This window comes from Nelumbo lutea, chromosome 8 (genome assembly GCF_056320005.1).
Source record: "Nelumbo lutea isolate HS-2025 chromosome 8, American lotus-T2T, whole genome shotgun sequence".
Taxonomy (NCBI): Eukaryota; Viridiplantae; Streptophyta; class Magnoliopsida; order Proteales; family Nelumbonaceae; genus Nelumbo; species Nelumbo lutea.
In genome coordinates, this window is record NC_142691.1 from 4,424,740 (window position 1) to 4,496,828 (window position 72,089).

At 39.3% G+C, this 72,089-nt stretch overlaps 1 protein-coding gene and 1 long non-coding RNA gene across 9 annotated transcripts; one reads left to right on the forward strand and one right to left on the reverse strand.

Annotated features, from left to right (window-relative positions):
- Window positions 1–11,696: 11,696 nt before the first annotated feature.
- Window positions 11,697–45,921, reverse strand: LOC148842283 (dihydrolipoyllysine-residue acetyltransferase component 3 of pyruvate dehydrogenase complex, mitochondrial-like). Of its 6 annotated transcripts, XM_088956580.1 has the most exons (21): window positions 45,403–45,710; window positions 44,992–45,161; window positions 44,796–44,896; window positions 37,214–37,307; window positions 32,675–32,811; window positions 32,412–32,506; window positions 32,284–32,324; window positions 29,845–29,900; window positions 29,680–29,754; window positions 29,489–29,581; window positions 21,527–21,769; window positions 21,253–21,325; window positions 15,138–15,241; window positions 14,961–15,046; window positions 14,777–14,852; window positions 13,287–13,354; window positions 13,113–13,179; window positions 12,923–13,018; window positions 12,715–12,817; window positions 12,156–12,251; window positions 11,697–12,078 (listed from the first exon to the last, which is right to left on the reverse strand). In XM_088956580.1, exons 5-21 carry the CDS (start codon window positions 32,675–32,677, stop codon window positions 12,008–12,010), a joined length of 1,446 nt encoding a protein of 481 aa, XP_088812706.1. In that variant the 5' UTR covers window positions 32,678–32,811; window positions 37,214–37,307; window positions 44,796–44,896; window positions 44,992–45,161; window positions 45,403–45,710; the 3' UTR covers window positions 11,697–12,007. The 6 variants fall into 6 exon arrangements, with proteins under 6 accessions (XP_088812706.1, XP_088812703.1, XP_088812701.1 ...); XM_088956577.1 differs by lacking the exons at window positions 44,796–44,896; window positions 44,992–45,161 and adding an exon at window positions 45,795–45,921 and having other exon boundaries at window positions 45,403–45,708; XM_088956575.1 differs by lacking the exon at window positions 44,796–44,896 and having other exon boundaries at window positions 45,403–45,760.
- A 12,702-nt stretch (window positions 45,922–58,623) lies between these two features.
- LOC148842284 (uncharacterized) lies at window positions 58,624–67,596 on the forward strand. Of its 3 annotated transcripts, XR_016103351.1 has the most exons (5): window positions 58,624–58,996; window positions 60,173–60,331; window positions 60,958–61,024; window positions 66,803–66,835; window positions 66,932–67,596. It is a non-coding gene; the product is annotated as an uncharacterized LOC148842284 (long non-coding RNA). The 3 variants fall into 3 exon arrangements; XR_016103352.1 differs by lacking the exon at window positions 60,958–61,024; XR_016103350.1 differs by lacking the exon at window positions 66,932–67,596 and having other exon boundaries at window positions 66,803–66,884.
- Window positions 67,597–72,089: the final 4,493 nt, after the last annotated feature.

Genomic DNA, 72,089 nt, shown 5'->3' on the forward strand with positions numbered 1-72,089 from the left:
GTTTGGTCGGATTGTGTGTTAAGTATTTGAGTCCTACGATAAAGCATTGTCGTTGGGCTTGTCCCTGTTAAATTGGCTGATTTATATTGTATATGGGCGAGCACCTAGCCTGTTTTCTTCCAAACAGCCAAGCAACCCAAGCCTTTTCCATCTTAGTCTACCCGCCTAGGACTCCAACTTCGGTCATCAATCTGCTGTCTTAACTTTGGTCATCAGTCTTGCTTCAGACATTTTGATTCTCTTGCACTTCTTGATAATGTTGTCTTAGACCCACTAGGGTGGATTCTAGAATTTGGACACCTACCCCCAATGGCATCTTCTCTTGTGCTTCGTTCTTCAAAATCTTAAGTCAGTCCACCAGTCCTACCTTCCCCCCTTTCCCTGTTGGTGAGGTTTGGTGCAGAGCAATACCTCCTAGGGTTTGTAGTTTTTGTTGGGAAGCCTATCTGGAAAGAATCAACACTGGTGATCTACTCCAAAAGAAGAGACCCAATACTTGCTTGTCACCTCAGTGGTGTGTTCTATGTAAAGCGGATGGGGAGACTGATTTTCACCTACTGGTGTCTTGCCACTTGCGAGGTCAATTTGGGATTGAGCTTCCTCCTTATTTGGGTGCAGTTGGAATCCCCCGTTAGACATGCAGGGCCTTTTCTCCCCTACATTTTTTAGGTGGCGGATAAAAAGGGGAAGGATAATGTGGAGAGGACTAAGGGCTGCAGTATGTTGGACATTTTGGGAGGAAAGAAACTCCAGGATATTCTCAGAAACCCAAAGATGAGCAGCAGATCTGAGGGCTATCATACATAGTAGGGCGGACAGTGGCTGAAATATTTGGAACTATTCACAGATTACATCGTGGATGACATGTTGAGGAAGTGGGGTGAAATTGCAAATTGCACACAGACCAAGGCAGTAATGAATGTGGCTTGGACTCCTCCACCTAGTGGATTCTTGAAATTAAACTTTGATGGATGCAGTAGGGGAAATCCAGGGAAATCGGGGATTGAAGGTGTTTTTAGGGATGAAAATGGGGTCATCTCTGCCATGTTCTCAGGCCCAATTGGAGTGGGTGACTCCCTTAGAGCTGAGATCTTTGCAGTTATGGAAGGAGTCCGGAAAGCTGAGGAGTTGAACATCAAGAAACTCACAATTGAAGGGGATTCAGAGGTGGTGATAGGGTGGCTGACTAAAGATCAAAATGGTTTATGGAAGTACAACAATGAGAGGAGGAAATTCATGTGGCTGGTGCGGGAAATGGAAGTTAAGACATGTTGGGTTAAAAGATCGACTAATTCCCTAGCTGACGGTTTAGCTAAACAAGGGGCAGAAAGGGATTCACTGTTTTGGGCTAAGCTGTAACTTTAGTGTCGTCTTTTTTTCTTCTTTTTTTCCTTTTATGAGGCACTTTGTGGCTCTTGGAAGATAAGTGTGTTTGTCTTTCTCCTGTAAATCTTCTACTGATGATTTAATGAAAGTGTTATTGATAAAAAAAAAAAAAAATACATTTTGATTCTCTTCCAAGGAAGAAGAAGTTAACATACTGTAGTAAAGTTCCTTGAGTCAGGTAGGTGGCCTGTAATAGAGATATTGTTATGGGTCAGGGTGATGCACTCCTGGAAGTTGACGGTAGTGATCTATGAACTACGGTCACGTATGGTTTGTGGGAATAGGGGTCTAGAATTGGAATTAGAATGGCCAATTCCAACTGTTTGGTTGGGTGGAATTGGAATCCCATTCCCATTTTTTATTCAGGCATTCCTCATCTAACGGAAAGGCCATTCCTTTCTCTCTTGGGAATGAAATCCCATTCCAGTTGATTTTAATTTCCATTCAGATTCCTGTCTGAACCAAGCAGGCTATGGAAATAGACCATTTTAATTTTGATTCTAATTCTGATTCCAACTGTAAACCAAATGGACCCTTACATATTTACACTCCTTGGGATATGGATGGTACTCTACACATAATAGTTATATAACTTGGCCTGATAGTGATTATCTTTGATCTGATGATAACTATGGGGAAAATGTACACTTCCATGATGTTGCTTTTCAACTACAGGCCGCTTCAGAGGGAGATTATTGATTTGATTGTGGGGAATTTGCTGAATCATGAGCAATTCACAGAATAAACTATTTAGATTGATGAAAAATATACCATTCCGAACATTTTCCTTCAACTCATGGTTTCAATTATCACACAGACTGTTAAATAAAGTCAGTTCATCTCGTGGATGAAACTCGCAACTTGGGTTAAATTTGTTAACAATGTCTTACTTCATCTCTGTTGTTACACTATTTAATCTTGTATTGGAATTGAATCTTCTTGTTGGGATATAAGAATGTTGGTTTGAAAATGAATCTGGATCTACTCCTCACAACACATCCCAGCTGTGCATTGAGAACATCTCTCCATAAATGAGAACAAACAAGTACAGAAAATGTTCCCAATGTGTGGGTGGGATGTGCCGTGAGGTTAGTGTGAGGAACAGTCCAGTTTCCTAGAAAATCTATTCATGAAAAAGTTCAAAAACTGGAAACTTATAACCAATCAACCGATATCATAAAAGTATTAAGCAAGGTGGTATTAATCAAAATTTGCAGTATGTTTTGATTGGTCAAACTGTCAAAGCCCTTACATAGTTACGTTGTCAACTTATCATGTCTTTCCGACAGCATAGAGTTTTCCTCTTCGTCTTCTCTCTCATTTTATGATTTGATGGATAATATTAGGGCTGCAAATCAATTGAACCGAATTTATACGGGTATATCTGATCCAATCCGATGAGAACCCAAAAGATCGGAATTTAATATGATACCCGGCACTAAAGCATCGAATTTGATTTAATTATCGGGATATTCGACTTGATTAAAATATCAAATTAATAAATAAATCATATTTTCAATTCGATTCAATTATGACTAAACGAATCCTCCAATTTGAATATGATTAAATTCGATCCATTTGCAGCCCCAAACAATATTATATAATTTGACGGTTTATAGTTTATACCCCGAAATGATGTGATTTCTAAATTTTATGTGATTTTTTATTAGATAAATTTCTTAAACTACCCTTATGGTTTAGCTAATTGATAAGTGTACTCTTACTGTTTTAAAATTGACTAATGTTACCCTACTATTTCTGACAATTGACTAAGTTTGACCTTACCGTTAAAATCCATTAATTTTCTATTATATATGATACCATGTGACTAATATATTTATAAAAAATCCCAAAAATACCCTTCCCACCTCCATTCCTAAAAAAACCCTTTAACCTCTGTCTACACCGGTTCACCCCAATGCTGCTCATCTTTCTCTCTCTTATCTCCAGGTGAAAGTGAAAAAAAAAAACATAAAAAGAAAAAATGATTAAAAAAAGATGATAAAAAACAAAAGAAGGCAAAGAATCCAGATCAAGAGGTAAGGCTCGGCGGTGAGTAGTTTCAGAGGTCAACAGGTAAGGCTCCATAAGGATCCAGATCAAGTAATGAACTCCTACGACAGATAGTACCACCTATGCGCTTTCTCTTGGGAAATCGGAAGCGCCCTTCATTGTTCTTCCATGTCTTCAGTGTTCGGCCTTCCTAACTTCAGGAACTCTTATCAGCCGAGGTTCCAAATGGAGTTCAGGCTACCGATGAGTGTACAAACCGATTCATGTCTGCAACTAGCCAAGTGCTCCACCTTTAAACGAGGCCAACAGCTCCAATTTCGTCTTCTCTCCCTTTTCTATTTACCTCGGTTTGAGCTAGCCTTGTACGTTGCGGATCCAGTGGTTGACCATTGGCACAGATATTATCATTCCTCAAGTCCCAGAACATCGATCATCTCCAACAGGTTGGCCATCAACTTGTTGATTTCGTGAAAGGACCTCTCACCAATGGAGGCCCCCATCTCTCTTTAATCTATGGCGTTTGTGTTGAAAAATCTGTTAATCTAAAACCTGCATTCAAAGATATTGTTAATTCGGTATATAAAGCAGAAGTCGAGGCCGTTGATTTTGTGAATAAGGTGAGGTTGAATCCTCTCTCTCTCTCTCTCTCTCTCTCTATCTATCTATTTCAGCTTTCTTTTAGAAATTTAATCTTTTCTTTTTAACCTTTAGAACAAAAACTGAATTCTCATTTTGAAAATTTAAAGAAGAATGATGGGCAAAATAGTCTTTTTCATCCTTCCGTTAATGAACACTGACGATAAAGGAAATATTAGTCAATTGTCAGAAATAATAAGAATAGCATTAGTCAATTTTAAAACAATAAAAGTACATTTGGTCAATTAGCTAAATCACAAAGGATAGTTTAAGAAATTTACTCTTTTCAGGATTTCAAAGAATTGAAGTAATTTTCACTGTAGGTAACATTTTTCCTACCAGAAATGGCCATGTTATTGGTTATTGCAACTGAGTTAAGGTATCATTAATTCAGATCATGTAAACAACTCTTAAAGATTAATATTCCAATAAAGATTAGCAAATGGGAATTGCAGAAAAGTTATAATTTTATGGTAAAAAATATATCTGATCTGATCAAGAATTTTTTCTACGAATACGATAGAAAGTCATTACGGAGATCCATAGAATTACAGAATTTTATCATAACTTCATCAAGATTCTAAAGTTTTGGAACCAAGACGATATTAAAAGCTCCAGTTGTAAAGTTCGATCCATAGGCATTATTTCGAATTATTTTCCAGATAAAATCTAGGCATATTAGATATTTAAGTAGGAAAAGTAATACTAGATCTTGAGCTAGGTTTAGGGTTACAAAGATTTCATTTGTTTAAAGTTTAAACGTTTTCCAGTAGGCCAATAACGGCTGCTTCCACAGTATTGAAATGCACTTGTGATCTGTTCCTCGCCACGCTGTGTAACGGGTTACCTAACCAATTAAGCATGGTTTTTAAAACCGACTCGGTGACTGAATCGGCCAAGGGTCCGGTTATCAGGTCGAACGGTTCCACCGTTTGAACCAGATGCTCGGCCCATTCTGACAAAAAAAATAAAGAACTGTCAAAATCGTTTGAACGGTTAGCTGCCTGATTCAGCGGTTTGTTGACCAAAATCAATAGTTTTGGGGGGAAATTCGGTTTTTGGGGAAAACTGAACCAGTCGCCTAACCAATTCCCCATTTTTCCGGTCTGACTGTTCAGTCCGGTCCGGTCCGATTTTTAAAACCATGCAATCAAGAGTAAATACACCACTATTTTGTATTTTTGTATACATGGGATCCACGCTTATGTGTGATTGTGCTTATGATTGATTATGTGGTGTGCAGCAGATCCAGAGATTTAGGTTTGGGGTTACAAAATTTTCATTTGTTTAAAGTTCAAATGTTTTTTTTTATGGGAAAATCGGAAAGCCATGGTATTAAAAGATTTTTGACCAATCCCACCCATGAATTTTATAAATAACACTTGATTGACTATCACATTTATAATACCGATTAATTGATCAGAAGTTTTTCAGATATCATATCTTTCTTGTATCATAGTTGAACCCTTTTTTGATAGGTCAATAACAGTTTGTTCCATGGTATGGGAATGCATTCCCTGTCTTTTTCTCATCCTAACCAATTAAGAATGAATACACTGGTATTTCACATGCATGGGGCCTACTATGTGGAACAGTGGCGTGTTTATTTGTGATCGGTTACATAACCCATGACATACTGTAAGGTGAATAACAGATCTGGAGATTCAGGTTTAGGGTTACGAGGATTTAATTTGTTTAGGCTGCATTTGGAAATAATGCAAATAGGGTGAGAATGCAAATATGTAAAATGGTTTATGCAAATACAAAGTTGGGTTAGTTTTGCAATATTGACAAATTTACCTTCTTCCCAAACATGTTATTAGTTGCAATTGATGCAAACACGAATTCCAATAAAATATATATCTTTTTTTTATCAAAAACCCAATTGAATGCAGATTTACTTCTTTTTTATTGATGTATTTTTATATTTTATTATCGATGTAAACATGTATCGGAAAATGTATTTTCTCTCATTTGTCAATACATAAATGCATTATTGTCAAGTACAGGCAAAACTGAACCAATATAAATTTACTCTGAATCAAGATTTACACTCCATTTACATCCTTTCCAAATCCAGCCTTAAAGTTTAAAGGATTTTTAATAGGCCAATAATAGCTGTTCCACAGTATGGGAATACACTTGGAACAGTGCAATTATACATCGAAAACATCTTTCTATGAATAATAATATGTAAATACAGAATATGCTCCCAATGCACAGCTGCAGTGTATTGTGGGAAAGGAGAACCAAACTCCAGTGGCTTGTGATTGGTTACGTAGCCTGTGACATACCGTGTGGTGAGCAGCAGAACCAGAGATTTGGACCCAGCACTCTTAGCCTCTCATATTCGGATGATTGGGGCCCAGCACTCAATGGGCCCATCGTGGAGATTAATTGGGCAATAGCCGGTTAAGTAATCAGAAATTTAATTTGCCTTGAGCCTTTTCAGTTCACTTCTGAACTGCTGAATTGGCACTCAGTACTAATAAATTTACAATTCCTTACAGCAAACTCCAGTGCTGATAGAAACTACAAATGGGTGTCAAAAACAATTAATTTGCTCTCTGCTGACTCTGAATGCATACCTAGCTCAGGTGTGGCATTGGAAAGGAATTCCACCTACCTTGAGAACAAGACATGAGCCAGCTACTTGAGTACAAAGTTCCACACAAGAGAGTACATTGTTTTACTGAATGATCACCTTTTTAAGGCCACCTTAAGAGGACCCCACAAGGGAAGAAAGGTAGGAAAAAAGTATGTAGCACCAGAAATGGTTCAATCAGCCATTGGTCAGGCTTAATTTCCACCCCCCCCCCCCCCCCCCCCCCCCCGCTTGAACCAACTCATGGCCTGACAATAACAGATATACAAGTATTAAGAGGCTAGCTAGCTATTTGCCTTTGCCTATACATTTCTCCTCATAGCTAGCAGTTGCTATTTGCTTATAACCTTGGTAAACAAAACAAGCAAAGTGGTCTGTCTAGGAACTCGATCCCTACAAACCCAGATTGGACTTGGCTAGTTTTATTCTGATATGATTCCTACAACTTTCATCATGTTTCCTGATATTGTCACATTTGACCTTTTTCTAGGGATGACCTTTGACCCTGTAAGACGTTTAAGAGTCTTTAGACCATAGACTCTATAAACCTCATTTGAACTTTGAGCGAGGAGCATATACGCCCATCGATCTTTTACCCTAATTCCGATATTCTATGAAGTCTCACTGCAAGTGGGTCGAGCTTGATGACAGGGACGGGCCACTTTAAAAGGGTGTCATGTCATCTGCTCTCTGCTCAGGGAAGATGAAGGAATTCCGGCCGGGAACTTAATTACCTGAACTCCAGTCTCCAGTTTTATTTGATGAAGATGCTGCTGAATGAGTTTTCATCCTAACCCAAACAGTGAGTAGAAAGGCTCCCAGGCACTCCCTTAATTACTAATAATAATCTCCAATTCATCATAGAAATTATGAACTGGGTTGCTTGAAATATATATATTGCATGCATGGACACACACAGCACACAGACACAGTGCAGATTATTAAGTAGTAAATGAAAAGAGACAACGGGGTTGGTGGTGGGTGACAGATAGAGAGTGAGCACACAGAGCTTCGAGCATGAACCTCCATGCAAGAAAAACCATGTGTGCTCACTCTCTTCTGTCACCTCCCTTAAAGCCCAGATGAGAGAAGAGCGTGTATATACATCACCTGTGCACCAAACAAAGCAGCCTTGTGTCGTCAGCTTCAATTCCTTCTTTTCCACGACTCAAAAACTGTTATAAAGAGAGCTTGATTTGATCATTTGATGCTGAAGAAGCGAAGGTGTCTCGGGCTTTATATAAGATGGGAAGAAATGGTTGATTACGTATGGAATAAATGTGGGCTTATTAGCTCCCAATACCATTGGTTCTCTCATAATAATTTAATGATAGCAGTCAAAAGAATAGAAAGTTTATCTTTTGGCTCCTCTCTCTCTCTCTCTCTCTCTTCAGTCTCATTTATTCCGATTCCTCATACCAATGCTTCTTGTAATTCTAAATTTCTAATTCTCCAATCCCCACTAACCACCTCCTCCCCCCTTATCACTTCACCTCTCCAGATCCCATTTGTTCCCGTTCTCTGGCCTTCCTCAATAAAATGGGCTTACACCAGAACAAATTTCTCCAAGAACAGATCAGTTTAGACTTTATAGAGAGAGAGAGAGAGATTAACTTTTATTATTGTGGAAGATAGGTGGGTATTAGCGTGCTAATACTATTGTTCAATTGGTGGGTCCTATTTTAACAAGAATTGTACCAACGTGATATATAATAATTATTAAGGAAAAGGAATGGTGCACAAATTGAAAGACAAGCAAGCTTAATATTCCAAAATTTTGTTTTAGTTTGGTACAAATAATTACCCCAAAAGAAAACAAAGAAGGAATATTAGCTTCCAGTATGGCCGGTCCACGGTCATTAGAAAACTCAAAAGAAAGCAAAAAAATTTATTTTCTCTTTGTTGTGGGGTATGAGCAACTGGACCAATCTCAGATTGACAGAGACGGCTAACTTATACCCAACAAAGATTTACTAGAGCGCAAAAGCAGTCTCAAGTATATATGCTTCGTATTAATTAAAACTGCAATAATTATACCAAGAACCTTTGCCCGTTAATTCTTCATTCCAATCCCCAAGCCCCCAATAAATTAAAGCAAGGGTAGGAGGATGTCAACACTTTTCTTTTCCTTCCATTTTGGATTTTATTAGTAGTATTTAGCAGTAGCTGCAGATGTGAAATGTGATATTCGATCGTATAATATTCCTATTAAAATAAATACAAAGACAATCCATTGATCAAAGCATTTCCATGAGTGCTTAATTAGCTCCATATTATGTCATCAATTCGTAGCTATTATGCCAATCTTTCCTTTGGGTTTTGAGGTCCATTGCTTAGCTCCATATTATGTCCACCTTCAGTCTCATTTCTTGAACATACATAGATCAAGTGGCCGTATGATGTAGGGGCTGGATTTGGTCCAATCTGATTCAGTCCAATGTGAACCCATTACAAATGGGCCAGGTCCAATCAATCAGATGAATATTTTGGACCAGTTTAATTCAATGTCTGAACTGTCTAATCTGTTCAAATTTGTTTTAATTTAGATTGGTTTTAACTCAAACCTGGTTCATTGACACCCATGTTCTTGTCTTATATCAGTGGACCAGATATTGGCTCAATCCAATGTAAATTTATTATGGATGAAACAGGACCAATCCAATCCAATAAATACTTTAGACCCTTAAGCCTGAATTGGTTCAATTCATTGCCTTGTTGGTCCATCCAATCCGTTCAAATTGATTTTGGTTTAGGCCCAATCCAAAACAGATCCATTGGTACCCCTTAATCGTATGCTCATTAGTTAAACTGTTTAGGGAAGTCTGGTTTTTGGCATATAAAGATGGCAGAGTGATTGATCCATCTATGATAAACGAGTCTGAATTTTTTGGCAACCAACTTCCTTGCATCGATTGATGACAAACAAGGATTTTAGGTGGAGAAAATTTTCCCCTTTAGAAGTGGGCTTTTGTTTAAACTAAAGTAACTTTCCTTTCCGGGAAAGGACAACGAGGATTGAGGAGGGTGCCTTCACCCATATTTGATTCCTTCAGCTTTATCTTAGATATATTATTTAAAGCTAGTAGTTATTAATATTTCATGCTTATCTAATGGATTTGCATCAGCATTCATTAGAGATAGATAATAAGCATCTTGTGCCATGGTCCTCTAGTTTAAGACTGAAGATATTGTTATTGAATGATCTGGTCCTTTGTCCACATTCCCCAAAACCTGGTTCTTCATCCAGCACCAGCAGATTACAGTAAGCACGTGGTGGCTCAATAAGATGTATAATTCACCAACCGAAGGCTGGTTCGTTGGTGTATTAGTTGATTTGTTTCAGTATTGACGCAAAATCAAATCCCTCAACCAGTATTTTGGGAAAAAGGGGTTAAAAGGAAAGTTATTGATGATGTATGTTACTTAATATAAAAAAATAAGGAAATTTTCGATTAATACCATGTATTTTGGCTTGAGTGATAATTTAATCCCTAAACTTTAAAATGAAAAACCTTCAAAATGTGACAATTCAGTATCCGAACTTAAATTGTCACTCGAACCAAATTACAGGATAAAGATAAAAAAAGACAGCACAACTCCAAACTTAAATGATCCGAAATTAAGTGATCAACCCGACACATCTATCGTACTTGACTTCTTCTCATCTCTCTGGTTAACTCAGGAAGTCTACTGAATTTATTTCAAGTGGCTGAGAAATAGCAGACAATGACGTCTGGAGGCAAATTTCATTGGATGAATATTCGATCAAGTTGACAGAGAAGACATTTACACAATTAATTCCATTTTCGGCTGTTAATGGCCACTGGAGTTTATTACGAGGAACGCTATGGTCTATGGAAGTGCCTGATGGTCTATGAAACCCACTTAGGTTTCGGTTCAGCAGCATTTCCCTGTTGTTTCTTCTTTTTTTCTTCTTGGTGGCACTCCCCTGTTATAAACTAACAGGATCCCCTCACCATCTGTCGAAATTGTATGGATCTAAAAAATAATCAGGATCCATTTGGTTCATAATTAGAATCAGAATGGTTTATTCCTTCTTCCTGCTTGATTCAGACTGCAATCGGAATTGAAATCAGTTTAAATAAATTCTCATTCCCAAGGGAAGAGGAAAGGAATGGACATTGAATGTCATTCTACCAAGAATAAGAATAGTTATCTTAGTTTGGATAGGATTTAATGTGCATTTAGGTCCAACAAATCCCTATATTAAGTTATTAACCAGCCTTTATCACCTTCTATTGTTTAATTTAAGGGAAAATTCTCAATTAGTACCTTAAACTTTGGGCCTAGTGCCAATTTGGTCATCTAAAGCACATGATAATTAAAGTGGCATTTTAAAAGACATAAATATCATTCAAGTGTAATCTAATTTTCTTTATCAACCATCCAAATGTTGACAAAAAATAAACAGTCCCAAATCATTTTCTCTTCCATTCAAGAAAGTTAGTATCTTTGTCTTTTCAAATGCCACTTTAATAGCTGGTTAACTAGATTGACACGATTTCAAGTACTGAGTTGTCATGTTTTAAAGTTAAAAGACCAATTTGGCACTAAGGCCGAAGTATAGGGTAACAGAAAACATTTTATTAAGCATTGATTTTCTACATTGGAGTAATCTATTAATATAACGTAGGCAGTTGCTATTCATTTGGAGGTAAATTTCTGGTACAAAAATTTGAAGAATAATTGTAACACAATTAAGTCATAATAGTGGTTTTTTATGTAAAATTTGAAGAATAATTGCTATATATGGTTCAGCAAAAGGATGGATCAGATTTTAAGGAGATATGGAAAAACCTTATAAATAATATCATTAAAAGAGATAATTACTACAAGGGGAACATTATAATACAAAGTTGTATAAAGAATCAATTATCAAATTTATAAACAAGGTGGCATTTAATGTATTATTCTCTTTTTTTTAAGCCCAATGTATTAATTTCTTAAAAGCAATTATATTGAGAAAAATAAAAAAACATAGCACTAAATCGAATGACATTGTCTTTGATAAATCAAGGTAATAGCAGGGCACTTGTTTGTCAACAAGAGGAAGCAGGGGAAGTGACTTTTTTTATTAGAACTAGGGGCTGTCCGGTTTTTACACTCTATACAGCAAACACCAGTTTATCAAGGTTCGACATCAATGTGAACCAGTGCCTCATCCCCCTTTGTTGAACGCATGTAAGATATGAAACCTTATCTCATTGAGGAAAGCTAGGTGGAAGAAATATTCTTCCTGATTGAACCCATGCCAAATGGATTCAAACTTACGTTGGGATCAGATTATGTCCCTTGTTTGGATCAATAATCGACAAAATTCTCTGAAAAAGATAAGTATCAATCAACTTAAAGCAACATGGATTCTGGATTCTCAATGTAGCCCTTGAATGCTTTCAACCATTCTGCGCCGATTGCACCTAAACAACAATTAAATGGGTGGAAAGTTAGGTTTGCTTAATCTAATACATTAAAAACTTGTATCCAAGTGTCTTACCATCAATTACACGGTGATCACAGCTTAGTGTAACTGACATGAAGGAAGCAAATTTGAATTGTTCGAGCCCAGAACCAGGTATGGCCCTCCTCTCGGCTGCTCAAAACAAGTAAAAGCAGTCATGAAATAATAAAATGTAATTAAGGCATCGATATCTAATTGTTGGTACAGAAATTGAAGGAATGGAAGAACTGCATCTTTTTTTTTTTTTTTAATTTATATGGAAAAACTGTATCTTTGATAGGGCCAGCCCAGTCGCAGAAGTGATAGGGAAAACTGAACAAAAAGTTGGTGTCCTCGGTCTCAATCCTAAAAGATTTTTCAATGTTTTTAGTGTGATCGATTTACAAGGCGAAGGGAGCAAATTATTTTTTATTCCTCCTTTGATGTCTAGAAGCCAATACACGTCTATGCTGGTGGTTAGTAAGGCAAGAATTATTTGAAATATTTTATAATTTATATAACACAAAATATTATCACTTTAAGTATAAAAAGGAGCATTAGTGGTCCCAACAGGTTATAAGTATGATGCAAGTAAGGTGGTGTGCTTCAGTCTCACCTGACCCTACGGCAAGAATTCCAGATTGTGGAGGATTGATGATTGCACAGAACTGCTTGATCCCAAAAGGTCCTCCCAAATTAGATACAGTAAATGTGCCTCCCTGCAAAAGCAATCAACTCAATATTAATATCATCGATGTGGCCATAACCATTAGGCAATCAATCACCACTGGCAACCATGTTAAGAGCTTAAAAGCACCAAGCACCTCATAGTCCTCAGGTTTCAAACTGTTCTCCTTGGCTTTTTGGGCCAAATACTTGACTTCTTCAGCAATTTTAGACAATCCTTTCTTGTCAGCACCCTGCAGTACAAAGTATTGATGGTTTTTCAAATACATCCTTACATAAGTAGGCTAATAGTCCTTCCAATAACATTGAGATGAAGCCATGACCCACCCTGATAACAGGGACAAACAATCCATTATCCGTCTGCACAGCAACATTGATATTCACATTGTGGTACCTGAATCAGCATACACAGATTTGTCAGAACCAGTGTCATAGAGCACATAATTAAGAACATCTGGAATTTTAAGTAATAAATGTAAAATGTCTGTACTCCATACTTACTGGCGGATGTACTCATTGTTCCATGAACTATTGCACTGAGGAACTTTGCGAAGGGCCAAAGCTGCAGCCTGTTATTATTGGTTTCCCAAAGGTAAAACACAAAAAATGAAGATTATATAAAAAACACCAATGTTGCAAATGATTTTACTAGATAGCTGACCAATCAGTTTAGGACCATACCAAATGCACCATCACTAGTCAGTTGATACCCGTTATGAAGCCTTCATAGTAAACTAAGTATTGACTAGGTTAACTAATCACTAGTTGACTTAGCCAGCCACAAGTATGTTCTACCTTTTTTGTATGCCTAAGTATTTAAAACTACTGTATATGTCTTAAAAGTTGTTATATGCATATGCACACGGATTGCTTTTGTTTTTGTGATGGTACATCACTATGTAAAGGTATATAAAATATAAACGAGGCATATAATAAAGGCCAAGAGGATTTCTTTTAAGTCTTACACTTGGTAGTGTGCAGAGGAGTTAAACACATTTAACAATAAAGGTCACCCTGTTCCTTTATGCCACCTTTTTTATGTGAAGAAAAAAGGATTATAATGAGGGTCCTTGCTTTCTTCCCCCTCCACTCATCACTGAAAAGCAAAGACTGTTCTGTCTTATCATAGTCCTGCAAACCTTCCTTTCATTTATTTATTTTGACTAAGAAACCAAATTATATGAGACAAACGAAAGGTGTACATGAGCAGATGTATAGATTGCACATAATATGGATACAGGCAGCACCAACCAATTCAAAACAATTCAGGCAGGATGCTGTCTTTTTTTTTAATAAATAAAGGCCCCGTTTGGCATGTCTTTCCGTGTGGTCTTTCAGCTGTTTACAAGCCAGGCAGACCGCGCCACGGGTTCTGTTTGGTTCGTAACAGATCTAGCTGCCAAAAGTCGGTGTGCCGAAAAGATGCGAGAAGCCCATTTGGGGCTGATTTCGGGAAGCTCCAAATGGAGCTTTTTGCGTCTTTCTCGCTTTATTCTTGTGAGGAAAGACACAGAGAGACGCACGGTAGCCAAACTAGCTTCGGGCTGCTCAGATCTTTATCTTTTGACTGTCAGAGCTACTAGAAGATCTTCCCAAAAAGACTTGCCAAACGGCCCCAAAGTATTCAGGCAGGATGCTGTCACTATACAAAAGCCCTTACCAAACCTTCCTTTTTTATGTAGCAAAAGGAAATATATGCTTAAATATTCTATGCCATAATTACTAGTTGATGCTTAAATATAGTTCATATCCTCATTTGTAGTCAATTGGTCAGCATGCACACAATGACTAGTTGATGCATCACAAGGACTAAGAAGAGCAAAATGAGTGGTATGGTGTGCCTGAAAATAAGGCATTTTCAAAATCAAAAGGATGTGGTCATATTTTGTGCCATCTTACCTTCCAATATTGGGTTTTCTGATGTATTTAAGTTCATGTTAAACTGAAGATAAAAAGCTTGAACAATGCAATATTTCTCAATTGCTGGATACCTTTATAACAAGATCATTAACTGATATCCGTTTCCCACCCGAAGCTTCTTGTATAGAATTAAGTTGGCTGCGCAAACTGTGGCATAAATAGGATGGATGAACATTAACCATCAGAAACAGTTTAGATTATAAGAATTACTATTTCTCTATCAGCAACACTCAGAAATGGCAGAAAACAACTCACTCAATCAGCTTGTCAACACAGGTGTCTACTGTTAAGTAATAATGAGGAATAGTTTGTTTTGAGAGTAGTAAGCGCGAAGTTGTGACCTGTCAAAAAACGGTAAAGAAAAGTAGGCATTTCACCATGATAATCTGTAGTTGTTTTGATATAAGCAATGAAGAAGCTTTAAACAATTACTTTTCTTATCTGAGAATGTGGGAGGTCAGTGTAGTCTAAATTTCCTGTTACCATCGTATCCTTAGTCTTGGAGACTGCTGATGGAGCACCCTTCCTGCTGGACGCTGCATTATGGAGAAAATCATTAAGGGAAAAAAATGTTTTTTTTTTAAATAAATGAATGAATTTTATTAAGCACCAAAGATAAGGAGTACAAGCATCCCAAGGAGAGGCATGAGATACGACCTCTCCAGAAAAGTTAGATACAGCTTTCCAGACTTACTAGAACAAGTTACAAACTAGCCCCAAAAAGACCTTCCCTGGATACCCCTTGCTTGGCCAAGGAATCAGTCATAGTATTTGCCGACCTGCTTACCCATTTAAAATCAACTCTCATATTGCTGGTTAGCGCCCCAAATAGCAGTATCCAGATTTTACAGCCATCCTACTACCACTTGAGAATCTCCTTCAATTAAAAGATATTCCACCCCAAGTTGGTTGGCAAGCTGGATCCCTTGAACAAAAGCTAGTAACTCAGCTCTTGTGGAGTCTCCGACTCCCACCAGTCTTGAGAAAAAGAAATAATGTTGCTGTCCTTATTCCTTAGCACACCCCCTACACCTGAAGGCCCAAGGTTACTGATAAGCCTATATTTGTACATATTTTCATACCTCTAACTTGATGATTTTGGTAATAATGTTTTTGGAATTAGCATGGTATTGCACTAATTATGATAAAATTGTCTTGCAAGATGATTTGGAGCTTAATTATGCAATTTTAAGGAGGAGTTCAATTTAATTGATCAAGATAATCATAGAGGAAGGACCATGCAGCAATGATGCTCCATGATGTAACCATGAAGGAGAGAATCCATTGAAATCGGATTTGATATGTATGCACAAAAATCAGGAAATTTCCTGTTTTGATATAGTTCTCGTATATTGGGTATAACTTTCTGCCTACAACTCGGATTGAGGTGATTCAAATGGCTAATTAAAGCTAAGAGCTGCGCTACAACTCTTGTGTTTATCACTCAACCTAATTCCGCCGCCAACCAAGTGCAATTCGAGCTACAAGTTTCGGGTATGGCAGTTGGCAGTGCAGAAGAGATAGGAATTCAACTGAGATAAAGACTAAGAGACCTAATTTGTGTCAAATTAGGAGTCTGCATTGAGAAGCAATTGAGGGGATGCTGCACTATAAAAAGGACCATAGACTCAAGGCAAAGAGGCACATCCTTAGAGAGAATTCAACAGAGAAGAGAAGAGGAAGCAGTCTCAACACATCAGAAGAGAAGATGAAGCAATTTCAGCATACCAGAGAAGGAGAGGAAGAATCCGAATTCAAGAGGGAGAAAGGCTTAGTTGTTGCACTTGTCTTCTACCTTTAAAGGCTAAAATTTTCTTGTTATTCTATTCATTCTTTAATGTGTTCTTGCTGTGTTTCCCCTTTAATTTTCTTGAGTATGTTGAATTTAATGATGTCTAGCTAAATTCTCTTAGCTAGGGTTTAGATGGATTTTGATCTTAAGATTATATAGTTATTTGTTTCATTCAATTCAAGACCTTTATTGTTTGCATGAGGAATTTTTATTGTTGTACTTAATGCTTTAAAAGAATTGGCCAATCTTTTAATGATTTGATGATTCGTGCATGACTGACCAAAGGATTGTTATGAATTAGATCCCTAGGCAATAAAAATCGCACGATAGACTATGATATCGAAAGATGATTAGCTCATGTGTAGGAATCAAGGAAGCTTAGTGAGTCAAATCCCCTTCTACGATTAGAGGTTTCCAAAGAAATTAATGCTTATTTTTCCTTTTGACAACCACTTAGAAATTTGATAGTAGAATTGGATTAATAAAGGATTAATATGACTTAAGAAAGCTTATTAATTAATTTAGGGAAATCCACCATCACATGCAAATAACTTAATATACCTTAGGGTAATTTCGGTCTTGAGTTGGATTAAATAGGTAATTATATAACCTTGATTTAATGAAATCTAAACCCTAGCTGCATTCATCCATCAATTCAGTTTTTATTAAGTTCTTGGATTTGAATTAATTCTTTTAGTTTTTATTCATTCAATTGATTCACGAGTTCAACTTAGGTTAGTTTAAAATTGATTTGGTACTATGATCTAGTCTCTATGGGATCGACACTTTCCTCATCATTATACGCACATTTGACTAAGGTACACTTGCCTGAATTAACTGTGCATAAATTACACAACAGTTACCTTGGCTGCTCCCATCAAAGTTCAATTTAATGACACCTTTTGAAGGAGGTTCCCACTCTACCACCCTTCTATTCTTCCTATTGGAGGTATTAGCCACTTCTACCCAATTCCTCCAAAGATCAACGAAGGTGAATTCAGCAAACAGGGCCAATGTCTTCAGCCAATGGATTACTCTAGTTAAGATACAGTCCTTCACTTCAGCAATACTTCTTTCCTTCTCTAGGAAAGTTCTAGCATTCCTTTCCTCCCAAACAGTCCATAATATAGCTGCCTTGATACATTTCCACATGATTTTACCTCTTTTCATATGCGTCTCAAAAGTAGATGGATTAAACAGCATACTTACATTAGACGGCGGGTTCCACCTACATTCAGATAAACTAAAGCTCCAACTCCATAAAGTTGCAACAAAGGAGAAAGAAATCAATAGATGGTAACAGTTCTCATTCTGGGAAGCACCAATTAGGGGAGAGGCAAAGATAAAGTCTCTTTTTTTGTAAGTTTTCCAAAGTGTTGATTTTCCCACAGAATACTCCCAGCAAAAAACAACAATTTTGTGGGGAATAGGTCTTATCCAAACTTCTTTAATTGGGAACACCCGAGGGCTAGAGCTGGCAGTGAGGGATTTTAGAAAGGATGCACAAGTAAAGGTCCCTTTTGGAAGAGGGATCCAAACTCTTTGATCAGATTTAGTGGGGTCCAAACAAACCAACTCAAGTAACTGAAGCAACTCAGAAATACCAATCAATTCAGCATCCCTTAATCCCCTACGAAAGCCAAAGTCCCAATTTAAAGACAAGTACCAGACTAGCGAGAAACTTTGAGATAAGCTCATTTTTTGTAAAGGGAGAGAGAATAGAGAGAGGGAAAAAGACAGTGAGGGGTTTGGTACCCACCCAAACATCCTCCCAGAATCGAATAGAAGTACTAAAGCAAGCTTCATACCTGATAAACCCAAGCGGTGGAGAATACCATGTATAGTCTTTCAAGGTGTTTTGAGAGTAGCCCGACGAGATATCCCAGCATCCCAACCCTTCTTTGAGCAACCATGAATGCTTAACACCACCTCATGCCATAATCTCTCCCTCTCCAGAGGCCATCTCCATAGCGACTTTTCTAATAGAACTTCATTCTTCCGAACTATGTTTCCTAACCCCAAACCTCCTTCCTTACTTTTATTGGCTATCTCATCTAATTAGATGATCCTTCTTCACCTCTCCTAGTTCCCACAAGAAATCCCTCATTACCTTTTCCAATTTCTTAGCCTCCCTTGGGGGAATCCTAAAGACTAAAAGGAAGTAGGTTGGAAGGTTGGCAAGTGTTGCCCTAACCAAAGTCACTCTACCCCCTATAGAGATGTAATTCTTTTTCCAAGCTGCTAAATATTTCCCAAATTTCTCCACAATAGGGGACCAGAGGCTACTCTCTTTAAGATTTGCACCTAAGGGAAGCCCTAACTAGGTCAAAGGCCAAGAGGAGGTGGCACAACCTGAGCGAGATGCAATGGACTCTACCTCCCCATCCTCCAAGTTTATTCCAGCAACACAACTTTTTTCAAGGTTTATCCTCAAATTAGAGGCATTCTCAAAGACCCTTATTAGATTCTTAAGATTGTCCATATTTCTTAAATCACTTCCCTTACCAAAAATAATAATATCATCTACAAACTGAAGGTGGGTCACCGGAACGCTACTCCCTCCTAATCTCCAACCCCTAATTAGATCTTGTTCATCTACTTTTGAGATCAATCTACTAAACACATCAGCAACAAGTGTGAGGAGGAAGGGAGAGAGTGGGTCACCTTGTCTTAGGCCTCTATTGGTTGGGAAGAAGTCCTTGACTACTCCATTCACTAAGAATTAGTAATGACAGGAAGTTAGACAACCACTTATCCAATTACACCATTTGTCCCCAAATCCTCGCCTTCTTAACACCTCCAATAAAAAACTACAGCCCACCAGATCATAAGCCTTTTCTAAATCCGGTTTGCACACAAATCCTTGACTAATCTCCTCATTTCCTCTACACTTTCATTTTCTATGAGGATCTGATCTACAATTTGTCTGTCATGTACAAAAGCTCCTTGTGTTTAACTAATGAGCGTAGGTAGAACTGCTTTGATCCTCCTGGAGAGCACTTTTTCCAATATCTTATAGATGTTAGTCACCAAACTGATCGGCCTAAAATCATTGGGATGTTTAGCACTAGTCTTTTTAGGAACAAGAGCTAGAAATGTAGCATTGACTCCAGGATTCACCATATATTTGTCCTCAAATTCTCTAATAACCCCGATTAGATCTTCTTTGAGTATATCCCAGCAGTCATGGTAAAATGCCATTGTAAAACCATCTAGTCTTGGAGCCTTAGCTCTATCCATAGAGAAGACAACATGTCTTATCTCCTCTTCCTCAATAGTTCTTACTAACCATCTCCTATCCGTCTCATTCAAAGTTGGCCAATCCACATCCTCCACTCTCTCCCGAACCTCCAGAGGTCTTTGAAAGATTGGTTTGAAGTGATCCACAAAGCAACTAGCAATCTCCTCTTGAGAGGTTATGTTAACTCCATTGACCTCGAGATTTACTATCAAATTTTCCCTTCTTCTCCCATTGGCCATAGCATGAAAAAATTTGGTGTCCCCATTCCCTTCCTTGATCCACTTATGCCTTGATTTTTATCTTCATGGAATCTCCTCCCTCAATAGGACTTCATCTAATTCCTTTTTTCAGTTTCCATGTCACTTCTCAGTCCTGCCCACTCATCAATCTTTGGGACTCTTTTGCATCTAGAATCACAATCTGAGTCAATAAGGTAGCTTTTGTTTCCTCCACTTCCAAATTGATCCCTATTCCATTCTTTTTGTTTGGATCTCAATCTTTTTAATTTCTTGCGAAATCTGACCCCTTTCCATTTCACCCCCCCCCTCTCTCATTTCTTCACTCCACACCATTCCTTAACCTTATTCACGAAATCCGAATGTGGTAACCACATATTCTCAAACCTGAAGGGTTTGGGTCCGGTTCCAAGTGGTTCTTGTCCTACTTCTATAGAGCAGTGGTCGGAAGTAACCCTAGGTAAATCCTTAGCCACCAAACCTCTCCAATGATTCTCCCAATGTTCATTGAAAAAAATCTATCTAGCTTCGAGTATGTTGCATTTTCCTAGAAGTTGGACCAAGTTAAGATAGCTTGTAATACGAGAAGCTCTCATAACTCACAAGAATTGATGACATCATTGAATTTACTCATACTAGTAGTTGTGGCCTATCTAGGATTATTTGACACGGAAGTAAATCTTATTGCATTAAAGTCCCCCCCCTAGACACCATGGGCCTTCCCATAAGCCTTGGATGCCATAAAGCTCCTCCCACAACTCATTCCTCTCTCTATAATTATTTGGCCCGTACATGTTTGTTAAGACCCATGTAAAACCATCTTCCACCATCCTGAATTTTAGGGATACAGAAAAATCACCTATCAGCTCCTCTACTGGCTCTACAACATCCTCTCTCCATAGAGTTACTATTCCTCCGGATGCTCCCCATGAGGGAGCTGAACACCATTTCACTCCTCTTGTTTTCCAAATCCCCTAATCCACTTTCTATCTAGTTCTGAAGGGAAAAAAAAGTGTTGTTTAACCAGAAACCATGAAGAAAAAATAAAAGACATTTTAAAGAAACCAACAAGGCAGTTATAAAATCCAATTGTTGAGTAACTAAACAAAAAGAACCATGTTGAATGAGAAACAATAAAAAAATGAGACCACATTACACCAAAAATATTAATAGCATATCCCTTTGAGGTCAAAAGATATAAAGTTAAGCAAAAATCCAAAATGTGGACTACATAACAATTGACAAATGGATCAAGAGAAGCATCAGAAAAAGGTGTACCCAAGTAATCTTCTATGTCAGCCTTTACAATGCGACCATCAGGACCTGTCCCTTTGATGCTTGAAAGAGGTATCTGTAGTTAAAAGAAGGCAAGAAAAACGAAAATAAAGAATAAGGTACAGGCAAAGTCCAAATAACACAAACAAGCTCTTAGAAAAGAAAATCTAAATGTTATATTTGAGGCTAGAGAGAACAAGTAGCAAAAAAAAGTGGATATAATTCTCATTAGCACACTGGAGAACAGAGATTCAAGAGAGCAACTAAAGTCACTGACATTGTTATCTTCTGCCATTTTTCTTGCAAGAGGACTGGCAAAAATACGATCTTCTTCCATAGGAGCTTCACTAGGATTAGAAATCTTTGGGTCGGATGATTTGCCAGGCTCTTCAATGACATCTGTTTTTGGTGGTGTAGAACTGGACGACTTTTTAACTCCCTCAGCATCACTAGATTTTGAAGGTGTGTAATCTTTGAATTTGGCAATATCATCCTCTTCTTCAACAGTTATTGCAATCACCTTAGAAACACATACAAGTACCTAGTGTTAGTACAACTGTAGACCTTAAAAAGTATCACAATAAAAGTAATAGAAAAGAGGTTATCATATAACTTGAAGTGGCCAACTATTGTATAAACAATATTATTTAAAATTTAATGAATAACTTCCATTGTTTTTATCAATATAATTCTCACATGCTTTAATATCATTAACATCCATGGTCTAAAAGGAATGAAAACATTGAACTACATAGTACAGAAAATCAAACTATTATTTGTAGATTTAAAAAATCATGACGACACTGAGAAATTAGAACTAAGAATCTAGAATACCAAGTGAATGCAGCATAGTCTCATTTTATCCAGGAGGGCAGATCTTTGGGAGCCAGAGGGTACATCTCCTTCTTCCATATTAGGAGATCAGCCAAGGAGCTACCACTATCAATTATGTAGGTATGGGTTGATTTGAAATCAAGCTTGGCCCTTCCAGAGTAGTAACTATTAGGAGTATTGGGGGGGGGGGGGGGGGGGGCGCAGTTGAAGTGTTGCTTGAATTTCTTTTATCCTTTTTGTTAATGAGATCTCTTTTGATCTTGTTAACAGTCAATAAGAAGTGGAACACCATGGAACTTCAAGGGGACAAACATCGACTAAAACAAACAGGATCTCATATGCAAATTGAAGTCAATTCCAAATACTAAAACGTTGTGAAATTTCATCTGCAATGGACATGAATATCAAAATTAATTGCATTCAATAGATGTCAATATCGTGATGCTCTTCCCCCTTTTAAACAAGAATGGTCAAGCTGCTATAGTGGAACTATAGTTTATCAGATACCAAAAACTAATTGGCATAACTAGGTTGTTCATTCTAGTAAGAGGGAGACAGTAGACATTAATATTGTTTTTTGGTAATCAGTAGACATTAGTGTATAAAAATACCAAAACAACTACTACTTAATGCCAAATGTGGATACCCAAATTCCCTAAAGGATTTTTAAAAGCAAAGCAAAATAAGAGGATCACCACATTGTGAAGCCATACAAGCAAACAAATCAAGAAAATTAAAAGGGAAAAAAATCAGGAATTCTAACATGCCAATAGGAAATATATTGACATGATGACATCTAACAAGAATTATTTCCAAACCAAAAATACTCATTTCAAAAGCACAATATAGAACATAATCATTTCTGAAGATGATAAAAAAAGTACTGATAAAAAAAAGATGATAAAAAAGAGAAGCCATGGCTTTTTTGATCAGCAACCGAAAATGTTTCTATTCAAGTATATCAGAAATATACAGTACAATTGCATAGGATTAAAATGCAAAAACAAGTGTATGCACAGACACCTTACAAACAAGAAGTTTTAAATTAAGTAGGACTAAAACAAAATATATACTATGTAAATTTAATAATAGCAGGAGGACGAATCAGGTTTCACTTAGGATTGAAGAACAAGAGATAACTCAATGTGACCTTTTCCAATACCTTGGTTCAATAATTTATAACAAGGGAGAGACTAATGAGGATGTCGCCTATAGGCTAAGCGCAAGATGGGCAAAATGTAGGGGTGCATCCGGAGTCTAATGTGATAGGCAAATACTACTTTGATTAAAAGGAACATTCTATAAAACAGTTCTTATACTATATGGAGCAGGGTGTTGGGCAGTCAAGAAACATGTCCAAAAAATGAGTGTGGCAGAAATGTGAATGCTGAGATGGATAAATGAAAAGGAAAGGATAGAGTCAGAATTTAAGTCATTGGAAGAAACCTAGGAGTAGCTCCAATAGGTGAAAGCGAGAGAAAATAGAGAAAGATAGATTCGTCATGTACATAGAAGACCATTGGCAACATCCGTAAGAAGTGATTTGTTGCAAATTGAAAGGGCTAGAAGGGCAAGGGGCAAACCAAAAAGGACATTGGTCAAAGTACTAAGAGGTGATTTAAACACTCAGAATTTAACATTTGATATGGCATTAAAAGGAACAGAATAGTAAAACAGGACTCACGTAGCCGACCACATATAGTTGGGATAAAGCTTAGATGATGTTGTCAGTTGTTTATGTTTATGTATTCAGGTTTTAGTACCATAAGGGTATTGTTGTAATTTCCTCTTTGATTACATTGTTCGGCTGTACTAGTATAAATAATAATAGATCATTCTTTCGCCCCCTAACTTCAAAAGGGGCTTTCAGTCCTCTCGGCTCTCCTCTCCTCTCTCCCTCTCTTCTCTCCTCTTGTCTCTCACTTGCTCTTGCTCTTGCTCTTGCTCAACATGGTATCAGAGCAAGTCGTCCAGGCCTGAAGGGTGGTGTCAAGCAAACCTGTTGTTCAATGTCGAGTAGATAGTCTTTTCATCTCCCAGGGCTGTATCCATCGAACTACTAATCAGTTGTATTCAGTTCGACCCAGAAGTTGTAGAGACTTTTCATCTTCCAGCCCAGAAGTGGTATTCATTGTCGATTCGACTGTAGAGAGGCTATCATCTGAGGTTCGTAGAGGGAGTTTTGGTTTACTGAGAGGCTATCATCTGAAGTTAAAAGAGGTACTGTTCATTTACTGTTCGGCTGCCCTACGGATTGACTGTTCAGCCGATTGATGGACTATTGAGGGACTGTTTTTTTTTTAACAAAGTAGTTGTATTCAACTTTGTATTGTATTCCTTTACCCCTTCGATGGACTGTTGATGTCCTAAAACAAATTTTGTATTGATCTCAGTCATTGACTGTTCGGCTACCAGACCTACCGATTAGGGGTGTGGTGAACTTCACCTGTTTTTTCTATTTTGTTGGAGGGTCATATGACCTCTATACAACTGTAGGTCATACAGACCTGATTGTGTACTGCAACTACAGTGTTCTTTTCTTGGATTCCTACAAGACCGTAGGTTATACAGACCTGTTTCAGTACTGCAACAGCAGTGTTCAGTCTTTGCTCCCAGTGAAACCGTAGGTCAGAAGGACCTGTTTCTATAATAGCCGTGTACGGAAGTACTCCTTCGGTTGCTGTTTTTTTTTTAAACCAGAAATCATGAGCAGTGAAGATTCAGCCTCATCTGGAGTTTCCTCAATGCCGAACGGAATGGGTGGGGGTGACCTATCATTTCCTATGGCTGTTGTCCCTCTTGATGGTTTAAATTACCTAGAGTGGTCAAGAGGGATCAAGTTATACATCACTGCAAGAGGGAAGATATGCTACATTAATGGGAGGATAAAAGAACCATCCTCCGGGAGTGCTGAATATGATAGATGGAATCAGGAGAACAGTATTGTTATGTCCTGGCTCTTGGTTTCCATGCAACCTCAAATCAGGAAGAATTTCATGTGGGCTGAAACTGCGAATGAAATCTGGGAACAAGCAAAGTCTACATATTCAGAACTGAGACACTATGCCAAAATTTATCAATTGCAGGCAGCATCTTCTACATGTAGACAGGGGGAGAGGTGTTTATCGGTCTATTACTCTGATTTAACATCTGCCTGGAAGAAGTTGGATCACTACCAGAGTGTGGATTGGAAGTGTGATGAGGATGCTAAGAAGTACAAACAGATTGTCTCCCAGCAAAGGGTGTTTGCATTCTTACATGGTCTGAATCCTATGTATGAATCTATCAGAGTTCAGATTCTCAGCTCTAAGGATCTCCCTTCTGTTCAGGAAGTCTATGCTCTTGTACAATCTGAAGAAAGCAGGAGAAATTTGATGAACAGCCCTGGTGGGGATGCTGTTGTGTTAGTTGCAAAAGGGGGTGTATCTACTGGTGGGGGATCTTCTTCCCGGAAAGGAGATCTCCAAAAAAAACAGAAGATAAGGAAATTTTGTGGTGCACTCATTGCCAGAAACCCCGACACACCAAAGATACCTGTTGGGATCTTCATGGGAAACCAAAATGGGCTCAAGATCTGACTAAGAAGCAAAGTTCAGAGGTGAATAAGAAGTACGGGCAGCAAAATACAAAGAAACATCACATGGCCAACATGGCTACTCAGGAGCATCAGCCTACCATTTCTACTGTGACTCAGACACATCTCACTGGACCTGACCCAAGGGAGGACACTATGAATTCCTTCCGTGACCATTTAGAGCTCTATGGTAGAGCAATTCGTCAGATGGATACTCCTCCCTCAACCTCATTTGCATCTACGTCAGGTAACCCTGCCACTGCTTTTCATGTTGCTTCTCACACCCATGATTCTCCATGGATCATTGATTCTGGAGCATCAAAATATATGACTGGTACGTCCTCTTACTTTCAAACCTATCACCCTCTTTCTGGAACAGACAAGGTGAGACTAGCCGATGGATCATACTCTTCCATAGCTGGTCAAGGAACTCTCTCTCTTCCTCTTGGCTTTACCCTCTCTGATGTTCTTCATGTTCCAAACTTTCCCATTAATTTGTTCTCTGTTAGTAGTGTTACTAATTCCTTAAATTGCTCAGTGACTTTTTTCCCTTCTCATTGTGTGATTCAGGATCTGGCCTCGGGGAGGACGATTGGTAGGGGTCGTATGGCTGATGGACTTTACATGCTGGAGAATAAGGCTGGTCTTCATGTTACAGAGTCTATGAGTCAGTCCTGTAAGAAAAAAGTCTATTTATGGCATTCGTCTTGGTCATTTGTCTTTTGAGTCTTTGAAAATGGTATTCCCAGAACTGTTTAAGTCAATGTCTGTCTCTAACTTTTCTTGTCAAACGTGTCAGTTGGGTAAACATTGTAGAACTCATTTTCTTCAAAGACATAGTAAATCTAAATCTCCATTTCACATTGTTCATTCTGATGTGTGGGGCCCTGTTACTTTACCATCTGAGAGTGGCTACAAGTATTTCATTACCCTCATTGATGATTATTCTAGATTTGCGTGGGTATACCCGATGCGAACCAGGGAAGAAGTACCAAAAATCATTCAAGATTTCCAGCGGATGGTCTTCACTCAATTTCAAACTAAAATCCAAATTTTCCAATCAGATAATGCAAAAGAATTTTTTCATAGTGACCTCACGGAATTTTTTGCTTCGCATGGTTCCCTTCACCGTAGCTCTTGTGCCCGCACACCACAACAAAATGGTGTGGTCGAACAGAAGAACCGACATCTCCTTGAAGTGGCTTGAGGTTTACTACTTCATATGAATGTTCCCAAACGGTTTTGGCTTGAAGCTGTTCTTTGTTCCACTTACCTTATAAACCATATGCCCTCTCATCGGTTAGAGTACAAAGCCCCACATCAACTTCTCTTTCCTAAGGCTCCCCTTCTTTCTATTCCTCCTTATGTCTTTGGTTGTCGGTGTTTTGTCCAAAATATGTCTCCCACCCGCGGGAAATTGGATTCTCGTGCTATACCTTGCATATCTCTTGGTTACTCCTTCACTCAAAAGGGCTACTGTGTTTTTGATCCTATTTCTCGTAAATTCTATGTCTCCATGGATGTTTCTTTCTTTGAAGACGAGCCTTTCTATCCTATTTCTCCTCAGGGGGAGTGTAGACATGAGGAGAAACTAGTTCAGCTTCCCTCTCTCCCTGACCCTCCACCTTTTCGTGTTTTTTCTCGTCGTCGCAAAGGTCAGTCAAATCCAAGAGTTGTAGAGAATCCGGAAGTTGTACCTCCAGTGCCACCAGACTCCTCGAGGGAGGATCATACTCACTCAGGTATTTTAGCTCCCAATGATGTCCTTGAATCTATTGAAAATGATTCCTCTACTGCTAATGATCTTGACCGTCCCATTTCCAACTTTGTCTCCTATGAGAACATTTTACCCTCATTCCGTGCCTTCCTTACCTCTATTGACAGTGTCCCTATCCCTAAGAATGTGGCAGAAGCTCTTTCAGTTCCTGAATGGACAAATGCCATGAGGGAAGAAGTTAATGCCCTTCACAAAAATGGCACATGGGAACTTGTTGATCTTCCCAAGGGAAAGGTTCCAGTTGGATGTAAATGGGTGTTCACAATCAAGCATAAGGCTGATGGAACAGTGGAAAGATATAAAGCTCGCTTAGTGACAAAGGGATTTACTCAAGTGTATGGAGTTGATTATGCTGAAACTTTTGCCCCCGTTGCCAAGATGAATTCCGTTAGAGTCCTTTTCTCTCTTACAGCCAATCTGGATTGGGTTTTACACCAACTGGACATCAAGAATGCATTCTTGAATGGTGACCTTGAAGAGGAAGTGTACATGATTCAACCTCCTGGGTTTCTAGCCCAAGGCAATGAACAGAAAGTGTGCAAGTTGAAGAAGTCCTTATACGGGCTAAAACAATCACCAAGAGCTTGGTTCAGTAGATTCCATGTGGCAGTTCAGCATAAAGGATACAGACAATGTCAATCAGATCACACACTGTTCATGAAAAAAGGAGAAGGTAAAATTGCTACTCTAATTGTTTATGTGGATGACATAATTGTTACTGGTGATTGGGAGGATGAAATTCAGAAATTGAAACTTTTCCTTGCAACTCAGTTTGAAGTGAAGGATTTAGGACCTGCCAAATACTTCCTTGGAATTGAAGTTGCCCGATCAAAGAAGGGTATCTTCATTTCTCAAAGGAAATACGTCATAGATTTACTTCAGGACACTAGAAAGATGGGGGTGAAGCCAGTTGACTCTCCCATCGACCCCAACCATAAATTAGGTGACAACTGTGGTGAATCACTTAAGGATGTGAAACAGTTTCAGAGGCTTGTAGGGAGATTGTTATACCTTTCTATGACTCACCCAGACATTGCATATGCTGTTGGTGTCCTCAGTCAATTCATGCATGCTCCTAGGTCTTCTCATCTTGAAGCAGCAGAGAGAATCCTCCGATATTTGAAGAAGTATCCGGGTACTGGTTTGTTGTTTCAAAAGCACGGACATTTGAAAGTTGAAGTTTATACAGATGCAGATTGGGCTGGATCCCAAAGTGACAGAAAGTCTACTAGTGGCTACTGCACCTTTATAGGAGGGAACCTTGTTACATGGAGAAGTAAAAAGCAAAATGTGGTAGCTAGATACAGTGCTGAAGCTGAATATCGTGCTATGGCCCACGGGGTTGCTGAAGGCATGTGGATAAAGAATTTGTTGGGGGAGTTGGGTTTCCCAGTGACCAAACCTATAACTCTATTTTGTGATAACAAAGCAGGTATAAGCACTGCTGCCAATCCGGTGCTACATGATAGAACAAAACACATCGAAGTTGACAAGCATTTTATCAGAGAGAGTTATCACAGGCGAAGTGTGTACCCCCTATGTCACTTCTGAGAACCAACTTGCAGACATCTTTACAAAGGGTTTAAACCTTTCCAAACATCATGATCTTTGTGACAAGTTGGGCATGATTGATACCTATGCTCCAACTTGAGGGGGAGTGTTGTCAGTTGTTTATGTTTATGTATTCAGGTTTAGTACCATAAGGGTATTGTTGTAATTTCCTCTTTGATCACATTGTTCGGCTGTACTAGTATAAATAATAATAGATCATTCTTTCGCCCCCTAACTTCAAAAGGGGCTTTCAGTCCTCTCGGCTCTCCTCTCCTCTCTCCCTCTCTTCTCTCCTCTTGTCTCTCACTTGCTCTTGCTCTTGCTCAACAGATGACAATGACGACAACGATGATGATGATGACAACAATATATTTACATTAGTGTGTACTCTCTCTGTGTTGTAAAAATTAGACGTGGAGCTAGCTACACTGCTCCACCTTTGCACTTAAAAGAGAAACAACAGTTGCTAGCATCTTTGTCCTTATAGCATTTAAAACAAATACCTCACCAACTCTTATCTCTTTTGAGCCATCACCATGTATTATCTTAGCAATATAGCCCTCCTCCATGCATTCCATCTCCACAGTTGCTTTGTCCTTGGCAAAAGATGTAAAAGTCAGATCAATATCAGAGTCAAATGCATAAATTACATATTTTACAAACTTGGACAAAAGACCAGCAGAAGGAAGCCTACAGTTTCAACTTCACAGAGTACTTCACCAGGAGAAGCCTTGTCACCTTCTTTCTTCAGCCATCGTGCAATGTTACCCTATCATAAGACAATTACTTTGTAATGACAATACAGGATCCTTTTTCAGTCTCAATGCCCACATCATAACAAAATTTAACCTGTGCATACCTCTGTCATTGTAGGAGAGAGAGAAGGCATTCCAATCTCTTGGTGTGGAGGAAGCTCTGCAACCACATTCATACAAAAATTAGTAATATGGGTTATAAACTCAGTGCACTGTGGGAAAAACAACTAAACACTAAAAATCAACATCGTAAGGAAAGGTAAACATGTATTTTGGCAAATCAGTTTTAAGAAGCATATGATGGATGCATACAGATGCTCCAGAAAATCTAAAGCATGGATATACTCAGAATTTAATAGATATAGAGATGAGATCTGCTGAATGCACCAATCAGCAATAGACAGCTGCTTCATCTGGACTCCTGTATGGAGGGCTTAAAGCCACCAGAGCTCCACTTGACCTGTGCACAGGCCAAAACCATAACACATAGGATGGACAGCTGGCCATCACTAACTAGTGTGCACAGAACAGATCCAAACTATCTTGAGATATCCTAAGACATATGCAGAAGGTTGGAATGTTTATATCTAGCAGACAAATAGTCATCAATTGTTTCATCTGGTTCTGCACTTTCAAATGGATCCCTAGGGAGTTGAATCAGATTGCTGATAGCTTAGCTAAATCTGGGTTGGGAAGGGATTTGTATAGTGTATTGCCATCGTTTTTTATACTAAAAAGAAAATTTTATTAAAAGAAAAAAACAAGAACGCAAAGAAAAATACAATGCCAATTTTTTAGATTGAGCACATGTTCTTTTTTGTGTATAGTGTATTGCCATTGTTTTTGATAATAAAAAGAAAATTTTATTAAAATAAAAAAACAAGAATGCAAAGAAAAATACAATGCCAATTTTTTAGATTGGGGTCATGTTCTTTTTTGTGTATCCATGGCCCTTTATTGTACATCTTCTCATGTACATCCCTTCCCTTTTTGAGGTTTTGAATACAAGTTACCTTTTCTCAGAAAAAAAAATGTTTCTTCTGGTTTTGCTATTCCTTTTTCCTACAAATTGGGTAGTACTTAGGCCACTGGTTATACCCTAGCATGTGCACGTTATTGTGAACAACTGAATTTCATGGTAAGTTAATATTTATTTGCAAAAATCTTACAAATGGGATGGATGACAGTTGAAGATGAAGATGGAAGAAGACTCTTTGTTAGGAAGTGCATCACCTAAAAAAGTGAAAAGTAATAGCTCGAAAAGTCTTCAGAGGAAAAGACCAGACAGGTGTCTATCTTCAAAAATTTGTCTCCTTGTAAACAGAGAAGCTACTTTCCACTTGTTAATCTCCTTCCCTTTGCTATTGAAATTTGGGAATGGTTCTTTGCTCTTTTCGGGTGTAGGTGGACTTCAACATAATTTCTTGGCTTTCTATTCTACTTATTTGAATCTACCATGGAAAAGAGGGAAGATCATCTGGGGATGCACGAGGAGTGCAGTATTATGGACTATGTAGGAAATGAGAAAGGACAGACTCTTGAATGGCAAGGCTCAGTCTAGATTCTAGAAGTGCAAACCATTGAGAGTATCACACTGAAAGTGACTCGTTGTGTTAAAACGGTGAAGCTTTTTGGTTATTATCTTTTGATGACATCACAATTGGATGGTATTAGGCAACAGGCTCAACAGCCAGATAAATAGTCCCTTCACAATGGAGGCTCCCTAATATGAATACAATAAAACTATATTTTGATGGTTGTATCAGGGGAAATCTAAAGCTCATATGGCATACGAGGGATCTATAGAGGCCAACAGGTCAATCACGGCCTTGCATTCAGGTAATCAGGCCCTACAGGCCAAGGAAAAGCAAGGGCATAATAAACTTAAGTACCACGCAGTTTGAGGCTGGTAAGGTCTCTCAACTATAGAAAATTAGCAGTGGAAGGAGATTCAGAAGTGGTGGTGAGCTGGCTTAAAAATGACGGTCTGGTCCCATGGTTGTACAGAAACATCATAGGGTGATAAAATCAGATTATCAGAGTGATGGATAGGGATACAGTTATCAATCATCAGATAAGCCAATAATTTGGCAGATGAAATTGCAAAACAAGGGGTCAACCGGGGACATTTATTTTGGGGGCTGCTGTGGAACATGTAATGTAAAAGGAGCCATGTAGTTAAAACTTAAAAGGAAGTTAGGGTGACGTGGCAGAAGCCAACCTAGAAGAATTTACCTGGCATCATTGTATATATAATTCATTCTTTATTCCTTTCAATAAACCATCTCTTACCAATCAAAGAGAAAAAAAACAAAAAAAAACAAAAAAAAAAAACAAAAAAAACAAAGGGAAAAAATGATGCTTGTGATAGCAATTAAGACACAGACTCTAATAAAAAATATATATCTAAACATAAGAAGAAAACTCTCTAGGATGTTTTCATTAATACAATAGATAAATATACTGAACTTTCAAAGCCAAAAAGGGTTAAAGAATTCAAATCACGTAGTATAGATAATGTGAACCATGCTAGGATAGCCCACCTGAACCTGCTGAAAAACCTCTTTGCTGGCATGCTTGTGGACTGAAAAGGAATAAAGTAACCAAGCATTTACACATCTGAACATCAAGAGAAATATGAATAAAATGCAAGAATTAGGCCATAACAAACCCTGAGAAGCCTTGGTTGAAAACTGATCCTGCCACAGCAACGCCCATTCTCATTGTTCCTGAAATTGTTCCCTTAAATCCCCCTACAGCACATGACTAAACAAGAACACATATGATACTTAGAACTCTGATAAAAAACATTTCACACTTGGGAGCTATAAAAATAGAGATTAGTTCAGAAAATCAGCAATGAGTGATGAAGTAGAGATCAGTAAAATAGATGAAAGCATAAGAACAAAGAGAGTTCAAGAGGCTTGTAATCACCATGGAGAAGTCAGGACACTCTGTTACACAGCTGTAGTTTAACCTGTTGATTGTACTTGGAATGCCACCAATGGAAGAGTAGAAAGTCTCATCCTTCTTTCCAGGCAAAGAACCATGTTGACAACTCCTAATAATATCTGGAAAGATAGAGAAAAACTACTTAAAACAGACTAAACAATAGAAACAAGAAACACCAACACCCCAAAACCAGATAATGACAGACAGCAAAAAGCCTATCCACTTGGAAAACTACACTGTGGAGCATAAGCAAACCACTTCTCTAATCAAAACAAACACAATAATAAGTACAAATTTATATTTATTAACATTTTATTAGTTGAGAACTTAGTTATGCAATTTGTTTTTTTAAGTTTTTTTTTTTCTTTTTTGGCTTTGCAACTATTAAGTGCTTTCACAATTTAATATCTCCTAAAGTTAATACTTCTTTTGAACATAAAGGATTAACTCTCAGAAATTATTTGAGGTGTTCCCCTCTTCCTTGCAACCACTTATAATCAAGGTCAAATGTTCTTGAAGAATTTTTGAGTGTTTTAGGATTTTTTTTTAGAGAAATTTAACCAGATTTCATTGAAGGAATAAAGGGTATATGAGAAGATGTACAAAACAGGGGAAGAACCCCAAAAGATTACAGAGGAAGCTTGTCACTATAAAAATGATCCAAAGACACACCACATTTTGCTAAGCCATCAGCTATATGATTTAGTTCCCTAGGAATCCAAGCTAATTTTGCATTTAAACAGTCCAAGGAGTCCCAAGTCTCTGCCAAGTAGTGGTTCAGTCTCCAAGGTCCCCCTTATCCCTTAACCATTTTATGGTATTTGCTGAGTCACCTGCAATGATTAAGTTCTGGATTCCCAAATTTTTTATTATTCTGATTCCTGTGAGAGCTGCCATCACTTCAGCCTTTGTGGAGTCAGCCAGTCCGATTGGACCACTGAAGGTCCAGCATATGTTACCCCTTTCGTCCCTTATTATGCCTCCAATTCCAGCTAAGCCAGGATTTCCCAAAGCACTTCCATCGAAGTTTAGGGTCACCACTCCACTGAGAAAATCTGGTTGTCTCAAGGTTATTTGAGATAACCAACTTTGAGCTATTTAGGAATTTTGACCAGATCTAAATTAACAAAATCAGTAAAGATTGAAATTTAGAAGAAACCTTTATAGCCTGATATTTGGCTTCAATTTTGAGCTTGGTTCCAAATGAGATTTAAAACCTGTGTGGGCATTGTTTATTAGGTGAGATAATGATCCATTTTCTGTCCACTTGTTTAACTGAGAAAATCCAACAGTTTCTCCATCCAGTTTCTTACTCTACATATATGATCAAAATATTTTAAATGTGTTATAAATATTTTAAGTTAAAAAGTTCATTCATGCACGAAAACCAAGATTTTACCATGTTTATCCAACTAATACAAAAAAAAAAATTGTATTAATTATGACTTCATGAGTTTTTTTTTTTGAAGAAGGTAAAGTATTTTATTGATTAAACTATGCAAAAGAAAGCACATCAACCCACGTACAATAAGAACCTGTAAATTGAGAATACGCAAAAAAGAAAACTCAAAAAAAAAAAGGTCCAGCTTGCAAAGAAGAACTTAGTTGGACACCCTGAAATATTCTTTATACACCCATCCAGGAACAAAGCAGGACTATAAGATAACTTTGAATTTCCTCCATGTCAGAATTTGTTGCCAAAGAAAACAATGATTTCTTTCCTTCCAAATTAACCAGATGATAGCAACCGGAAAAGTATTCCATAATAGTTACCCCACCTGTTTAGTCCTTTAGTTGCCCAACCTTGCAGAAGGTGAATCACTAATTCTAGAAAGCAAAAATGAAAGTGAAAGCAGGAAAAATATGAATTTTTACAGTGGATGAAGAGATAATTTGGGGACTCTAGGACCTCTTGGAATAAGGAGCATAAAGCATTTGACAGGGGCGCAACCCTTTTCTGAATAACTTGTCTTTAGTTAAGCATCTTCCATGAGCTGCTGCTCAAGGACTCCAAAACAAGGAAGGCTATTTTTGATGGAATGTGGGAGCACCTTATTCTGGCACAAGGGAAAATGTTTTCCAGCATGAGGGATAGGTTGCTATAGAATGACTGGACTAAGAGCTCACCTGATTTTTCCCAGGACCAGAAAGAAGGTTTATAAAGTATTCCCAAAAGGCTTTACAGTATACTGCACAATATACCCAAAATAGCCTCCCAATAACAGGCCAAGAGAGACCACACGAAGCTGCAAGCATCCACTGACACATTGAGGAAGTCTTGAACTCATTTACAAGTGTTAAAATCTTGCATCACTAAAGTCAAATTCATAAGGAAGGTATGAGCATCCACAGAAAGCTGAAGTAAGTGAACCATGAATTCCATTACCTCTTTACGAAAGACGGACCTATTGAGAACCACGGTTTCAAATGTCGCGAAATTTCGCTAATGTCGCTCGACATATGTCGATGTCGAGGCTCAGTGACATGAAAATGGATGGTAATATAAAAATTACATTATTCCGGTCAACATTTCCTATATTTTAGAAATGTCGACCAAATCAGTCCAAATAACCAAAAAAAAAGACAGTTTTTCCTATTATGTCGACAAGATGTCAACTAATGTACATTAATAATATAATACATTAGTATATTATATTAGTATAATACAGTATATTAATATAAATTATTCCATTAATAATTTCTATTTAATATTTCAAATAAAATATTTATAAAAAAATTAACAAAAAATAAAAACAAAAGAATAAATTAATTACTTTATAATATAAAACATAAAATATTTTTCAAGTAATAAAATATTAACTAGTTAGTATTTTTTAAATATTTATTAAAATCGGAAAAAGTTTATTAAATTTTATAATAAATCATATTCTAAATTTAATATAAAAAATGAGAATAAATTTATTAAATTTTATACTATGCCATAATTTATTATAAATTTAGTATTAAAAATCATAATAAATTCATTAAGTTTTATAAGAAATCAGAATTTATCATAATCTTAATACTACAAAAAGGAGAATCAGTTTATTAAATTTATGAAAAAAATAATGTATTATAACTTTAATATTTAAAAAATAAGAACAAATGTATTTCTATTTACTAGTGTGAAATAAATATATTCGAATTTATAATAAATCAGAATAAAAAATAAGAAAAGAAAATATCGGATAACCTTGTAAAAACATCAAAATGCATAATAAATCAGTTGTCATTTACTAATTTGTTATTGATCTTAGTTTCTTAGTTTTATATAATGGTAGGGAATAAGATAGTAGTCTAGAAATATGTATTAATGCTTATTTTATCATTTTACAAAGTATCATTGCATATTTCCACAATGCCTCTAATTTTTACAATATTTCCCCTCGACATTTCCAACATATGTCCTATATTTTGGTAAGCGACATTTCCATCAACATCGACATTTTAAACCTTGTTGAGAACTGAAATGTCTCTGCTGATAAGGTGGCTGATAGTGAGGATTTTTTATCCAGGAAAAACAACCACATGGAAACTAAAGACTTGGAAATATACAAAGTTTAGCCCTTGTGCAAGTTTAAATATGATATATACATACATAGAGAGAGAGATGGATAGACAAATTGCCCCAACAAAAAGAAATATAGATTACTGAAAATTAAAACAAAGATAGGTAGATATAATAAATTCCAATTAATTGTCAATAAAAGAAACAGATATATAGGTAGGTATGAACTTCATCCTAGCACAATACAAGATCAACTTGTGCACATAGCACGTGCATATATCTAGATATCCAACACATTGAGGAAGAAATAAACAGAAGCAGTTGCATCCTCCAGTTTCACACATACACTTGGACCCCAACATGTATGGTCTTCCCAGTATATGTATATATATATTTGGGCCCACAACTCTCCACGATACATGTTCATACACTCACATGGTGATGCATGCAGTCAGACATACACTGACATCTTAATATATATATATTTGGGCCCACAACTCTCCACGATACATGTTCATACACTCACATGGTGATGCATGCAGTCAGACATACACTGACATCTTTGATCGAAAAATATACATGTGAAAACATGAATACAACATGATCAGGCCTATGAAAAACCATAAGGACAAGCATATGTAATGTGCACCAACATCATGCACTCAATGGATGCAGAGAAAAGTAGATGAAATCTGAGTGTTAGCCCTTAGATCATTTAATCAAAGGATAGAAAATGGAACCCTTAGAATTATGTGTCATACCCTGATCATAGAAACTTCAAATGTAAGACAAGATAATTACTTATCCAATAATCAAGTATAGATAGTTTCAGAATAATCTTTCATTTTTTAAGTGCACATGGATGGTATAAATCTATCAACTAGCATGTGAAAATTGATACCAACGGACAAAGAAAATAGTATGCAACACTTAATGTCCATCATGAGGCTTGCTTCCTTTGCTAGGTTGATAAATAAATATTAGACCTCATTAAAACTAAACCAACTACTTACCATCTCCTTTATTGATGGAGGGGCAAGCAGCTTTTGAGAACCAACGGACCAGAATGGTAGAGTCAGTTTGGAGTATATTTGGAGCAATCCTCAACTGTAAAACACATAAAGCATATAAAGTCAAATTCCAAATGTAATAATACAGAGCAGAGTTAAAAATAAGAAGAATGGCAAAGATATACCAAGAACTAATAAGGATGAATTAAGTAGTTAAAGAAACATACTAGAAAATTTTCTGAATGCAAAAAAGTGGACCAAATGCCAAATATTAATGGCCAGAAAAAGGAAATATGGTAAAAAAAAATAGGGACAATCCTTAAAAATTATTAAAAGGACTGCTTATTAGTATATTATAAAAGAGGTCCAAGAGGAACCTCGACCAATGGTCCCTTAAACAAATCTAATATACTGGAAGTCCTCAAAATGCAGCCATTTCTCTCCTTCTAAATGGACCATCAAAGGGGAAATCCAAGTCATTCCTAAAATTACCAGCTTATCGTACCTATATTCCCACCGGACAAGCAATGAGCAAATACATGCTCTTTTATACAATGTTTTCGAAATTGGTAAAGCTTAAAACATGCACAAAAAATTGTATGATGGATGTAACTATGTGAATACCAATTTTATCAATTTACATTTTAGGAAGTCAAAGCTCAAATTTTGAAAACATTGGGAAATGAAACAAGAAGAACATTTGAATATAAAATTTGAAATTAAAGCTGTCAAACTAAGAAAGTCGGGTTCCTTGTAAACTACATTTGAATATACATTACATCAACGAGTGTAATGTATTAATGTTTTATAAAATTAAATGTAACAAAAATGTATTTTGATCAATAAATGTAACAAAATGTAATTATGTAAGTACAAGTTGGTTGAAGAAATAGAGTAGGTTTGTGAAAAAATAGGCATATTATGAGGAAAAACAACAAGTTTGTTGAACAGCTACAATTTGTTCATAGGTGGACTCCAAGGCCAGCCAACTTTTTGGCTGATGGACTGGCAAAACAGGGAGCAACAAGAAGTCATTTGTATTGAGGCTTGATACTCCAAGGAGTTCTGTAATTATGTAAAAATGGGGCTAGCTTATGGGTGATCATTTCTAGCTTGGATTAAAAATATTATATATACTAAACATAATGTATTTAAAGTCATAGGCCCAAAGCCCAATTCAGGTCAGAGCATGCTCGACCCTGGGATATAACCCTTATTATAGGTGCTAAGCCCAGCCCAACCAAGCATGGCCGATCAGCAACTAAAAGGGGTGCTGGGCATACTTACTGGCTTACTGCACTACATTGTTTCTAAAAATTTTAACAAAGCACTGTAATTGTTACTGATTAAAAGATGTAAGTACTAGCTCACACAACTTGGAAAAAAAAAATCTCTTGCAGTCAAATGGGTGCTGGGCATACTTATTGTATTACATTCTTTCAAAATATTTTGATAATGCACTTTGATGGTTAAGGATAAAAAAATTATAATTTTATTACTTTCATACAAAAAATTATAATCACATCATAATTATAAATCATAAGGAAAATTGAATCTAGCCAAATCAAATCGTGAATTTTATCATAAACTGTAAGATCGTTTGTGTATTTTGGAAATCTATAAAAAATTAAGAACATGTGTGCTAAAACCTAAATATGTACCATATATGTACTTTATAGTACATATTTTGAAGACTAGGTGAAGAAGTCCAACAGATTTTGAAGACTACAGAGGTGTTGCAGATTTCTCCCTTTGACGACCACAAGGCTGTAGTGTATTTTCAGGGGATTCCTCTGGATTTTGCTACTGTTTCGGCTGCAACAGTGCAAGATGTAGTGGTGTTGGAGAAATGGAAGCCTTTATCCAATGTACAGGTGGTAGAACCCACAGAACTTGTCAATCTGAAAATTATTGGGTTGCCTTCCCATCTATGGAAGATGGAGGTATTCAGGAAAGTTGCAAAGCTATGTGGAGGCGAGATGGTTTCCTTCGATGCTTCCAACCTGAGAGCCGTGCAGATTAATGTAGCTGGAGCAAAGCCAGAGCTTATCCCAAGGTCTTTGGATTTAACTTCAGATGATGTAGAACTCAGGGTTTGGATTGCAACTTCTACAGAAGCTAGATGGTGGAGTACCCCAGTCTTCCACTTTAATTGGCAAATCAGAGGATCGGACTAGGACTTTTGCTCAGGTAGTAACGTCCAAAGGTGGAGAAAGTCTGTCAGAAGACTTTTTGAAATTGAACAAGTGTCCAAAGGTTGGGACAAGTGGAGGTAGATTGGAACAGCAACCAGGTGGATTGTCATTTGATATGGCCCAGGCCTGCAGTCAGGGAACCAATACTAAATTCTTAAAAAGACTTGGGTCAGGTTCAAAATTATAAGGATGGGCCGACGGTAGAAGTGAGGGGTACTGGTGGGCCCAGTCTTAAACTTCAAGTGGATGGGCCTGGAAATAAGACCAACAGTAAGTAAGCCCATAGATAAAACAGGTGACCACTTAAATGGGCACGTGAGGTGGAACAAGGTTCAAAAGACCATGGACATTCGCTGTGGTATATCTTCGTCCTCTTCAGATTGGTCTGCAACTGGCTCGAAAGAAAAATGTTTGTCTGGTCCGATTTTAGCGTGGCAGCCAAGACTGATCTCTTACTCCACTAGCCCAGATAAACCTAATCCGAGATATAATCGCACGAGGTTAGAAGAGGAGGATTCTGCTTCAGACTGGGTAAGTGTAGATGATGAGTCTCTGAAAGAGGAGTTGTGTGTTGAAGAAGCCAGCTATGGTAGTATACAGAGTAAATGTCGTTCAAGGTTTGGGGAGGAAGATGACCCAGGATTAAAGTTACTGTTCAAAGAAGAGGCTTGTACACTTCCAGGTTTGGCCTAGAAAAGAGTTGGAAAGAAAGAAAACAGGCTCGGGTGAGGAGAAAACTGAAACAGGGAGAAAAGGAGATTCAATCCTTTATAAAGACCAGATCTTGATTTCGAGGGCCCTATTCCCAGCGAAAGCAAAACAAAAGGGGTTCAGGCTATTCCAGCAACTCATATTGCGTCTTCTTCCTCCCAAGGTTTGGATTGTTTTCAGGTTTAGTTTTTGGTTACTAACTCTGTTTCCCCAAGTCCTGTGTGTGTCTGACCTACAGGTGATTCCAGCCCAACTTTAAAGTCTGCCAATTCGTTTGATACGGGACAAGTGACAGAGGTAGTGGGGAGATAAATTCAGAAGCAGAAGAGAGAGAACTAGGGGACAAAATTTGGGAGTTGATCTTGGAACTATTTAGAATCAGAATGGAAGAGGAGATGAATGTGAAAGAGGGTAGGGTTGAGAGGGAGATTATTCAATTTCCCAATACAATGGAGAAAAGTGGATACAGTGGAAAATCGAAAGGACAACGGAAAAAGAAGAAAGGGTCAGGTAAGAAACTAGAAGGAATCGAGAAGGTGGAAGAGTCTAGTAAGAAGGTAGGAGAGCTTTCTAAGAAGAGGAAGAAAAAGCTGAGTGAGGTGGAGAGGTTGAAGAGTGGGGTGGTTTATGATAAAGCGAGTGGGGGTAGGAAGGATAGAAAAAAGGAGTAAAGAGGGTGGTTTGGTTGGGGCTACCTGAATTGTTTGTCCATGAAGTTAATAAGCTGGAATGTAAGAGGTTTGGGGAGTTCAAAGAAAAGGCGAGTGATCAAAGACTTCATGAGAAGAGAAAAGCCAGATGTGGTCTTAATACAAGAATCAAAATTGTCTGAGGTGGACAAGAAATGGGCGAGGAGCATTTGGTCAACAAGAAATTTGAGTTGGGCCTTTGCACAATCGTGGGGAGCTTCAGGGGGAATTATTACTTTATGGAGAAATGAAGACTGGGAGTGTGAAGAATAATTAATTGGGAACTTCTCAGTGTCAATAAAATTGAAGAGAAAGGAAGATGGGTGGGCTTGGGTGCTAACTAATGTCTATGGTCCCACCTCTTACAGGGAAAGGGAAGGTTTCTGGGAAGAACTAGCAGCTGTTAGGGGTTTGTGGGATGGCCCTTGGTGTTTGGGTGGGGATTTCAACGTAATAAGATTCTTCAATGAGTCCAATAACCCCAGTCATAGGATTACATCTAGCATGAGGAAGTTTAATCTTTTTCTGGAGAATTTTGCATTGCGGGACCTCCCTCTTCAGCAAGCAAATTTTACCTGGTCAAACTTCCAAGAAAACCCTACCTGTTGTCGTTTGGATAGGTTCCTCTTTACAGTGGATTGGGAAGCTGAATGGGGGATTTCAGGTGTTACAGCATTGCTGAAACCTATTTCAGATCATTACCCAATCAAGTTGTCTCAAGAAAGACTAAATGGAGGCCCGTGCCCTTTTAGGTTTGAAAACATGTGGTTACTTCAGCCAGAGTTTCTAGTTAAGGTAAAAGAATGGTGGGAAGTGGACCAAGTGGAATTCGGATGGAAGGGGTATATGTTTCACAAGAAACTACAACTCCTGAAAGCTAGACTCAAGATTTGGAATAAAGAGGTTTTGGTAGATTAGATCAAAGGAAAGTGGAAATCAGTCAAAGAGTGCAAGAGCTAGATAGACTAGAAGCTGAAAGAAGGCTGGGGGAAGAGGGTAGGGTGGAAAGATGGAATTTGAAACAGGAACTGGAAAATCTTCTTAGGAAGGAGGAGATAAGTTAGTGGCAAAAATCCAGGTGCAAATGGCTAAAGGAAGGGGACATCAATACAAGGTTTTTTCATTCGTTGGAAAATGGGAGGAGAAGGAAGAATTCTGTTTCAAAATTAGAGTGGGATGGGCAATTGCTGACAAGGGAAGATGATAGAGCTCAAGCTTTGGTTAATCACTTCAAATTTGTGTATGACAACCCAGGGAGACTTAGTGAGAGCTTAGAGGACTTGGAGTGGAGGGTGGAAGATAGTGTCTTATTGGAATATTTGGAAAGAATATTTGAGGCCCAAGAAGTGAGAAATGCAATCTTCTCCATGGATCGAGCTAAAGCTCCTAGGCCTGATGGTTTTTCGATGGCCTTCTATCAAGATTGTTGGGAGATAATTAGAGAGGATTTGTTGGAGGTTTTTGAAGAGTTCTATGAGAGATGCAAATTTAACTCGGGAGCAAATGCAACTTTTATTGCCTTGGTTCCTAAGAAGAAGGACGCCCTCCAACCAAAGGATTTCAAACCTATAAGCCTGGTGGGAAGCATGTATAAGATCATCTCTAAGGTCCTAGCGCTAAGATTAAAAAAGATCCTCCCGTCTCTAATCTCACCGTATCAAGGGGCCTTTGTAGAAGGAAGACAGATTGTAGATCAAATACTTATTGCCAATGAATGTGCTAAAGTGAAGAGGAGGAGAAAGGAAAAGGGGTTGGTTTGCAAATTGGATCTTGAAAAGGCATATGACATGGTGGACTGGGATTTTTTACTAGAGGTTCTCAAACGGAGAGGGTTTGGGGAGAGATGGTGCAGTTGAGTAAAGGGATGCATTTCTTCATGTCATTTCTCAATATTGGTGAATGGTGTAGCTAGGGGTTTCTTTCCTGCAAAGAGGGGTATTAGGCAAGGAGATTCATTGTCTACATTCCTCTTTACCCTAGTAGCTGATGTGTTGAGAGCCATGATTTCGAGGGCCGATGCTAACAATTTGATAAGAGGTTGGAGGATTGGTAGGGAGGAGGTGGTGGTCACACACTTACAGTTGCAGATGACATCATCTTGTTTTGTGACGAGAAGGAAGGGGAATTACAGAACTTAAAGAGTCTAGTGCTTCACTAATCTCATGTCCCTTTGTGTTCTTTATTTGGTCTTGGTTCTCTTCTCTCTTTGGCTATGGGTGGACTCCCTCCTCAAGCATGGTGAACCTCTTTGATCCAACTTTTTATAGGCAACCAATGGTTCGTGGAAGGATTATGTAGAGAGCCACTAGAGCTGTTGTATTGTGGTCAGTGTGAGAGGAAAGAAACAATAGGACCTTTAAAGGTAGATGTAGATCCAAGGAAGAGGTTGTGGAAGGAATAACTACTAAAGTTATCCATTGGTTGAAATCCTGTGATCTTTTGAAGGATTTCTCAGTTGAAGACATTTATAAAAGTTGGGGTATTGTGGCATCTACTACTACATCAAAAGCTATGATACAGGAAGTTTGGTCCCCACCGGCACGACAAATGGTGAAACTGAACTTTGATGGAAGCTCTATAGGTAATTCAGGCCCATCTGGTATAGGAGGTGTTTTCAGAGATAATGAAGGCAAGATAATGGTTTTGTTTTCAGGTCCAATAGGAGTTGGAGATTCCTTAAGAGCGGAAATCTTGGGACTACATCAAAGTGTAAAATTGGTCAAACAGTTGGGGCTACAGCAGATTGAGATAGAGGGAGACTCCAAGTTGGTAATTGGGTGGATGCAATCAGGGCAGCTGGGAATTTGGCAATATAGACAGCTGATAAGGGAAATTCTTAGCATAACAAGGGAGGTGGGTGTTTGATTCAAGTGGGTGAGGAGATCAGCAAATGGTTTTGCTGACGCCCTAGCAAAACAAGGGACTGCAAGTAAGAGTCTTTTTTGGGAAGTGCTGTAATGTTTGATGTTTATTGGATCAACCTTTTCTAATAAGGGTTGAATTCTGTATTTCAGGTTAATTTATCTCTAATGAAAGTTATCGTTTCTGATAAAATATATATATGTACTTTATAGTTAATACAATGGAGTTTACTGCTTATGCACTAGAAGCATTAAGATGATATAATTTAAGTTTAACCTTAAAGTCAATTAACCCACATAAAATGGCTCTTTAACTACATATTATGGAAAGTAAACTCACTAAGGTTTCTAAACAGGTACCGAATAATCTAAAAAAGTCTTAAAACTAGTAAGGATTTTAAAACAAGTGTCCTTGAAGAAATACAAAAAACAAGGAAATGACAAAGTAGAGAACCAGTCCTCGATTAAAGTGATTTAAAGCACATTAGTTGTATATATTTAAGATTCAATCAATAATAGTAAAAGTTTTCTGAGAAACGAACTCAAAGTTAAGATTCAAATTGAAATCCTTGGGATTCACTATTCAACTCATAGATTGTATAATAAATCGAAAGATTTTGACAACTCTATTCTCCAGTTCAACTAAATCAGCCCCAATCCATAATCCAACCTGTAAAATATTGTGCATCTCCCTCTATGAGCCAGGGCTTTGGAAATGATAACAACTTGTGTATCTTTTTCTCTCTCTCTCTATGTTTTATTCAGTCAGTAGGCAATTTTAATCAATCAAAAGTCGTTGGTAGGCAACATTCACGATGTTAGAATATGGACAATGGATACAATGCTGGAAAAGACCATCAAGAATGAGTTCCTATATTCCAATACTACATAAATGATATTCTGATTATCGATAAACTTTCATTTATTGTTGTTTGAGGAAAAAAAAAAGGTAACTGTATAAATTATACTATATGGTAACTCCTACCCCATTCCTTGCATAATGGCATAGCTTGGGACAAACTGATAAAGCAACCTTTAACATCCGACATCGAGCTAAAACTTGATGTTGGTGATAATAATAAGTTCAAAAATCAGGGGGAAAAAGAATGTTTCAGATGGTTAGATGTACCCGGTTAACTTTTTTGTTATCCCCTTTCAGAAGTGCTGCTCAGTGCTTGACTACTCCGAGTTAGTAAGTAGCTAAGTGCATCAGTGCTCCTAAGTCCTAACCTAAAAATGCATCCGCGGTGGAAATTATCAAATCAATCAGGTAAAGTTGAAAACACATTATTCCGGCACTACTTGGAGGCTAGTAATACAACTACCAAATTCTTCATGGTCCCAGAGCGTAAACTGGCAATGAATGTTGTAAACAAAGGATCCTTCTGTGTCGGGAATCGGGTTCCGGCACTACTCGTACTCTGGATTAGACACGGCATGAACAGAGTATCATAGTACGGCTCATAACTCAAATGGTTTCTGGGTGAAAGCATTCCTATTGAATTACACAGTTCAAGCTCAAGTTATCAGAGAAGTAATATCTCTACATCAATAATAATAAAAAAAAAATAACATGCAAGAAATCACAATAAATAAGAAACAATAAATGAATTGAATTACACAGTTCGAGCTCAAAGTTATCAGAAAAGTAATATCTCAATAATTTAAAAAAAAAATGAATACGCAATAAATCACAATAAATAAGAAGAAATAAATGAATTGAAGGATGTCAGTACCTTCTTGGATTGGCTCAGTAGGTGAGATGTATAAGTCATGATTTTAATCTACAATCAAAAACAACGCAGGAATCGAAGATTACAGAAACCTTCACCGGCCGTTATTGGCCGAAGAAAAGATTATCAGAGACAGAAGCCTAGCCTTTTTGTTCAATTGAATCGGGCTCGGAACCTTGAATCTCAGGTAGATCAAAGACGTTCCTACCTAACCAAAGAAAGGAGAGGCTTCAGCCGTTTCACTTGATTTGCCGATCAGCAGTTGCATTTTGACCGATTTTTTTCTTTTTCCTCGATCCCTATTTTGTCCTGCTTGGACCATTCCTTAGTCATGTCAGATCACTCCGGATAGTTTTTCCTCTTTTGGTAAAAAGCAAGCAATGTGAGACATGTACCTTTTGGCGGGCAACACCTTATGGTTAGACCTGTTGATGGGCCGGGTAGCCCGGCCCTTCCCAGCCCCCAGACGCGCTTGAACACATATTTGAATTCGCAGGCTTGACCTCTGGCCTAAAAAGCCTGAGCCTAACTATTTTACGAGTCGGGCTTAGAATTTGTTGTCATCGGGCTCGGAATTTGTTAAAAAAGCCCTTCCCGACCTGACTTTTAGGTTAAATAAAAAACCCTAAATATCCTAAGTTCCTAATCTCTCTCTCTCTCTCTCTCTCTCTCTCTCTCTCTCTCTCTCTCAAATGCGAACTCAGCATTGGCGAACACAGTCACCGATAGTGAGTTCTTTCTTCTGTTAGGTCGGACTTCATGATCGGACCCAGGCTTTGGGATTTTTATTAGGGCTGGGCTCGGGCCTATGTTGTAGGCCCATTGGTCAGGCCGGGCTCGAGCTTGAACCTAACAAGATCATATTTATAAAGAGTAAAAGCCCGGCTTGAACTCGACCCATGAACAAATCTACTTATGGTGTGCTCAATTGGTAGAATCTTTGTTTCACTGTAGCAGAGACCAAGATCAAATCTCCTTGTCACCAACGTTGGGCAAAGAAGAGGAATGTAAGTTGATGAAGGAAGATTTGGCCCGACCTCGTAATTACGCAATACGTGGCAAAGGCAACAGCTCGGCACAACAGCATGCCTAAGGCGCGAGCACCAAAGGGAGGAACCAGCGGTCTGAACTCCCTACCAGCAGTCCAAACTCCCAACTAGGAGCCCGAACTCTCCCTTAGGCCCCGAGCCAAACCCAAAGGGCAATAGCCCGAACTGGCCTGCCCTATGGCAGTTCCGGACACACCTCCGAACTCAAGACTTCACCTCGCTCACCACTCCAGCACTTCGCCTCCAGGACGCCAAACTGAACAATCGTACCATGCCTGACACTTAGGAAGTTCGTATCTAGGGGCGGCGCACCTGACTGACTTAGGATCTGACACTTGACAGCCGCACTTCAAACAGCCACCTACCACCACCATCTCCAGTTACAGAGACGGCTCCGACAAGGAGCAGTGGCGGTTCTGTCCCAGCAGAAGGGATGACACCCAAACTAGTAGAAGCACAGAAATAATCATACCCGACCTGACAGAAGCCTCGGAGTGAGTGCGCGAAGTGGTTATAAAAGGCCCCCTACCCCCTATAACAAGGTATGCGAACTTTGCGCCATCTGGTCTTTATCTTGCCTTTGAGAGAATACTAACTTGAGCTTCGGAGCAATCTCACCGGGTCCTCCCGGAGTTCCCTCATCTTCTCCGTTTCAGGCTCCCCATTGCTCCAGTCCGAGGCAAGGTCATTGACAGCTAGGACCGACCGGATTGCGCACCATCAATTGGCGTCGTCTGTGTTAAATGCTTCTAAAAGCCTCCCTCTAAAACTCTCTTAACCTCCTCTTCTTCCAAAAGACTCCGACACCCATGGCTTCTTCCAGCAATGCCGGATGTGGCACAAAAACGAACACCACCGGGGAACAACTCCAAATTCCCGTGGTGTGCATCGAGCAGTTCACCATCCCCCTTTCAGTGGATGGGATCCCCAGCTTGAATGCGCCACAAGCAATGGCGCCCCTGAACCTTCCTGCCTTGAACGTCCTTCTTCCACTCCCTATCAAAGAAACCTTCACTGAACCAACTGCTGTCCCACTAGCGACCCACTAGAACCAGCTGGACGACCTAATGCAATGCATGCATGCAATGCAAGCCCAAATGCAACAATTCCATCAGCACCAGGTACTACACCACCTCTCTCAACACCATTATCAGTAGTAGTTCCCTCAACTACCCCTGAACCAGTCACTGCTTCCACCTCGGCACCCTGTTCCGAAGCCGGTTAAGGCCTCAAAGGGAGGCCTTAACCAAGGAGAAGCTTCCCAACTCCAAAACCCCCCTAATAGCCAGGCCTCATCCCTAGGCCGAAAGGAAAGAAAAATTACCCCCGCCTCGCAGCTCGCAGGTGGGTCGGGAACCTCGCCCACAAAATCAGCACCTCGGCGCTCCAAGCCTGATTTTCCACTCACGGAGAACCGGTTCAGCGCCCTAGCAGCAGACCAACATTCCAAGCCCATCGAGCTCGGTAACACAGAGGCTAGCAGCGCCAATACCAGGCCCGCTCAACAACGAAGGCGCCGACGAAGTCTCCGAAATGCCACTCGTGTCTTGCCTGAGCTCAAAGGTAAGGAAGAGACAAGCTCGGACGAGGTAAAAGCTGCCCCAATTCTCTCAATTCCTTCCCCCCTCGCATCAGAACTCCTCGCAGTCCCCATGCCTAGAGACTTCAAGCTTCCACCTTTGGACAAGTATGATGGGTCCTTTGACCCCAACGACCACGTTGATGCTTTCCAGTCCCAAATGCACCTCGCTAGGGCCAGTGAATCATGCATGTGCGTGGCCTTCACCACCACCTTCAGGGGGTTGCCCGCACCTGGTACCGGAACCTAGCCCCGGGTCAATAAGAAGCTGGGCCCAGTTCGTGCAGGTCTTCACCGCACACTTCGTTACCAGCAAGCAGTGCCCCAGAACCGAGGAAAGCATTTTCGGGGTAGTCTAGAGGGAAGGAGAATCCATTCGGGGCTACATCAAGCGGTTCAATGAAGCATGCTTGCAGATACCACGATTAGACCCCGTGGTACAACTCGCAGCGGCCAAGAGAGGGGTAACGCACTAGGAGTTCAAATGGCACATGGTGGCTAGCCAGCCCACGACCGTGGCCGATTTACTCAAGCTCGCAGACAAGTTCATGAGAACAGAGGAAGAAATCAACCAAAAACCAAAGGTGGGGTCGAGAAAAGAAAAAGGGAAGGAGAGCCCTCCAACCCAAGCGACAGAAGAAACCAGGCCCGAGAGGCGAAGCCAAGCTAGCCGTCCCAAGCTCCCTTAGCAGTTCGGACGAATTACACGACGTTAAAGACAAGGCCGACCGAGATCTTGATGACGATCAAGGACTCCCCCTACGTAAAGTGGCCACCTCACCTAAAGAGTAATCCAAACGAGAGAAATAAAAATCTATATTGTAGTTTTCATAGAGATCACAGTCATAGTACCAAACAGTGTAATAATCTCCACAACGAGATAGAGGGACTCATCCGTCGCGGATACTTGAGAAATTTTGTACAACATAATGATAATAATAATAAGGCAGGTCGGCAAGGGGAGCACGGAAAGGATGCCCTCGAATCGAGTAGCAGACCGGTCGAAGCCTTGCAGCGACCGCCTCCAGAAGAGAGGCCAGTTCGGGGAACCATCCAGATGATAGTGGGAGGTTCGGTGGTAGCAGGGTGCACTTCGGCAGCAGCACGGACATCAGTTTGCGAGGCAGCCCGAGAAGAACAGAACCCTCCAAAGAGGCCGAAGATAGAAGAACCGATCTTTTCACGAAAGACGGCGCGCGAGGTGTCCACTATCCCCACGATGACGCGCTCGTCATAAAACTAATGATCAACGACTTCAAAGTCCGGCCTTGTGGACTCAGGTAGTTCGGCGGACATCCTCTTCAAGTCGGCGTTTGACCAGCTACAGTTGTAGAGAAGCGAGTTGAAGCCCACAAACACTCCTCTGGTGGGCTTCAGCAGAGAGGAAGTCAGGCCCCTCAGGAAGATAACAGTACCTATGGAAGTCGGCACATGGCCTTGCGCGGTCAGACTCAACCACGATTTCCTGGTGGTCGCGACCTCCTCCCCATACAATGCCATAATAGGGTGGCCAATTACACATATTATGCAGGCAGTGGTCTCCACCTACTATCTGGCAATGAAGTTCCCCACGAACTTCGGTGTGGGGGTAGCGTGGGGTGACTAGCTTGAGTCTCGCAAGTGTTATGTTGCCGCCCTGAAGGGAAAAACTAAGGCAGCTGACGACCTCAAACTAGAGCGGCCTACGAAGCAGGGTGAGGAATGAGCTTCACCCACATAGGAAACGGTCACGATCCCGACCTTAGCTACAGATCCAGCTCGAACGCTACAAATCGGTGCTTCCGTCAAAGAGCCTTTACGAACCGAGCTGGTGAGTTTCTTACTTCAAAATTTAGATATTTTTGCATGGTCTGAGGCCGATATGCCCGGTATTGACCTTGACCTAATAACTCACAAACTTAACACTGACCCTGTAGTCAGACCCATTAGATAGAAGAAACGCAACTTAGCCCCAGAGCGCTGGTGAGCGGTTGACGAGGAGGTCGAAAATCTCCTCGCAGCGGACTTCATAAGGGAAGTTCATTACCCGAGCTGGGTAGCCAACCCAGTGCTGGTGAAAAAGACAAACAGCAAGTGGCGCATGTGCGTCGACTACACCAACCTGAACTGAGCTTGCCCAAAAGACTACTTCCCCCTCCTCCGAATTGACCGCCTAGTGGACGCGACCTTGGGACATGAGCTGCTAAGCTTCTTGAATGCCTACTCAGGCTACAACCAAATCAGGATGGACCGGTCTGATGAGGAAAAAACCAGCTTCATTACCGAGTTTGGCCTATACTGCTACAAGGTCATGCCCTTCGGACTAAAGAATGCTGGGGCGACCTTCCAAAGACTTGTAAATAAGCTTTTCCGACCCTTAATTGGAATGAAAGTAGAATGTTATGTAGATGACATGGTCGTCAAGACGTAATTCTCACAGGAATTAATACAAGACTTAGATTCTGTCTTCCAAATTCTGCATCAATTTAGCATGAAACTGAACCCCAACAGATGTGTCTTTGGTGTCACCTCGGGTAAGTTCCTAGGGTACATTGTCAACCGGCATGGTATTGAGGCCAATCGGGACAAGATAAAGGCCATCCTAGATATGAGACCACCCCGAAAAGTAAAAGAGGTTCAGAGGCTAAACAGCCGCAGAGCCGCTCTTAGTTGCTTCATGTCCAAATCGGCAGACCGCTGTCTCCCTTTCTTTAAGGCGATCAAAGGCAAAGGGTTCGAATGGACCCGAGATTGCCAGCTCGCGTTCTACGAATTAAAGAGCTACCTCACCACTGTGCCAACCTTAGCCAGGCCTAAGGAGGGCGAGGTCTTAGAACTGTACCTCTCGGCGAGCGACGAGGTGGTCAGTTCAGTACTAATAAAAGAAGTAGATCGGGTCCAACGACCTGTCTATTATGTTAGTAAAATTCTGCAGGGAGCAGAGACGAGATACCCGCAGATAGAAAAGCTAGCATACGCACTGATAATTGCAGCTCAGAAACTCCGCCCATATTTCCAGGCTCACACCGTCATCGTCTTGACTGGCAAACCTCTGAGACAAGTCTTACTCAAGCCCGAGGTTTTCGGTTGGCTGACGAAGTGGGCCACCGAGCTCAGCGAGTACGACCTCCAGTACAAGCCATGAATTGCCATTAAGGCCCAAGCCTTAGCAGATTTTATCGTCGAGTGCACATTCAGCCTCAAAGCCCCTGGGCCGATTGAACCCGAGATCCCCAGTTCGGGTGAACCCGGAGCTCCCGAGCCAATAGAGTTTGAACCCCGTGAAGTAGTAGCCAGTGTGGCATCTCTCCTGGTTAGGCCAAATGCGAACTGAGATGAGGAGCCCTGGATCCTTCATGTTGACAGCTCCTTGAACCAGCAGGGCAGCGGGGGTGGAAATTGGAATATGCACTACGCTTTGAGTTCGCAGCATCCAACAATGAAGCAGAATACAAGGCATTGATAGCCAGCTTGAACCTAGCGCAAAAGGTAAGAGCAAAGCACATAGTTATTTGCAGTGATTCCCAGCTCATGGTCAACCAGGTTACGGGCGAATACGAAGCACGCGAGCTCTTTGTGATCGCATACTTAGCGAAAGTAAAGGAGGCTCTGCTCAACTTCCAGTCACACTTCATCAGGCAAATCCCGAGGTCAGAGAACACTAAGGTCGACGCCTTGTCTCGGTTAGCCAGCACGAGTCACAACACCATGAGAACCGTGTACATAGAGGACTTACCTTGGCCTAGCATCCTCGGTGGGGCAGAGGAGGTCGCTCTCGTCCTTGAAGCAGAGCCGAGCTGGATCGACCCACTTGCGAGCTTCTTGCTAGATGGAACCCTCCATGCGGATCGCAATGCAGCCAAGAGGGTGCAGCTCCAGGCAGCCAAATACGTCATAATAGACGAACGGCTGTACCAACGGTCCTACACGCTCCCCTACTTGCGTTGCTTGCGACCTGCCGAAGCTGAGCTCGTACTCCGCAACACTCATGAAGGACTCTGTGGCGGACACCTGGGGGGCAGAGCCCTTGCCCAAAAGGCACTTCGACAAGGATACTACTGGCCAACGATGAAGGCAGAAGTCGTCGAGCTCGTCAGAAAATGCGACAAGTGTCAGAAGCACGCCAATATCCACCATCAGCCTGCTTCCGATCTCAAATTCCTCACCAGCCCATGGCCCTTTGCACAATGGGGCATCGACCTCTTGGGGCCATTCCCGCTAGCAACAGGTGGGAGAAAGTTCTTGGTGGTGGCAGTAGATTACTTCACAAAATGGATAGAAGTTGAACCTCTGGCAACAGTTACAACCCGAAACATACAGAACTTCTTTTGGGAAAAATAGTATGTCGCTTCGGGCTACCTCGAATACTGATCTCCGACAACGGCAAATAGTTCGAGGATATCAAGTTCCAAGAGTGGTGCCAAAATATGGGAATTCATCAGAACTTCACATCGGTCGCACACCCGCAGGCAAACGGTTAGACAGAAGTAATGAACAAAGCCATCCTCCGCAGACTGAGAGCACGACTAGACCAAGCTGAAGGGTTGTGGGCGGACGAGCTACCAAGTGTTCTATTGGCTCACCGAACTACAAAAAAAAACAGCCACGAGAGAGACCCCCTTTAACCTCACCTATGGCACTGAAACGGTAATCCCAGCAGAAATTGAAATACCTACACCACGTCTAGAAGCATATGACGATCAGGCAAACGAAGATGAGTTATGTACCAACATCGACCTACTAGATGAGGTAAGAGACCTCGCGCACATCCGGACAGTGGCCTACCAGTAGAAAGTAGCTCGGTACTACAACGCCAGAGTAAAAAAGCAAAACTTTCGAGTCAGCGACCTGGTTTCCGTAAGATTATGGTGCCCGAACTCGTCGTGGGCAAACTTTGACCAAATTGTGAAGGGCTCTATAGAGTAAGGAGAGCGCTCAAAGGCGCGTACAAGCTCAAAACCTTAGAAGCCAAACAAGTACCCCGAGCGTGGTACATCGTCAACTTAAGGCGATACTACCTATAGACCGCCAATCGAAGTGGACGAAATCGCTACTAGAGCCTAAGAGCCAAGATGTCGAGCTAACGGAGGAACCTTGGCATAGGCAAGAAAAGAATAGTCAGCCAAAGACTCAAGCGAAACGGGGACCTAAAGTATATTAATCATCGAAACAAGTCGTGCGAGTGCAATAACCCGAGCAAGAAATAGATCGGGCATATTATCAGTTTGGCAAATATGGTCAGTTCGGGAGAAAGAACAACCAAACAGTTAACCAAAGGAAAAGTCATTCCATTACAAGACAAGGAAGTGTACATTTGAAAAAAAAAATCATTTTCACAAGCCCAAAGCGACTTCTTCATCCTTAGAAGGCACTTTAATGACACTCGAAGGTCCTGCCTCGCCCTCAGAATCTGGCTCACCATCAGCAGCATTGGCCATCTCCTGAGTTATGTGCGAAGTAGATATGGCACTGATATCGAGCTCAGGGTACGTGTTCCGGATCATCCACTGACTCAGTTTAAATCCCCTTCTGTACGAGTCCACCATCAGGTCATCAAAGCGCGGCGAGGTGATGTACTCATCAACGACCTTCTTCTTGGCATCTTTGATGCCTTGGAAAAAGATATGTGTTTTCTCCCTCAGGTTCGTCATATGCTTCACAACCACCCCCATGGCCTCGACATCCTTCTAAGACCTCGCCTGCCTGGCCATAGCAGCGTGAGTAGCCGCCTCAGCAGCATGAACAACCACCTCAGCAGCTTGGGTAGTTGCCTCCGCGGCATGGAGATCCTCTTCGGCAGCTTGCGCCTACCTCGAGCTCCTCTCCACCTGGGCCGCCAAGGCATGAATAGAAGAGTTCACCTACCAAAAAGAACAAGTGATTAAGAGAACGATAACAAGAGGAATAAAAACAAAGAAGCCCAACAAGAAATCTGACTCACCACCATGGCATGAGTAGCGGCACGACAGGCAACCTGGTTCAAAGGGAGATCGGTCCATGCTGCAATCTCCTCAGGGAAGGTGGCCTCCCTACTCTTTTGAAGAGCGTAGTTCGGCGACAGCACGCTCCTGAATTCTCATTGAGCTCCCAAGCCTGAGGGCCCAGCTCGCGTATGAACGGACCTAGAGTAAGCGGGAGCAATAGAGTAGGCGGGGGCACCCGTGTGAGTAGTCTCGGCATAAGGGGCCCTTGCCGCTTCTTGCATTGAAGGAGCCACATCGGGCTCCCTAGGCGGATCCTCTGACGTGTAGTCTGGCACATGAGGCTCCGCATCCTAGGGCAGCTCGGCACGAGTTCTCTTGGCGACCCGCTTCCTCCTCTTCATGCCTTGGAACAGGTGCCCACCGCGAGTCCTCTCTAAGTCCATTGCCGGCCGCCGCAATGAGCTTGGCCTCCATCAGGTACTGATGGCATTTTAGCCCTAGCTGTGCCCATTGCCGGAGGCCTTTCACCGTCTCTTTATCAAGCGTGACACCGGAGTCAGGGGCGGCCATCCCCCACCCGGTCTGAAAAGGCCACCCTTGTCCACTTTGCTCCCCGAAGTAGTTCCGCTTCCACGCCGGGACCTTGTTGGGAAGTTCGTGCAAGAGCTTAAAACCCAGGCGAGGAGACAGGTAATACGCCCGCCTACTTCCAGGAAGAGGACCCGCTTGTTTCTTAAGCATTAAAATAGAGGAGAATATCTCCAAGTTTAAAGGAAAGCCCTTTTCGCAAAAAAGGGAGATTGTCCCCACCAAGTTACGAATAGAGTTCGGGTGAAGTTGGCCGACGGTAATGCCGAAGTGGTTTATGACCTCAACAAAAAGATGGTGGGGCAGTCACAGCTCCGTAGCGAGCTGCTCTCGAAATATCACGATCTCATCAGGACCATGTTTCCAAGAAAAGCTACCCGAAGGAATGAAATAGGCGTACTCCCCAAGGAAATTGTAAGAGATAATAAGAGATTAGAGCCCCTCGGGCGTCATGGTCGAAGGACCAAACCTGTCTAGCATCTGACCTCGACCAAAGATAGACGCCAAACTGCCCGAAGCGGCTTGACCTATGGGTTCAAATTCGTCCTCAAGTTCTACCTCAGGTTCGCTAAGGCCATTGGGGGATGCAACTCGGTTTGTAGAACCTGCATCAGACCCACTTGAAGAACCGTCTGAGCTATCCAAGCTAGACATCAAGGAGAAAAGGTGGATTCCAGGAAAGTACTCACCCGAAAAAAGGTTTGAACAGACTCCGGAAACTGGAACAAGCAAAAAACCTTGAAGGCAAACTAAAAAGCCTAGACGCGAGCTGAAAAAGCAAAACGCAGAAGTGACAAAGCGACTGGGGTCCCCTACTATTTACACCCACAGTAACCGAGAACCAATAGTGCAGATCAAAGCCAATCCAACGGCCCGCATTCGCGCTGACCGCACGTCCCCTAAGACCGAGACATGATTGGCACACGTCTTTCTGAAACTGATGAAACGCCGGCGCACGCCTTTCTAAAACTGACAAAACGCCGTGCACGTCTTTCTATAACTAACAGAACGACCAGCGCACGTCTCCTCTTCTTTCAAACGGTAGCGGCGCGTTTTTTTTCAAAATCGAAAAGACCCGCTGTCATGTCTCCCAGCGGTGCGCTTTTTTTTTTTGAAATTTGAAATAAGCGCGCGCCGCAACGTCTGTCAGCATTTGTAAAGCAGGTAGGCGCGTCTCCCACCTTTTGGGCGCTCGAGAAACCCAAAGAACCCTGACAATGCACCTCACGCTATCAAGATTCGAAGTACGGGACAAATCCACCTACCACCTCGTGAACCCCCCGCGCCAAGGCAAGACCCTTAGCACGAGGAGTGGGGGGCAATTGATGAAGGAAGATTTGGCCCGACCTCGTAATTACGCAACACGTGGCAAAGGCAACAACTCGGCACAACAGCACGCCTAAGGTGTGAGCACCAAAGAAAGGAACCAGCGGTCCAAACTCCCTACCAGCAGTCCAAACTCCCAACTAGGAGCCCGAACTCTCCCTTAGGCCCTGAGCCAAACCCAAAGTGCAGTAGCTCGAACTGGCCTGCCCTATGGCAGTTCGGGACACACATCCGAACTCAAGACTTCACCTCGCTCACCACTCCAGCACTTTGCCTCCAGGATGCCAAACTGAACAACCATACCATGCCTGACACCGAGGAAGTTCGTATCTAGGGGCAGCGCACCTGATTGACTTGGGATCTGACGCTTGACAGCCGCACTTCAAACGACCACCTGCCACCACCATCTCCAGCTACAGAGATGGCTCCGACAAGGGGCAGTGGCGGTTCTGTCCCAACAGAAGGGATGACACCCGAACTGGCAGAAGCACAGAAGTAATCATACCCGACCTGACAGAAGCCTCGGAGTGAGTGCGCGAAGTGGTTATAAAAGGCCCCCTACCCCCTACAACAAGGTATGTGAACTTTGCGCCATCTAGTCTTTATCTTGCCTTTGAGAGAATACTAACTTGAGCTTTGGAGCAATCTCACCGGGTTCCCCCCGGAGTTCCCTCATCTTCTCCGTTTCAGGCTCCCCGTTGCTCCAGTCCGAGGCAAGGTCGTTGACAGCTAGGATTGGTCGGATTGCGCACCATCATAAAGTGTTTCAGAATTACATATTATAATATTGGATACGTGCATATAAATGTTAATCATGAAATATTTTAGTAGCTAGGTGCACAGTTACAAATTTGTGAAGGAATAAGGCCTCAACTCAAAGTAACCCATCTCCATGTTCATTATGTAGCTCAACAAAGTGCAGGTAAAGTAATGTTTTCGAACCCGTATTGCTGGACCATTTGCACCGAGAACCGTCAGGCAATCAAATTTTATTTTACTCCAAATTTGATCTCTGGCCAAAAACAGTTGAATTGGTTTTGATCTCTAGCCAAAAATCCATTGATCCAAGCAGTCGATTTGTTCAATGGTTTTTGGCCTTTTATTTTAATTATTTTTTTTAAATTTATTCTTTTTTGCCAAGATGGGATGATTAAATTTAAACTTAAATTCAAATGGGCCACCCATATGAATCGGATGATTAAACCGTCAACCCAGAAACTAGTGGCCATAATGGTTCTAATTCTGAGTTGGTTTTTAAAACATCGAGGTAAAGTAATTAATTAGGTTGGTTTTTAAAACATTCTATACACTATAGAATATAAAAATATATTTAATAATATATGTTATAAAAATATATTTTTATATCCTATATATAATATAAGAATATACTATATATTTATAAAAAATATATCACATATATTTATAAAATATAAAAATACATTTATATTAAATTCTAATTGAGTTTGAATCTCAAGGTAAGTTTGATTAGTTATCCTAATTCGAGTTAGACCAATAAAAAATCCAACTTAAAAGCTCGCAAGCTTGACTTGATTAATACATATATACAAATACTCAAGGTTCAAATTATCAACATGCTCGATATGTTGGTAGAGACATATCGGGCTGTATCGATAGTTTTTTTTTTTGTCTATTTTTTTTTTAAACCAATCAAAGGGGTCAGTTTAAGGCCCGACTACCCTTTGAACCAGTGGCTTATTCAATAGAACCCTTGGAGGGACGTATTGGGAAGCCATCACACGATACATATTAGCTGATATAGGTCAATATGTATCAATACTTTGAGCCTTACACAATACATATCAGCTGATACGAGCCTATACGTATCAATATTTTTATATTCTATATATATTATAAAAAATATATCATATATATATTTATGAAGTATAAAAGTATATTCATATTCAAGCTTTCAATTGAACTCAAACTCGAACTTAAACCTAATAGTATTTTATTGAAAACAAACGGATCATATATTATAAACCCATACAGCTCCATTGCACCCATTTGAAAAAATTTCTCTCCCTGTCTCTGCAAGAAGAAACTATTGGTTCTTTACATTTTTTTTTCTTATTCCTTTTTAACCATTTTTCTCATGTTTGAAGTGATTTTGTGATTTCTTTTTGTCAAATGAAAATAAGTTTTTCACTTTACCTCCTATTTTGTGGTCAGTTTTATCTGTAATGCCTTTGATTTTAATGTTCATTCTACCTCCAGAAATTGAATTTTCTAAATTCTAAATAAGTCTCCATTTGAATTTATAATTCTGAAGTGGAATGCAGTCAATTATCCCTTAAAAAACTTTTGATCTATTTTTTATCGTTCTTACCAAAATAGGTTTCAATTACCAAGAATTTTATTATTTATGTCTTATTAATTCATAAAGTCTTTGGGGGATTTCTGTTTGGAAACTTCTAGAAAAAACCCGCATGAATTTTCTTTCAAGAATCAAGGTGTTGCTAACTTTCTACAGTTGCACATAAAGAGCCTCGTGCGGCCGTGCGTAGTGAGAACCATCATTTGAGCATGAGAATATCAACCGTTGGATTCGCAGAAAGGAATGAATCCGTGTTATCTTAAAAATTGGATAAAAAGGATACGCAGGGTCATTTGGGCCAATGAACTAAGGGGCCACGGCCTGTTACCATCCAGACCCGAAATCAGTGTGGGGAGTGCGTTGTACGCACTCATCGTAGTTTAGAGGTTAGAACGGGGAAATAAGGAAGAAAACATATATATATATATATTTACAGAGTAACGGATTGGTGGCCGTTGTCGTGGTGTTTTGGAACGTCATTTTATTCTCTTTTCTTGCTTTCTCTCCACTTGTGACCTTGGGTAGTCTCTGGTCTGCCTTTTGCGTTCTCTCACGCACACTCTTTTCTTCTCAGAAATACACAGACCTCGATCTTCGTCTCTGAACTGTATGGGTTTATAATATATGATCCGTTTGTTTTTTGAGAAGAAAATGAAATCGAAATGGCGGCGTTTCGTCATGCCAGGTTTCTGATATTGATTTTGGGTATCGTCTTCTTGCCGGCGGTGGTGTTTTCTGGATTTCTGAAGAACCTGAAGCTCGAAAAATCCAGGTGGACCAGAGAGTTGAGCTGATTGAGCTTAGAACTCGTGACGGGGTAAGCCACCGCCGAATCTTGCAGGGTGGGATCGTCGATTTTTCCCGTCGAGGGCGCCTACAATCCTTACACAATTTCTTTTTTTGTCCGTGGTTGATTTTAAGATATGGATTTAATTGAGGATGGCGTTTGACTTCCGCGTCTTGTTTCTTGAATTCGTTTGCTTCCGGTCTGGTTATTTTGTAATTTACATAGATGTTTTTTTTTTTCATATTCTTTGCTTCTTTACTGTTTTCCTTTTTTTGTTTAATGGGTTCTTGATGGTTCTTGATGTTCTGAGTTTTTTTAGTTTGTAAATTGACAGCTATGTGGGTCTACTATTCTTTTTCTTTCGATGCTTTTAATGTAGTTCAAAGATGAGTTTTCGAAGATGTTGATTCTTCTTCTCTATTTGTTTATTTTCTTCGGCTTTTGATCTCTTTAAAACTCTACTGGGTGGGGATGTATAGGTGTCCAACAGCGCAAGTGCTTCTCTTTTTCTTTGTTCCTAATATTTTATTGTAAGGGTTTTGACACATTTGTTTTTCTTTGAACGAGACTCTATTTTACGAGAGTGAAATCGGGGACGACTCTAAAAGAATTCTATGTTTAGATTGACACCGGAAGTGATGTCTTGTGTGTCACCTGCAATGCCTGCAGTGGTTGCCCCAAATATAGCGGTAAAAATAAAGAAAGCTTGACATTCAGGCCTCTATATTTGGGGCAACCACTCAGGTGACCCACAAGACATCACTTCCGGTGTCAATTTGAACATAAAATTCTTTTGGAGGAGTCCCCGATTTCACTCTCGTAAAATAGAGTCTCGTTCAAAGAAAAACAAATGTATCAAAACCCTTACAATAAAATATTAGGAACAAAGAAAAAGAGAAGCACTTGCACTGTTGGACACCTATAAATCCCAAAACATGCTATATCATCTCTTCCTGTCTAAACATCAGTTTGTCTTAAAGCATTCGTACATCTTTTATTCTACATGAGGTATCATAGATGGCAATCATTGTGTGCTAAACATCCAATGTTAGACAAGTTTGTTATTATAGATAATCATCTTTTCAGTTTCATTGTGTGCTAAACATCCAATGTTAGACAAGTATGTGCATAAGAAAAATCAAATTTAGTTCATTTTAATTCTGGTTCTTCATTGGGTTTGATTCCCTTTTGTCTCAAAAATTTCAGGCATCATTATAATTTGTATCTGCAGAGCATTGTAATGGGAAAATTCTGCCCTTTGATCCAGCAGTTTTTGTTACTTAAAGCAATAGAGGAACCATAATTGATTCTGGAACAACTTTGGCATACCTTGAAGCAGAAGCATATGATCCACTTGAAAATGCTGTAAGTTACTGAAACACATTTTTTTAACAATTTAATTGATGCGAAACACTTTGTAACAGGCTATGGAAAGGATTATAAACCCACACCTTTTATTTTTAAAAGATTGAAGTTAATCAACTGACTACTTCATTTTCATTGTTGGGGAAGGAAATAACTATGGCCTCTGAAGTTCATTTCATCCAATTTTCTTTAGTGTTGTTTCACTATCTGCTTGTTCATTTCTTTCTAACGGAAATCAATGTGATCAAATCACCAGCAGGTACCATTGTAATACAACTTCCTACCTTAATGGATGTTAGACTTTAAAAAGGTTCATCGTCAGATCCTTAATTGAATATTTGAAATGCATATGTCCTTTGCATTCAGTGTTGATGGGGATATTCCCTACAGTCAGCTTAAACTTTGCTGGTAGTGCATCCATGATCTTAAGTCCCATGGAGTACCTCATAAAACAGGGTGGTGTTGTATGTTTTTTAACTTGTGATTTTTATGAAATATACATATAATGTACTTGTAGAAATGGTTTTATTCTTTATTCTTTTTCATTTTTTTGGGTAGTAGAGTGAATGAAGTATTGCTATTATGCCACCAAAAGGTTTCATCCAAATTTTTAACTTTTCTCCCAGGAATGGGCAGAATTGTGGTGCATTGGCTTCCAAAGAATTCAGGACCAAGGGATGACCATTTTAGGAGGTTTTGAATCCTGACTTAAATGTTTCTCCATTGTATGCTTTATTCCAAAAGGCAGTGAATGAGTATTGGTTAGATGCTAGCTTTTGCATTTATGTCATGTGTGCATATCCTTGTGGTTTCTAGCATACATTATAAAATATAAACATATGTTTATATTTTGATGTATTAATGTAAATATATTATGTATATATTTGTATACATGCCTAGACATGTATGTATCTGTATCTTTTTCATAAAATTCATTGTAAAAAGGTTTTATAGATAATTATGATGTATACATGAAAGCATTATTTTGCTTAAAGTAATCACCCATTAAATTATTATTCTTGATGGCATGTAAAACTAAGAAATTAAACATATTTAACAAAATAAGCAAATTCTTATATATGTTAACAGTTGACACTGCTCTCATTTTTTGAAGTTAAAATAGAGATTTTATTAAATAGAAAAAATTAAGTTAGATGCAATAGGTGACAAGATGGCACCTAGCTTACAAAACAGAGCAGAGTGAACTAAGGCACAGTCCAAACTAAGATTGATACAATTTACATCAACTGAATCTCAAGCATGCTCTAGAAAATTTCCCCCATATCTGATCTTCTCACTTGATCAAAATCTAGTAACACCCGTACCCAATCTGCAATTAGCTTCCCCACCAGAGCCACCAGAACTTCTGTGTTCTTGAATTTGTCTTCAAGATCCCCTTGTTCCTTTTGTTCCATAATATCCAACACACAACAAAGGGGATGCAGCTCCATACTATCCTTGCTTTCCTACTTCCTCCAAACCTTGGGTAGACGGAGAAAATTTCTGCTGTTGAACTTGGCTGAATAGCTCTTTTCCCGAATAAAGATGTGTAATAACTCCGCATGATTCTTGAAGTCTTGTAGGTGGTAAATAAATGTAAAACAGATTTTTCTTCCAAACTACACATGCCACAAATGTTTGCCATATAAAATCCTCTACTCTTCAAATGATCAGTTGTTAGGATGCTGTCCATGGCAACCCTCCTATTACTTTACCCAAGGCCCCATATGTTCCAGCTCAGTACTCTCATCTTTCCTTCCCACTTCCACTCCTTAGAGCAACTCTTTCTGAATTCTCACATATCCTCTTCTAGCAATTCCTTTTTGCCCCCTTCCTCATCCCACTCTTTGTTCAACCCACTTAGTTCCTTTGTCTTACCCTTCTCCTCCTCTTGTCCTTTTCAAATTGTGCGAAGGCACTTCTTGCAACTTCCTCTCCCCCTAGAAAAAATATCCTAGGGACTTAACTATCGATACTTCCCTCTCAGTGAGTTTGTCAATCTCTACTACACCTTTTTGAGCACTTTCCAACTCACCCGGCTTTTCACCCCTTCTCCCCTACTCCTCCCTGTTCTTTCTTTGATCCTCATGCATCTCTTCCTTATCTTCCCCCCTACTCTCCTTCTTCATTACCTAGGCTGCCTCCCTCCAATCTTCTCTTTTTATTGTACACCTTCCTTGGTTCTTCTACCCTGCCCCCTTCTATAGAAAACTTTATTTTCTATAGACGTGGAGACTAAAGGAATTGAGATTTCAGAAATTTGTACCTCTTCCTCTATTTGGGTCTCCTGGAACGAAGTCGAGCCTTCCCAACTCTCAAGATTCCTCTATCTAGTTGTTGCCGCACTAGACTCACCTTTTAGGCTCACCTTTCTTCAGACCACTAGCCCTTCAGTAACTAGCTTTGGACGCTGGTCTTGGTTCTATGTGTAGTCACTTCCTGGTTTTGTATCTCATGATTAGAGACCGTGATAACATGGTTTTCTACGAGCGGTGGCTTTCCAGATATGCCAGTATCTTCTTCAACCGCATGCACTCCAGTTCCGACGCCTTCACTTGTGCTTGTAGTGCGTCTTTAGAAACTAATTGTTTTCTTCTCTCCTTTGAAACGAGCAACCACCCAAACCCACTCGTCTTCCTGCGCTCTTGAGTTCTTGCTCTTCAATCTATTTCAGCTTAGTCTTTTAATTGTCCGTTTATGGATCGAGCCCTTTCTCCTCCTTATTTCCAAACTATCTGTATGGTGGCCCGATTTGTTTCTATCCGGTTCAGCATCCTTAAAGTGGGCCCCATTTGAATTCGAGCCTGCCCCCACTTCGCCCACCTCTTCACTAAGTCCTCTTTTTCTTATATCGTAAGGGCTCATAGACATTGCTCTCATAGACTGTATTCTATGATATTGTAAGGACCAATTATTGTGATTTGCATAATTGCCATCTCAAACTACCTTAGATAGATGATAGTTGGGATTTCCCTATAAATAATGTAGAGAGTACACATATCTAAAAAGGCCATTATCCAATGGTGGCCCCTACTACTATCTAGGGTATTGGGAGAGGTAGATTTGGATAGTCCTAACTCTTAACCATTGGTATTCTCTTTTGCACAAAGTGACTGCTCTCACTCTCACAATATGAGGGTGCACATATTTTTCATCCAGAAATAGTATTCGGAGAACTTTTAAGCAGTTTATTTCTATCCAACCCATGCTTGACACTTCATTGTGAAAAGTTGTTATTAAATATGGTTGTTGCATAACTTGTGCCCACTTTCTGAATGTTTTGACAACTAAGCTTCTATGCAGTGGATAAATAGTGGAGATACCTTGAAATGTTTTTTACATTGCAAATGCACTCATGAAATTCTTCTTTATTATATCTCTCTATTGGATAGGGTGTCATGCCTTGATTTATTTCAATGTATTTAGGAGTTTGTGTACACACTAAACAGATTACATTTGAAAATGAGTTTACTAATGACATTTCATGTAGCCAAAAAAAAAAATGGAGAATTACCGACAAAATCACAAATCATAAATACAAAATTAGGAAAAACAAAAACTCAATTATACTTCACATTTACATAGCCTCTAAGACCTAAAATCCAATAGATCAAGGGCGGGTGACACAAGAGGAGCTAGGGTTAGACCAAAAAAGGCATGGGTACAAGTACTAAGAAATGATTTAGGCACTAATAATTTAATATTGGATATGGCTTTATATTGAATGGATTGACGAAACAAGATTCATGTAGCCAACCTCAAATAGCTAGAATAAGACATGAATGATAATGATGATGGCATATTAGGGATGATTGTTTATGACATGACTCGGCCAGCCTGGCTTGCAAATTTCTGGGCCTAGGTAGCCACACTTCTCCTAGGCGTGGCCTAGCCTGAACCCACATTAAGCCTGCAAAAATGCAAATCGGTGATGTTTTGCTATACTAGGATAAACTTGATATTAGTTGTAACCTCATGATGGCTTTCAGCCTTTAGCCATTAATTGTGACCTCAAAATGGACTTTCAGTCAAAGTTTTATCTCGATATAACTAATGTGATTGTAGATCTATAGTTAGAATTGTCTTGAGAAATCCTACAACTTGTTTGTGATGTTTGGGCACACATTAGACTTTAATATCTTAGTATTTATTATTATTTTATGAATATATAATTATTTTATTAGTACATTGTTGTTATTATTTTATTAGTTTTTGATAATTAATATCTTAGTATTTATAATGAATTTATTAATATTTTATTAATAATTATTATTTTATTATTAATATGCTATTATTTTTGTTGATTATTTTATCATTAATTTATCATTATTTAATAAATAACATGTTACTATTTTATTATTACTTTAATTAAAACATATCAACATTTTATTTGTACCTAATTGTTATTTTATCATTATTATTTAATAAATTAGTATCTTTGCTTTTTTATTATTAACTTATTAATACTTTACTATATTATTATTAGGTAATTCAATTATTAATATACTCTTATACTTTATTATTATTATTACCTTATTTATTAGTTTTATAATATTTTATTATTTAATTATTAATCTTTTATTATTATTGTATGATTATTTTAATTATATTACATTAATATTTTATTATTATATTTAATAATTAATATCTTGTTGTTATTATTAAATTATTAATATTTTGTTATAGTACTGTTATTGTATCATTATTTTGCTAATAATGTATTAATATTTTATTATGATTATTATTAATTTAATAATATTTTATTAAAACTAAGATATTGAAGTCTAATGTGTGCCCAAACATCACAAACAAGTTGTAGGATTTCTCAAGACAATTCTAACTACAGATATGCAATCACATCAGTAATATCGAGATAAAAATTTGACTGAAAGTCGATTTTGAGGTTACAATTAATGGTTGAAGGCTGAAAGTCCATCATGAGGTTACAACTAATATCAAGTTTATCCTAGTATAGCAAAACATCATCGATCTGCATTTTTTGTAGGCTTAATGTGGGTTCCGGCTAGGCCACGCCTAGGAGAAATGTGGTTGCCTGGGCCCAGAAATTTGCAAGGCAGGCTGGCCGAGTCAGGTCATAAACAATCATCCCTAATATGCCATCATCATTATCATTCATGCCTTATTCTAGCTATTTGAGGTTGGTTACATGAATCTTGTTTCGTCAATCCATTCAATATAAAGCCATATCCACTATTAAATTATTAGTGCCTAAATCATTTCTTAGTACTTGTACCCATGCCCTTTTTGGTCTAACCCTAGCTCTTTTTGTGTCACCCATCCTTGATCTATTGGATTTTAGGTCTTGGAGGCTGTGTAAATGTGAAGTATAATTGAGTTTTTGTTTTTCCTAATTTTGTATTTCACGATTTGTAATTTTGTTGGCAATTCTCCACTTTTTTGGCTACATGAAATGTCATTAGTAAACTCATTTTCAAATGTAATCTGTTTAGTGTGTACACAAACTCCTAAATACATTGAAATAAATCAGGGCATGGCACCATATCCAATGGAGAGATATAATAAAGAAGAATTTCATAAGTGCATTTGCAATGTAATAAACATTGCAAGGTATCTCCACTATTTATCCACTGCATAGAAGCTTAGTTGTCAAAACATTCAGAAAGTGGGCACAAGTTATGCAACAATCATAATTTAATAAACAACTTTTCACAATGAAGTGTCAGGAATGGGTTGGATAGAAGTAAATTGCTTAAAAGTTCTCCGAATACTATTTCTGAATGAAAAATATGTGCACCCTCATATTGTGAGAGTGAGAGCAGCCACTTTGTGCAAAAGAGAATGCCAAAGGATAAGAGTTTGGACTATCCAATCTACCTCTTCCCAAACCCTAGATAGTAGTAGGGTCCACCATTGAATAATGGTCTTTTTAGGTATGTGCACTCTACATTATTTACAGGGAAATCCCAACTATCGTTTATCATAGCTAGTTTGAGATGCAATTATGCAACTCATCAGTAATTGTTTTATCATTAAACTTCATTTTTTTAATCAACAATGGATTTCCTACATTGTTTTAGATTCTCTAAAACCTTTTTATTTTAAGACATTGGAAATGCTTTCATTTTTATGAAATGTTAAATTGTTGCGTAGCAGTTCTGCTGTCTGAAAGAAAATCATGATATTGGCAACCCCATTTTGAATGACGTGGATGCAATGTCAATACTAGTAATCTTGCGTGTATATTTTGCCTCAATTGGTATATGAGTTATTAAAGTTGTAAGTTGTTAAGCCTGACTAAAGAGAAGAAAACTAACATTTTTATTTCCTGGCAGACCCTGTTCTAAGAGATTTTCTTTTTTTTTTTTTTTTAATGATCTAGCAAATCAATCCATTGGATGGACTAATTATGATTGTAGGTTAAACAGACAATGCAAGTCCTTCAACTTTTCTGTGAATAATGTTGATTAAGTTTTACATTTTAATTTTCAGGTTCATTGTCTGTAAATATCTCCACAATTTCTGGTAAGGATGAAGTTATCAACACAGGACAACTAAGTGTGAGCAGTTCATGACAGATTGTTATCAAGCAGTACAACGGCTATGGTGTTTCAATTGCAGGTGCATCTTTGTATGGAGGTTCATCTCTGACCCGAGTACCCCTTGTCTTCAGAGGCGACTGCACGTGTAGCTATAACAGTAAATTTTTAGGAGATCACAACATTGATCTCCAGTATGTCCTGTGGTGAACGAAGGATCAACAAAGTTGTTTAGCAACTTCAACATCATATACGGAACCTCCATGGCTTGTCCTCGTGTGGTGGGAGTGGCAGCACTTCTGTAAGCAGTCCATCCTGAATGGAGCCCAGTGGCCATTCAATCTGCCATGACGACCACAGCAGATTCACTTGATACCACTCTCAAACCCATCACAGAATTCTTAAACTATTAGAAACCCATGAGTCCTCTAGCCACGGGAGTGGGTCACCTCAATCCTAAAGGCGCTCGACCCTGGACTTGTATATGATGCAAATACAGAGGACTACGAGATGCATCTCTACGTTCTGAATTACACTGAGAAGGAATCAAGAAGATAACAAGGTCGTCCTCTGACTAGTTAGCCCGTGAAGCGCAAAAGTTTGGTGATGCCTCTTCAACCTTCAATCCAAGAGCTCTTCCTTATGATCTTAGTGTAATTGTATCTAGTGATCTATGGGGACGTGCTACCCTGTCTTGTGTAGCCCCTTCCAATATTATCAAAATAAAAAAAAAAAGTTTGTGTTTCACTGGAGTTCTCAAGCAAGGTTCAAAGTATTGATACACCTGTGTATCTTTTAACTAAACCCTGCACTTTTTATATTTTATTTAGTTGTTGATTTACTTACAAGAAAAAAATTGGTCCTGGTACAATTACTTTAAGATGGATGATTAGGACATAGGCCGCACCTCCTTGTTTTGGTGAAAATTTTCTAATAATGAATGATGTGGCTTTAGCAACCACTATGAAAAGGTTATTGTACCTGTAACTATGGGTGCAAATATTCAATTTGAGTAGGCTTGGATTGAAATTCTTTTTCAAAACTCGAATGGGCCTGGCCTGAAGGCTCAAAGCCATGGTTTTCGAGCCACCATGGTTTTCTATGTGTTGTTGATGGATCTTTGCATTATGCATGTCCCATATTAGTCTGAAAATGATGAAAAATTTGGCAATATACCTCTGTTTGTGGTTTGGTGGTAAGTTTTTTTAAGTGCCTAACCGACTCAGCTGTTTGTTATTTACTCCCACAGGTTTGGTGAAAGTGGATCACCTTGTCTTATTCCATTCATAACCTGAAAAAATTCTTTTTGAGTTGCATTTATTTTAATCGACAACTTGGTGCTTGAATACAGAAATTCAGCATTTTGCATCATCTTTCTGGGAATCCCATTTTCTCCATTTTCACGAAAAAAAAATCCCTTCGGGTTCTATTATATTCCTTTAACGTGTCTATCTTCAGCATGGCCCATCCTCTGCACTGTTTCTTCATTTTGTTTGCTATCTCTTGTGCTATGATGATACTATCAACACCTTGCCTGCCCTTAATGACTGCAGCCTGTTTTGAAGCTATTAGTTTTTCTAGTTTTTGCTGCATCCTTAACACATATTTTACAAAGTTACAAACTTGGACTAAAGACCAGCACCAAGAAGCATACAGTTTTAACTCCGCAGAGAACGTCACGTCTTCACCATGAGAAACCTTATCACCTTCTTTCTTCAGCTATCGTGCAATGCTACCCTGTCATAAGACAATTACTTAGTAATGATAATACAGGATCCTTTTTCAGTTTCAATGCCCACATCATAACAAAATTGAACCTGTGCATACCTCTGCACTGTAGGAGAGAGAGAAGGCATTCCAATCTCTTGAACCTGTGCATACCTCTGCATTGTAGGGGAGAGAGAAGGCATTCCAATCTCTTGGATATAATAGATATACAGATGCTCCAGAAAATATAAACAATGGATATAGAGAGGAGGTCTGCTGTGTGCACTAATCAGCAATAGACAGCTATTTCATCTGGACTCCTGTGTGGAGGGCTTAAAGCCTCCAGAGCTCCACTTTCTTTCTTCACCAGGAGAAACCGTATCACCTTCTTTCTTCAGCTATCATGCAATGTTACCCTATCATAATACATTTATTATTTAGTAATGACAATACAGGATCCTTTGTCAGTCTCAATGTCAACATCATAACAAAATTGAACCCATGCATACCTCTGACATTGTAGCAGAGAAAGAGAAGGCATTCAAATCTCTTGGTGTGGAGGAATCTGCAACCACATTCCATGCAAAAATTAGTATTATGGGTTATAAACTTGGTGCACTCTGGGAAAAACAACTAAACACTAAAAATCAACATCACAAGGAAAGGAAAACATGCATTTTTGGCAAACCAATTTTAAGAAGCATATGATGGATGCATACAGATGCTCCAGAAAATCTAAAGCATGGATATTCTCAGAATTTAATAGATATAGAGATGAGATCTGCTGTTGAGTGCACCAATCAGCAATGGACAACTGTTTCATCTGGACTCCTGTATGGAGGGCTTAAAGCCTCCAGAGCTCCACTTGACCTGTGCACAGGCCAAAACCATAGCGCATGGGATGGACAGCTCGCCATCAGTAATTAGTGTGCACAGAAACATATCCAAACAATCTTGAGATATCCTAAGGCGTAAGCAGAAGGTTGGAAGATTTATGTCTAGCAGACAAATAGCCATCAATTGTTTCTTCTGGTTCTGCACTTTCAGATGGATCCCTAGGGAGTTGAATCAGATTGCTGGGCTTTCTATTCTTCCTGTTTCAATCTACCAAGGAAAAGAGGGAAGATCATCTGGGGATGCACGAGGAGAGCTGTATTATGGACTATGTAGGAAGAGAGAAAGGACAGACTCTTGAATGGCAAGGCTCTGTCTAGAAGTGCAAACAATTGAGAGCTATTCTCTTTTGATGGCATCATAATAATTGGATGGTATTAGGTGGCTGGTAATCAGGTCCTACAGTCCAAGGAAATGCAAGGGCATAATAAACTACAGTGCTACACAGTTTGAGGCTGGCAATGTCTCTCAACTATCGAATTTTGGTAGTGGAAGGAGATTCAAAAGTGGTGGTGAGCTGGCTTGAAAATGACGGTCTGGTCCCATGGTGGTACAGAAACATTATGAGGGTGATAAAATCAGATTATCAGAGTGATGAATAGGTATAAAGTTATCAATCCACAAATAAGCCAATTATTTGGCAGATGAAATTGCAAAACAAGGGATCAACAGGGGACATCTATTTTGGGGGCTGCTGTGAAACATGCAATGTAAAAGGAGCCGGAGCCATGTAGTTAAAACTTGAAAGGAAGTTAGGGTGACTTGGCAGAAGCCAACCTAAGGAGGGGTTTACCTGGCATCATTGTATATATAATTCATTCTTTATTCCTTTCAATAAACCATCTCTTACAAATCAAAGGGAAAAAAGTGTTAAAGAAGAAATCTCTCTAGGATGTTTTCACTTAATATTGAACTTTCAAAGCCAAGAAGGGTTAAAGAATTCAAATCACGTTAACCATAGATAATGTGCACCATGGAAGGATAGCCCACCTGAACCTGCTGGAACACATAACACTATACGAGTAGTTTTTAATCACATCTGCAAGGATAATCTTGTTAAAAACCATTAATTCATCCGGGGCACCAAACCAGAAGGATTACTAAATTCAAATCCCTTCTAATATTAGGTATAGAAATCTTCCTTTCATACTAAAATGTAACCTCTTTCTACCTTGACTCTAGAATGCATCCAAAATAAATTCCAAATTCTCTTGCTGATCTCCTGCTATTTATATTTGGTATCTCAGACCATTTCTTTTTCTGTCTTTTTAGGTGAACAGCCCCTAGGGACATTGACAGCTAATTTAGGCCATCATACAGGAGACGCCTACGCAATCAAGTACTAAAGTTCAAGAATGCAATCTTGCATAATGCTAGTTCTTTTAGAACTTTTAATACATACAGGAGACTTTGTGGATTGCTAAATGGACCATGGCCTAGTTCACATTGTTCCCATACTCTACATACTTGTTGAGCATAAAGCTTCAAGTGAAGCCTAACCAACAAATTTGAGGTATGATGGAATAGAATTTATTGTTGGGCTCACCCACATGATAAAACCACAAAGCATTTGAATGAAATAGCAACCAAGAGAATTCAATAGCAACACTAGAAGAAAAAAGAATCTACTCTTACATCAAGAGCACCTCTCCAACCGCTATTTTTTTCTTCTCCAACAAGAAAAAAGCCAAATTTCTAAACCCTACATATAAAAGAAACCCTTTAGATGTAAAACCCACCTTAACCTAAAGGAGGGACCACACCAACTATTAGATTACAATCTGATCTAATGGTTGAAAAATCTGATACAATCCCAACATTTTCTTTTTGGGATTCTAGCCGATAAGGGTAGCTTTTCAGCTTTAATAGCAATTAAAATTACATACTTCATATAATAACTAAAATAAGGAAACTTTTTTTAACAAATATAAAAAAAGAGCAGCTGTATACGAAAGGGGAACGCCGTATGAGATACAATTCGTATATCCTTTTCTTAGGACAGCATTGCCCCTTTATTAAGTTTAACAAAATCTACCCATGCTCTTTCTCTCTTGCGAATGTTTTCTTCTCTCTCTCTCTCTCTCTCTCTCTCTCTCTCTCTCAAGTATTCATCTCTTTTCTACTCTCAAATCGCTCAAATCTCCCAGCATCTCTCATTCTCTTGAGTCTCCAATCTTTTTCTCCTTCTCTGTAATCACTTGAGTCTCCCTGCATCGTTCTCTGTTCGTTGGAATGAAGCTCTACGTCTCTTTGCGTCTTCTAGTTCTTACTCACTTGTTCGAGTGAAGGTCTGCACATTTTGGTTCTCTACTTGGGAGTTTCTCTTCACCTCTGCCTGGTAAGATATTTATTTATTCCCTTTTATCAGTTTCTTTCTCTGCCTCTCTTCGCTACTTTTTTGGGTTTCTTTGCCTTGCTTTTAACTGTTAGGGTTTTTCCATTCCAATGTATTCAATAATAATGGTTAAGATAATCGTGACCAAGTCTACGAATTGTCTCCATTCAAGACTCAAGAAGTTGTTTGTTCCTTTCTTTTTTTCCCATCTCTTTATTTCATGCTCTGATACGAATTCATTGAATATATTGAAGATGTTTTAGTTGTGAATGATGTTATTGATATGTATTAAGTTGTGTTGATG

Bases quoted from the DNA above. Each gene is read 5' to 3' on its own strand.
- LOC148842283 (XM_088956574.1), bottom strand. From the start codon at position 45,159: ATGCTTTCACCCAGAAACCATTTGAGTTATGAGCCGTACTATGATACT. The intron at 32,812-37,213 runs GTAAGTAGTTGG...CTATCTTTCCAG, and splicing joins CTCCATCAATAAAGGAGATG to ATATTATTAGGAGTTGTCAA. The intron at 12,252-12,714 runs GTGAGACTGAAG...TGTTTTGAGCAG, and splicing joins AATTCTTGCCGTAGGGTCAG to CCGAGAGGAGGGCCATACCT.